The following is a 61,595-nucleotide window of genomic DNA, read 5'->3' as shown; positions in this document are numbered from 1 at the left end:
AATCCAGTAAGGGTGGTTGGTTTAAGATATCGGTTTGGAATAATTGATCCTTCCCGCGATGGCCCTGCAGGTCATGGAAAGGGAGCATCAGTTACAATTATAACGCCCATCCAATATGAAACCCTGCCCTGCCAATAAACAAGCTTGTTTCCAATCATGCTATGTTGAAAATGTGGAACCATAATTAAAAAAGTAGAAATATATAATCTAAACTAAAAACACAACTGACTGTGAAATACGGAAATAACGTTGGTTTGAATGTGTTTGATCAGTGTCAAGTACACTTCATGTCACGACTGTCTGTCCTGGATGTGATGTGTTCACTGTGTCAAGTGCTTTCAAAGCAATCTCTCAATTGATCTATAAAATCCTGAAAACCACGGATCACATACCAATTATATATACCGGTGACATATAATGGTAGGGAATTGGTAGGGATGGAGTAATCCCATGTTTGGACCATCTTTTGTTTAATTTTTCTATCAATTCTTGGATTGCTAAAAATATCATAATATAAACTTGACGTTTTCACTTGGTTCTTTATTTCACTTCTAAATTTTGCTAAAGGCAATGTTGTAGTCTTGATATTCAGCTGGACAAACGAATATATTTCGCCTTTAACAGGCAAGATATCTAGATTTATTTCATTTGTCTAATGGCAGGAGTGGCCGTACAACCTTTACTATTCGGCTATGTGATGGAAAACATTGGACTGCTATAGTTTTGCTATATGTTTTCCTATAGAATTTGTTGCTATACTTGTCTTGGTCATTATTGCTATTGTTTCAAATCGATATGTGGCGAGTCATTTTGGACAACCAACGGATTAACCTAAATAGTGACCAATATAAGGTATGGAACGATCACATCTTGTGGGAAACTCATCAAATTATAATGTTGAAACCTTGAACCTATTAAAGCGACCATTTTTAAAATTTAGTAGAAACTTTGAAAAATGCGCCTCTACAAATTCTAGCATTGAGGACTTGACGAAAAATTGCGAGAGATTGTCGGCAAAGAACTTGTCATTTGCCGTGGTTTACACATGGGATAGAAGGGTTATGGTGAAACCGCACTCGAGGAAAATAATTGTGAGTTTGGTCACGTGATGACTACCAATGAGTGCAAACGTCAATATTGATACGTTAGTATTTATTACTATGGATCAAAGAAGTACAATCAACGATACGTTTCCGGTAACACGGGATCCTTACAGAGGAATTGGACATTACAGACGATACAAATTACATGCTCTTTCGGACATTGCAGTATATCAAAGTTTAGCGCTTTTATAAATGCAAACACTGCAAAGATGGTTACGCTTACACAAGGGTTCGATCTTTATAAGTATAATCCAATTATCTTTTGTGACAAATGAGCACTTTAAACACAGACAACAATTGTTTCTTTTAGTTAAATCAGCGACGTTAGGTTGTGCATCAACCCCAATAATCCTAGGACTGTTGATGAAAAATGACCCTGTGTGGTATTGTTACCTGTTTCTAATAGAAATTATTGCTGCCCTGATAATATACACATTTTGCTTGTTTTTTATCAAAATACATCGTGCGTAACTATGGTCAGTCCTACGATGCCGAACCCGACATTGTGAAAGTATGATGTATAGTAGACGATACATTTCTTAATGAAAAAAGCAAAAAGTTAAAATTTGACATAAGTTTCAATAAAAAAAACTTGTTACGCATAAATGTACACTGTTTCATTTCATTACACTGTTGTTCCAACCTAAATAGATATGTTTTACAGGGACATAAATGGTGGTAAATTCCAACAAATCAGTTTCATTTGCAAAGCACTATAAAAGGGCAACAGTTCCACTATACAAGAAGACACAACATGAATATATCGCCGTCTCCCAAAACACTCACCTCGCACAACATACACGCAATACACCGCATACATGGGAGGCCGTCCTTACATGACCATTGCTGTTACAGCGCCGTTACAACAAGTATTCCTATTTACATTCATTCACTCGATAGACACGATCTAGTAGACTGGTAACTAATGTAGTAGGTTAGATTTTAGCTGGCGTGTAACGAAGGCACTGATTGGCTGAAGCATAGGCAGCCCGACTGATTGTCCCCCAACTGACAAGATCGCCGACAACATTGAGAAGTAGGCGGAGCCAGCGGATCTTTTATGTTCACACCCGACTCTGTCTGTTGTACAATGTGTTTGATCACGTTGTGTATTATTTAATTGTTTACAATGTATACATTCAATCACTGTATTAAAAATTCTTTATTGTTTTGTTTCACTTATTAAGCGAATGTTTTGAGGATGTTTTGTTCATAAATTATTGTCATTTCTCTGGACTTCGGGGAGTATTCATACTGTAGCGTAACGTTATGTATCTAATCTACCCACGTTCCAATGGATCAAACTTTTTCATCGTGTTTGTTAATGTGTTGGGTTTAGATCTATTGTATCCATTGTAATGTTACATGTAATGTCACAGCTGAATCTAGCTACTGTTGTACCTTCTGACTGACTTCCGCTGCAAGGTCCGTTTGGTGTGGAAAAACAAATCAGGTAACTGTTACGGCTGACAATAGATTATGTCTTATCAGAATATATTCCGATCAAACACGGTTTTGAACACGTTTTGATACATACCTGGATGTTAGTAGGGGATGTTATTCTAGTTGTAGACGTCGAGTTTGGATGCATTGCCTAAATACTTATAATTTAATTTGATTCATATATTTGCGCGACCATCACAGGTAATGTTCTCGGAGGTTGGCGCATGCGCGGCGGTAGTTTACAAAATGTCGGTTGATATTAGCCGAGAAATTTGTCAACACTAGATTCAAATGCATCTCTCTGATTAAATACTGTGACAAAGTTTTAAAAAAATCTACGCCTACAGCTGGAATAGCATCCCCTACTGACATCCAGGTATGTGTCAAAGACGTGTTTTATGGGAATATATTTTGACAAGACACGATGGTCGGCATTGTACCCGATTTGGTTTTCCGCACCTTGCGGTAAAGTTATTTGTCAGAAGCAGGTGATTTCTTTTCCGTACAATTTCTGACCGACTTTTCCGCTACAACAGTAGCTCTTTCCATACGTACTTCACTGATTAGCGCTGATTCAGAGTCTATACATGATGTAATTAAAATGTATTTGTGTATTCTTTTTACATTATGAAGCTTACGATGCCGATGATTTTATGGTATATATACTGCCTACTGGTACAAGGCACGTTTTTGATCTTAGTAATCGACGACAGATATTTCAGACTGTTTAGCTCCGCCCCTACATTGAAGCGACAGCCAATGAGAACCGTGCTTACACAGATTATTGAATGTCGTTGGCAAACTGACTAGATACCATGCAACCTGGCTAGCTACCAATGTACGGAACCACCTACTAGACTGGCCGTCACACGTACGCTTATTGTAACGGCGCTGTAATAGTATATATCTTCTTGTATAGTGGAACTTTCGCCTTTTATAGTGCTATATCACTGAAGCATGCCGCCGAAGACACCAAGCAACACACCCCACCCGGTCACATTATACTGACAACATGCGAACCAGTCGTCCCACTCCCTGTATGATGAGCGCTAAGCAGGAGCAGAAACTACCACTTTTATAGTAGACTGTGGTGTGCCCCGGCCTGGGGACGAAACCCAGAGCCTTCCTCACAGGGGAGCACGCTCAACTCCAATCTGATTGAAATTCATATCCTTATAACCACTCCGTTCAATAGAGGATCTGAGAAAATCCGATTAAGAGTCATGTTCGGATGACCTTTATACCACGTGTACTTCAGATCAAATGCATTTTCTTCATTTAGCTCTGTCAATTGACAACGCCATTTCGCCCCAAACATACAAATACGATTAGCTTTATTGTGCTCTTTGGGCGAGATGACTACATACCCGGAAATAATTCTGACATATTTTCAAACTATTTCGTCCCCTGAAATTCACTGTCACAATTTTGACAGCAGCAATTTGATTGGCCATTTATAAAGGTCACCTGGACATGACCCCTAATGGGATTTTCTCAGATCCTGTTATCTAACGTAGTGATAAAAAGGATCTGTATTTTAATCAGATTGGCTCAACGCAAGGCCAAAGGTGAGGCGGTGCCAAAGGAGGCATTAGGAAAGATGAAGTCAGTGAGGAAGAAGAGAAAAGATAAGATCATAAATTTAGTCGCCTTTTACGATCATGCAACAGGGGCAGCAGATACAATTCTAACGCCCTACCTGTAGGGCAGACAAACAAACAAAGCGAAGAATAATCCCTTTGTCATTTCAGCAAATTAATAACAATCGGAAGTAGTCCATTTGGTTTTACCTTCTAATATATATCGGTCTAAGTAGATTATAAAGTGATCGAGGGGGAGCTGTGTCGCTTTGTGTCTTTGGCGACATACTTCAGAGATATAGCACTATAAAAAGGGCAACAGTTCCATTATACAAGAAGACACAACAGGAATATACCGCAGTCTCCCAAAACACGAACCACACACTATATACACAATGTACACACTGCATACATGGGAGGGCGTCCATACATGACCCCGAACAATTAAAAATGAAAGAGCTTTTTTGGCATGATGATAAAATATTGTAACCATCTATTTATCAATTGTATTGTCGAGTACAATTAATAATGAAAGCTCACTGTAATTCCACCAAAGGGAATTTCAGCGAGGAACTCGAGCTTACTCAACTGAACTCTTCATATGTCAAGGAAGGAATAAATATCAGCGTAAATAATGGCACATCTTCTGATATTTTTCATTGAAGTTATCGCCCTTTACCACTATTATTGACGTGATCCTCTTCAGTCACTGTTAAAGATATTGTGGAAGGTGTATATATATCCAACCAAGTAGAACCCATATCATTACAGAATGTTCTGGTTTTATACAAATGCTGTTGTAGAATACAGTTATACGAATATATTTTTATAGGAATTACACGAATGTATTTTTTATAGGAATTACATGTACCTGTGCTCGCATATTCATATATTAGACAGGTCAGTCTAGTATGTTAAACCACAAACACGATCAAATCCGAGGCCGTCTTGAGTGAGACGTGACAAGTCACAAAAAGAGAGATGTAAATTTTGTAATTAGGTGTTAAATTTTTCGCTGTCATAATAAACGTAATGCAAAAACGCATACAATGATACTATGGACAAATTTTCAAAATGATTATACAATCATTTGACACGAGGCTATGAATATCGAAATGCTAATGAAGAAAAGGTGAACAAGTCATATCCACCGGTCTGTTAAACCGAAGGTAATAGAGTCATATCAGTAAACATAGACGGAGGTATTGGCAGCAATGTGATAAAGATAATACCTTGTTCGTGTGAAAAAATAAGGTATGGCGAAATATTTTACCTCCACACAGGAGAGAGAACGTATTAAAATTATTGCTGTTATAAGAGATTTATAGAATCAATCAAATAGCTAATAACGATTGAGATTGATGGTGATCGTCTCAATAATGGAAGAAAATAGTCAATCCACGAAAGAAATAGATAACCAGGAGGAAGATCTAGAGATGGTGCAGCTAAACTCGTTATGCCACGAGGATGACTCAATGTCCGCTGTTAATGATGGAAAATCCAGCGTGAGGCTTGAGTCATGCGAAGTAATCCACAGTCATACGAGAACAGACCACCGATTTCGAGAATTATTGATATACACTATTTGTCTATATATAGCCAAATTTACGCAGGTGAGTATCATGATTTTCACTTTTTCAAATATTCTCATAAACGCATGTTTTAACATTATTGTTTATGTGAGACTAATATTGCCGCATTTGCATGAAATTCACATAGATCAAGAAATTATTTAGACACGGATTGTTTCAGACTACAAACCTTAATACAGATTTCAAACGTGTCGCCTGCGACACTTAGGTATCACTGTGTGGCGGCGTCGGCGGCCGGGGAAAATGGTTTCCGTGCTGTAACTTTAGTATTTAATGTTCGATTTCAACAAAATTTAGTGTATTGCTTTCTATGAATGTGATCACGGATTATTTTGACATTGCTTTATATAAATGTGATCTCGGATTATTTCGATAATGGTCAAAATCCGTCAATATTTGAAAGAATTATGAAACTTTAAAATCGTCAAAACAGATAACAGGTTTCCGCTCGATCACTGAAATACTTATTTTCAGATTTCAACCAAATGTGGTATATTGTTTTATATCAATGAGATCTTAGATAGTTTCGATAATGGTCAAAATCCGTCAATATTTTTAAAAGTTACAGGACTTTGGTATATAATTGCTTCATGTTAATGAGATCTCGGAGTGGTTTGATACTAGTCAAAAACCTATTAATATTTGCAAGAGTTACGGGACTTGACAGCTTCACCTAATCATTAACAATATTTTCAACTGTAAATAACTATTTCTTGTGATGCTGTGCAGGCGACATAAGGAAGAAAAGATAAGATCACTTTAGTGGGCTTTTATGATATCTTAGATTTCAAACTAGATAAGGTTTCAGACGCTGTTTAAATTGGTGATTTTTGTATGCTTATATATCACTTCTTAGATATTCTTGCACATAACTTAGTTGATATTAAGTGTCTATGTATGTCAGGTCATAATGTTTAAACAGGGTTTTAAACCTTAAACTGTTTAGTGATATTTTGAAGGCACAACACACTTAATGCTTAATAATATATTTACTACCGCGAGACAAAATTACAAGGGTATAATTCGAACTACCAAAGGAAAGGTTTCTCATGAACTACGTACTATGCAGAGATTTGGGAGGTTAAATATTTACAAATGTATTTAATTAGTAACATAATTGTTGTAATTTCAGGGATGGAGTCAAGCTTTATTTGGTCCGTCTTACATTGATTTAAGAATGATAAGCAGTGCAGACCTCGCCTCTGGGTCATGGATCCTGACCTCGCGGTTCATTGGTTCAACGATAGGATCGACGATACAGGGAGTGTTGGCAGGTCGATGGAACAGCAAACTCGTATTTGGATCGTCGATGATTGGCAGTTGCATCGCATTTGCTGTTATACCATGGTGTTCAAACCTCACGGCCATGATAACCGGGCATGTCTTTCTTGGAGTCGTACTAGGAATTTACGCATCAGGTAGATTGGTAGAAAAACACATGTAGCGTTTGGACGGGGAGTTATTGCAGTATTGAATATTAGTAATTGTTAGTCAATATAGTGGTACTCTGACAAAAGCTATTCAATTTTATATCTAATACCGTTTGAAGAAACAGTTATAAATGTTTGTTTGTTTGTTTGATTCAATTAACGTCCTTTTAACAGCTATGGTCATGTAAGGACGGCCTCTCATGTATGCGGGGTGTTGCATGTATGTTGTGCGAGGCGTGTGTTTTGGGAGACTGCGGTGTATTCATGTTGTGTCTTCTTGTATCGTGGAATTTTTGCCCTTTTTATAGTGCTATAACACTGAAGCATGCCGCCGAAGACACCAAGCAACACCCTCACCCGGTCACACTATACTGACAACGGGCGAACCAGTCGTCCCAATCCCTGTATGCTGAACGGTAAGCAGAAGCAGAAACTACCACTTTTATAGACTTTGGTGTGTCTCGACCAGGGGACAGAAACCAGAGCCTTCCTCACACGGACGACAGTTCAAGTCAAGGCCAAAAATGAGGCGATGCCAAGGGCAATCTGATTGAAACACAAATCCTTATAACCACTCCGTACAATAGAGGATCTGACAATATCCCATAAGGAGTCACGTCCAGATGACCTTTATACCACGTGTACTTCAGAGCAAATGCAGTTTCTACACCTTACAACATCAATTGAAAACATCTTTTTGCCCAAGTATACATAAACAATTAGCTTTGTTGTGCACTTCGGGCGAGATGACTACATACTACGCGAAAATAATTTGGACAGCTTTTTCAAACTATTTCGTCCCCAGTCAAGATTCTGGCAGTGCCAATTTGATTGGCCATTTCAAAAGGTCATCTTGACGTGACCCCTAATGGGATGTTCTCAGATACTGTATTTTAATCAATTTGTGCCAAGGGAGGCATTAGGAAAGATTAAGTCAGTTAGGAATAGAGAAAAGATAAGATCCTAAATTTAGTCGCCTTTTACGATCATGCAATAGACATTTCTAACGTCGATCAGACACGGACTCCGAGACCAACTTCGACTGTTTTCAGGAATTATCTCAAAACGTAGCCGAGGGCATCCCAGCTTTGTATAATTTGTCGTTCTATTATAACATGCATCAGCCACAGTCACCATACTGCTTTAATGGCAAATAAAATATTTATAATCAATAGTATTTATCATCACCTTAATTTTAAAAGTTTTAATTTTGATTCAGTTATTAACCATATTTTATAACAATGACAGTGTCTCAGTCACTATCAATAACGTCTACAAAAAATTAAAAAAAAACATTCCTTATGGTTATAGTATTGTAGCTATAGATAAAAATGTGCCTATTTGTCCAACAAATAATCTATATATATTCCTCATAATCTTTGTCATCACTGCATCAAGTAATTGACAACTTCTAAGATTTAATAGCCTATTCAATCGGATTTCATTTTCTTTTCATGAAGTGTTCCGATTGCAGAGAGTGACGTTTGCATTAATTCCCACCAACAGAATCAATTTTCTCGCTGTACTATCAATATGCACTCATATATTTATTACATTTGTATAAAAATGATTAATGGAGTCAATGCCATTGAAAACGGTTAACATAAATATTTTGATTGAGGATGAGTTTCTTTTTAAAAAAGCGCTATTTTATTTGATTTATTGATTTCCCTGTTTCTTTCGGTTTTACTTTTTTCATATTACACGTTTCTCTAAACTACTTTTAAAATATTTGAAAACCTACCAATTGTTTATGCTACGTTTTGGGTTTGGAACATTTTAAACCATGTCTGCATATATAGAAAAATATTAACTTTATTTTACATCGATTGCGAAAAAAGTTAAACAACTAATACAAATCACTTTCGATGGCCCGGATGAAAGAGTGTGAGGGGTCTTAGAGTGGAAGGAAACCAGAGTGCCCGGAGAAAAAACCCAAGTGATCGGGTAGGCGACACCTTCATGAGCTTTCTCGCACGATATTCGCACGATGTCTTGATCGAATTGAAAGTGCGAATTAAACATTAAGGAATAGACGGGTTTTTTCACGTGGCACTAAGATGCCATAAGAGCTCAAGTTCCGATGAACTCTCTGATTGGTTGATCATAAAGGTAAAATGAAATATCGTCTAGAGCTAACATAATCTTTTTGTAGCATATGTATGATATGACGAAATGGCTTGTTCATATGATAGTATATCCAGCTAAAGAATACGCATCTCAACCGAGATAAGTGTACACGATTATGTACTGCGGCGGATCTTTAAGTTTTATCGTAGTTTCTATGACGCTGCAAAACTACAAGTTTTAAATGTAGATACTATAAATGCGCCGCAATTAGCGAATATGTAAGAGAAAGGTACAAAGATACAATGTATGTTAATAATACATCGTTTTGCATTGTGAGATGACCCCTCAAAACTCCGAGTCTGTGTCTCTGTCGATGTTAGAAATGTCTAAAAGGGGCAGCAGGTACAATTCTAAAGCCCAACCTGCAGAACAGACAGTTATAAATATTGCATACATTTTTTATTTAATATTGGTAATAACTGACGTTCTACTGACTTATGCACCACGCCAATTTATTTCCTCGCTTCGATACTCTCGGGTGACTAAAATGTAAAAACTCTGTTAACTATCTTTATTACATCAAAGATGGCTGCTAAGTAATTTTGAATTCAGTTTGCCCAACTTACACAGATAAAGATACATTGAGAAATCACCTTACCGGACTTGAGAACACTACTGCACTTCCTTACATACTTTCATTTTTTATCATTGTTAAAATCCAAGATGGCCGCTTAGCAGCCATTTTGAATTTCGTTGCCCAAAAGTTACATAGCAGATTTAGATAGCATGGGAGATCATTCTACCAAATTTTGAGAATTATACACCATTGCTTTCAATACAAAGCTCTCTTTTTGTCATTTTTTAAATCAATGATTGCCGCTGAGCAGCCATTTTGAATCTGGCTAACCCAAACAGTTGCAAATCAGATCTAGGTGACACGCGGTATGAAAACCTGAATACTAAAGAGCACCCGCGTCTCGATGCAGGGCCCAAGTTTTGCCATCCCAACATGTCTTTGTCGTCTTCTGGTGCACGTTTACAGTTCCTTTTGAAAGGGATCAGGAATGCCAATTATCTGACAATAATTTGCGGTTTTCATCGCCTTATCATTCTTCAATGTTTGTAAAAAAAAAAGCGTTAACTTAATATCGTTAATGGCATTAATATGTAGCTCCTCCTAGCCAACCTTTACTCTGAATTTTTTGTTTGCCCAACTTAGCTTAGATTAATTATTTAGTGTGTGGGGTGTACATATATTATAACATGTCGATTTTGATTTATTCACAGGTATATCTACAGACATATACCGAATCTGGGGCAAGAAAAGCCGACCCGTGTTTCTTGGAACTCAACTAATGATATCACTTGGGAGTGCTTTGGCGCCGTTGGTATCTGCACCTTTCCTTGTTGATCACAATACCGAGTTACTGAATACATCTTCTGTCGATTTCAATGGAACAGTAATGATCAGCACAAATCAATCTAGTACAGGAAATGCCCAATCAGAAATTTTACATTCCGTTTTCAATCACATCATTAATATCCTTGTTATCTGGATTGTTCTTTTTTGTATTGTATATAATCTGCGATAGAAAAAATGCTAGTGAAGTAAAAATTGCATATGATGTAACTCATCCTGTTAGAAAGATACCGAGAACACTCAAACTCTTCATTATACAACTTTTCGGGGCGATTCTTTTTATTCACGCAGGGGTAAATGAAGTACTTCCTGGATTTTTAGCAACATATTGCGTTGAACTATTTCACTGGTCTAAGAGAAAAACGGAGCGTTGATATCATTTCTCTTTTTCCTTTTCGGCATAATTGCGCAAGTATTTGGTATTGCTATAAACAAATGGATCAATACCATAATATATACAACAATCAATTTTTGTATAGTGTTTCTATCAATTCTCGGAATGGTAATTATATCACTTCTTGAGCTTGATATGGTTGCATGGTTCTTAATGTCTGTTTTAGGGTTTGCAAAAGGCGTCTTATTTTCTCTGATTTTCAGTTGGACAAACGACTATATTACGCCAGTAACAGGCAAGATATCTGGATTTTATTATATTTGCTTAATGATGGGAGCGACTATACAGCCAATACTATTTGGCTATGTCATGGAAAATATTGGACTAATATGGTTTTGTTATGTTCTCCTGATAGAATCCATAGTTATGATCGTCTTCGTCGTGATTGCAATTATTGCAACGCGATATGTGGTGAATCATTTTGGACGCCCAAAAGAGAAAACTCAAGATTTCAATGATGATGATGGTGATAAGTAGTAAAGAGACATTTCATTATCAATTTAAAACTAAATTATTGATGTTATATATATATCAACAAGTGGCTCTAATGATAACCGGTTTAATCAATAAATATGACGAAAAATGTTATTTACGTTTTAGGATTCTAGAGCAGTATTAATACTTTTAACGTCTTGCACTTACGGGGAGACACAATATAAACATACCAAAGCCTCTCAAAATATAGACATTCATACACAAGTGACAATGTGTTGAGGACATAAATAAGATAACCAACCAATTAACAAACTAATCTTTTTTTTTCAAACGTCAGAATAAAGAAATGCCAAAATTGTAATTATTTTGAATAAGAAAAACGTCGAATTTGAAGGATCTTTATATCCCTATCCTGTGTTTGTACAGTGATTTGGGAGACTGCATAATGACCCTGAATATTAAAAAGTCATCAATCAATAATAAAACAAGGACATAGTCATTCAGATCCCCCGCCAATGGAGATATCAAAGCTGAAGTAAGTGTGATTGTGGAGACTTATGTGTATGAAAAAAACCAGGAAAAGTGCAAAAAATGAAAACCTACAAATAGCAAAAGGTACTACTAGACCATAAAATGAATGTGTCTATGAAGTGGAAATGTCTCTGCTGGTTTTAGAGTTATGCTCCGGAAATGAACCTGCTACAAAAATATGATATTTTCAGCAATGTTTCTATGGTTACAGAAAAAAAGCACAAAAAGTGAAAACCTAAAAATAGCAAAAGGCACTACTAGACCATAAGAACAATGTGTCTATGAAGTTTCATGGAAATATCTCTGCTGGTTTTAGAGTTGTGCTCCGGAAACGATTCTTACACAAAAAATCTGCCATTTTCAGCAATGTTTCCATGGGTACAGAAAAAAGGACAAAAAGAATATATAAAAATAGTAATAGGTAAATAAATGGTAGCATTTGCATTACTTGACTATTTAAATTACATATTGTATATAGACATATACTTTTAATTTAAAAAAAACCTATTTATATGTAATTTTACAAACACAATTGTATAGTATATAAGTAATTTATCTTGTTTTTCTTTGTTTTCCAATAAAATAGGCGAACAATACATTGTCTTGTTTTATTATTTACCACTGAATTTTTTCTTTGTAACGTTATCTAGTTCATCTAAAGGAGACCTGATGTCAGAAGGAAGTTGACTGGATTTTCTTGAAGGGGTATCCTTCAAGAAAGGGTCAATCTTTTTCTGATTGTCATTTTTATTGTCTGTTTTTTTGGAACGCTGTTTTTTCGCTTTCTGTTCACTGGGTGGTTGTGACATATTTTTGTCTTTAGCAACACTCTTTGTTTTTTGTATCCCTCAGGATCTGTCTGATCTCAGGAATAGCAGATTCCTTTTTATGTATATCGTGGTGATCGTCGTCGTCGTCAGTTTCTTCACCGTCATCTTTGTCGTTATCGTCGTTATCATCATCATTTTCATCATCATCACCATCAGATTGCTCCGTCTGTTCATTGGTATTCTCCCAAAGAGCAGGACAGTTAGCTCTAATGTGTCCTTCAGTCTTGCAATGTCTGCAGACTTTGTCATGAGTACAGTCTTTGCCAGGATGGCCAGTCTGCAAACAATTGCTACAACGAGCGTTCTCATTGGGCTGTCCCCTATGTTGAATAATTGCCCGGTATTTACCACCAATGGTCATGGCGGTGGGAAGAGGATTGTCCAGCTTCTTGGTGATAACCAAGCGGGTCACCGGTCTCGCAGTTCGTTAGGTAGCCATCAACCCGCAGTCTCTCACGGTATAGACTTTTTACCTCACAGCCCTTGAGTTCGAGGTCACGCTTAATTTGCCCATCGAAGGCAGATAAATGAACATTCTTTACACGAATCAACGTGGTGTCATCGTCATGTGTATTCACGATCATGGGGTTTGAGTCGTATATTTTTATAGTTTTGTTTTGAAGTGCCAAACCTTGTGTGACCAACTTCGCACGAGAGTCAATGCTGTCAACATAAATTCTCCACATCCCTCGGACTCGCTGCAGTCCAGATAGCTGTTCGATAGGGATTATGTTACCAATCACTCTATAAAGTTCAATGTGGTTAAGCCATAGTTCCTTTGGAACTGTTTTTGTACCAAAGATATCAATTTCTAGTATAAAGACAGGCTTTACCGTTCTCGCTGCCGTATAGCTGCGATGACGTAGCTCTGAACGACGGACGGAAGATTTCTGACAGATGGTCGTCGTCAGAGCTACGATTCCGTCCCATTGCCCGTAGTGTTGCAAAACATCCAGCGGTGAAAATGTTGCATTTCATGTGTGTCATGTAATTTTTTTAATTAATTCAACAATATCAAACATTTTTAATATAAAATGATTATTTATTTACCCACCTCCATGTCTAAATTATGTTTTGAAGCACTTTTGAATGGCTCACATCTCCGACACGGCTCACTTGGCCGCCATGATGCTTCTCGTTAGAAAGTCTCGCGCTCCAAATATGGCACCTAGTACCATATATGGAATGACCTACAAATTTTCACTACGAAAGAAATAAATGTTACAAAGTTTTTAACATGAACTTTAAAAATTCTTTTTTTGCTTAATTCTTAATAATACTTACATTTGTTCAGTTTCACCATATTTATTCTTAGTTTGTTGGCTTTTTAAAACTTTTTAACATATTTTACCTGTTGAGTGTTTCATTTCGTCACGGTTTCCGGTAAATCAAACATGGCGGCGTATTTGAACAGAATTATACATGTGTTGTGTTTGCCTTGGATTTTACCACTAATGGTTGATGAAAGATTATAATCGAAAGGTTTGTGAATTGAATATTGATCATAGTTGTCAGAACAATACAGTTACATAAGGATAATACCCGAAAAATATATTTTTATCAGTCTCAAAGTGCCCGATGTGGATCACATCGGGGCTTGCAACACTAGCGGCAACGGGGTGGAATTCATACCCTGCCGGGAACCGGAGTGGAGGCAGGGTATGATTATTCGTTCTAGCTGCCGTAGGCCTAGCTATTGCCGCGTACGATTCGGCGCCATTTTCCTCAGTCAGAGTGGTCGCTGAGTGGGAATTTGCCATTCTTCGGTTTGTTCCTCAGTTCCCTCACTGTTTTTTGTTTTGTTTTTTAAGGTGTGGATTAACTTTCCAATATCTCTCCTTCCTAGGATTAGGTTGGTTTTCACAAAAAAGTCGATAATATACTCAAAATGTCTGGAGCACGAGAAATCACCCTCTGCCTTAGCTCAAGGGCAGATCACTCAGAAAAATTATTATTTCACAAAGCAAGAGCTGAAACGATCATCTGACATCTAGGTTCTACATCTCAAGTTCTTACAGAGGGCAGGCAATATATCTTCAAAAAAATTATATTAACACCGGTTATTCACAGGCAAAATATCTTGACCTAAAATCAGGCGACCACCTTCCCAAGACGTTTTAGGCCAAATATATATATAGAAACCCAATTAGATACCCACAGGGTTTCGGATTATCTGCAACATATATGATTTCTGTAAGAAGAATCGTTCAATGGAAAACCCAAATGTATTATGTTTTACACAGAATATGTTAAAACACAGCCAAGTGACATCAACCTACCATGGATCTTCCTGGATCCTTGAAACAAAAGTTATCACGAACGACAGACAAAACACTATGACTATTGGTTATTCTGATAAAAAGTTGGGATAAAAATGGTCAAACTCGTGCAAATCGGCACACTACAGAATTACCATACCATGTTCAAAAGTGTCTATAGACTAGAGTGCACCAGAATTCATTTTTCTGGAAAGGGTTACACCGTTTATTTACAGTTGCCATTTTTAATGCAGTACGAGTGTGTAAACAGACACTGTTTCTACAGGATAATACTGTAATACATGTTTGAAAAGAAAAATCAATGCTCCTTTTGCATTCTAGACACTTGTGATTGTATACGTATGTCTGTTAATGACATATATATATATAAATGAACGAATTATCTATGAAAAATGAGCCGTTAGAGGACAGTATCTATGAAAAATGAGCCGTTAGAGGACAGTATAGCTCGGCATCATTGTTATTCGAAACAAGAGTTGTCGGACGACATAGCTTGCCAGGGGTGTGTGCAAGGAAGACACATGTCAAATATTGAAAGCTGTATCATTTATGGTTAACATTCTATAATAAAATTTTTATAAGTAGCTAAAAGGTCATGGTCGAGGTCACCAAGTCCACAAATGCAGTTCTGATGGAAAGAAACATATCAAATATGAAAGCCCCGTCTCTTAAGGTTAACATTCTATATTGGAAAGGTTAATGTTTTTTAAAAGGTACACCATTTTCTGTCTAAAAGTCTTTTGAGCTACAATCTTGCAGCTACGGCAAAAACCAGTCCTATATATATTGTGCTTTTGAGACACTTGTTCTTTTATAATTTAAGCTATTAGTAATACAATCATATACCGGGTAATACATAGCTTTTAAATAAAAAGATTTGGTCCCTATCAATCGGTTTTCTAGCGACACCCTTGTAGATCGTCTTTCATAAAATATACACTTTTATAATATTTTTCTTTGCTATATCAAGTTCTAAAAGTATTGTACGTAAAAATAGCTTAATTACATATTCTTTATTAAAAACTGAACGTCTTTAAAAGATCATGCAGAATAAATCCACTTCAAACTTTATGACGTAGCTACATGTATAGTCTACCTACAAGTACCCAATTCAGTTTGTTTTGATTCTTAATTACCGGTAAACACAATATGTTTATGATCCCAACCCCGCAAGTTATCTTGACCGTATATTGCGTCATGGTCCAATAATTATAACTTGTCAAACATACAGGTAAGCCACAGTATCCAGCTATACAGGTACCTCAAGGTGACCATCGATAGATGGCCAGAGGGCAGAATCGTTGTCTTCTGTGTTTGCACGGCTTTATGAGAATGGAGGCAGTATCTTTATATATAATATGTGATTTTAGAATTGTTCCAATGGAAGTTTCTTAAGACAAACAAATACACTTTACCTTTTAAAAATCATATAGGTTTGTGAGTTTGAAACACAAAAGTACCATTCTTATTAGATACATGTACATGTTTGTTGTAGAGCCTGGGTAAACATGTACACCATTTCCCGGGGGAGGGGGGGGGTAGATTGGGATGAGGTAAAAACTAGCTGGCAAAACATATAGTAAGTGATGCTGAATACACCTCAATTATTGTCATGACAGACAGCCTTGAAGTGGAGCTGACGGGAGCTGTACAATGCGTAAATCAAGCATGTCTGTCACAACCTTGAATTTACCAATAATACATGTATATATTATAATCAAAATTAATTTAGATTATGTACTTATTCAACATTGTAATATGGTATTTTATATACATAGTCATGATAATCAGGTTTCTGATATATGTAAAAAGCCAGTGTAAAAAAAAAAAAAAAAATTAATGAAAAGATATTGGATGAAATATGATTTTCCAATAATTTTGAAATAAATGTTTTAGTTAATTATACACTTGGTATTTTGATTATTTTTTATTTTAATATATAAAGCTTCATTATCAAATAAATTAAAATGCACTACCAGTAAAAAATACATATCCCTATTGACTACCATTGTTGTATAACTGTTCGTATTTGTGTGATGAGTACAATGTATGTGTAGAGAGGCTGCCGCCTAAGTACAGCATGCTATAAATGGACCTCCTGGGGTTGGGATAAGGTACTTCATGTATACAGGTGTTGTTAGTCTGTGATACACTTGACTGAACATATTGAAGGGTGCCCAAAGAAGGCCCCAGGCCCCTGGCCCCACTCTGACCAATGTTAGGTAATTTAGATTATCATATCCGTGTGGTTGATGGAACAGTATGAAGTCCAAGTGACCATGGCAACTGCAGTCCTAGCCTAGGGGTCTACCTTTCGAGCAGGCATATTTGTACAATATACTATGTATACATGTATGGATCACACATTGTAAACAAGGTCAGAATAGGATATTGTCAAATTATCAGAGTTTCTAGGATTAAAATAATTGTGACAAATTCAGAATCTAATCAACAACTATGAATCTACAGTTTAAATGGGTAGAAGTTGGATTTATTTTGATTGTCTGTTTAATTTTATTATCAGGCATGTGACCTACATTTTTCCGATCGGTACTTTGAACAGTGTTGATACTAAATTTTTTGCTTTCTATAAGCCAGTGCTTACAGGTTCCTCAATCGGTTGACACAATAAAATGTAATTTCTAATGCCGATTTTTAACGTCTATGGACGAATGCCGATTTTTAACGTCTATGGACGATTTCACATATTTTCAATGCTTTGCAACGCGCCAGGTTCTATGTAGCAAATGTATACGTATTATACATTTGACAGGATTAAAACTATTTCGCGCACCTTGCCGTTTAGAAAACTATATTCAATGCATACATAGTTAAACATCTTATGAAGAATTTAATTTGTTTATGTTTATCATGATGTCCTTGCTTTAATTATGCCCATCAATATATCCTTTTTAATCAAAATATTTTGCCGATCAAAATATCTCTTGGGCGACGATTTGCTAACACTGAAAATCTTACTCCCTGCAAGGTTCATCAATTTATGCGTTCGAAAAAGAATTTCATCTTTAAACTACATATCACTAGCTAAGAAAAATAGTTTTTACTGGGAAAATGCGGACTTGAACTATCCATTGATGAGACATAACCAGTACGTGGTTTACCGTGGTTTACCGTACGCAGTTAATTTGCTTTTATAACTTCTAATAAACGTCCTTATTTATAAATTAAATTGTATGATAATATATATTGATACATTTTACTTTATATGTATCTATTCAAATAAACACATTACAGTACGAATGATTTCCAGTAATTAACGGCAATTTTATGTTGCAATAAATATTATGTTTCTGATCGCAATAAATATTTCTATCTGTCAAAGTCCATATAGACTGCAGAATAAATACATATTTTCTCATATCTCTGTGGCACATCATCTAGTCTGTCTGTGGTCTTAATGTAGTGGACATTTTACCTGGACACGATGTCCACCTGTAGTGGACACCGTGTTCACACGTAGTGCACTCCGTGTCTACCTGTAGTCTAAATCTTGTGCACTCCGTGTCTACCTGTAGTCTAAACCTCGTGCACTCCGTGTCTACCTGTAGTCTAAACCTCGTGCACTCCGTGTCTACCTGTAGTCTAAACCTCGTGCACTCCGTGTCCACTCGTAGTTCACACCGTGTGCACAATGTGTAACCTTTAGTCTACTACCAACTGTAGGTCAATGGTCAGGGTCAAGGTCACCAGGTACCCAAACGTAGTACTGATGGAAAGGTAATGCCACAATGGACACACATGTGTATTATTAATATGCAAGTCCTATATGCAATAGTATTGACAACACTGTTTTATCAAAAACTTTTAACCTAGATAGCAAGCTGGTGAAAAATTCCTGGCCTCCATAGTTCTAAAATTTGTGAGCATGAGTTCAAAATTGACATATTCGGTGGTCGTATTCACCATTATAGTGGAACAAAGTACCGATGTATAGTATCTACTTTGGATAAAACAAAACAAAAAAACAAAAACAAAAACCTGGATAACAACACACAATCGGAACCACTAAGCATGGAGCAAAATATCATCGTTTATAATGTTTAATGTGATCATATTCAGTGCAACAACGAACGTAATTGAGAAAACCAATTAAAATATCCAATACATTCTCACCACTAATATAATCCCTCTCCCCAAAAATCTAGCACAACACACAAGTTTTATCAAACTAGTCGGGGAAATTGATGTGGCCATATTCAGTGAGACAACGAACCCGGATATTGCTACCAAGCAGGCGTAACTATGTCAAACATCCTGGTACTGGGAAAACAAAAGTAGATTTAATAGAATTTGATGCTGTTGTAAAGGTCACCAAACATATAATTTAAAAATAATACCAGGATATTTTAATAAGATAAAACTGAGTGGTTTTCATGATTCCAAAAAGTATCTGCATGTAATATTAGGAACATGTCAAAAAATAATTGATACATGTACCGCACGCAAGATTATTGCTTTAATATCTATATTGATACACCGATATGTTTGTCCGTCACAACCACCCATCCTCAGTATCTCAACAACTACTTCTATGTTGATTACCGCAGGCAGCACTTCCTAAAACAATATAACTACAAACAATTTATATCTTTAATAAATAAACAAAATTAATCACAGGTTGTTAATTTCATAACGGTCATTGCATGACAGGTACCTCCTGTTCCCATTTACTTATTTTCTCCTGGGGCCACATATCTGCCACGGCCATCTATATGTTTTGTGTTGACAAGTATAAGCCATTATAGGAGCAACATAGATTACGGGGGGTTTCTTTACATTACCGGGGATTTCTACTAGAAACGACAGAATTGGAAATGGTTTTTCTTTTAAAATGTGTTACAATGCTCAAAGTTGATCAAAAGTAATACACGGATTATAGTATGCCAAATTGTACATTACAAAAACTTGGAAAATAGATAAATTTACCAAAACTGACCAGGCGAGGTGTGACCTAGCTATGCCTGCTTAGTAGCAATATCCGGGTTGGTTGTCACACTGTAATATTGGTTTACAAAGTCATTGTTAAGACGGCTTTATCCTAAGGTTTTAGGTGAGGATTTTTTTTCATCATTCTGATCACTTTTTTCTTGATCGTTTCCCATTTTCGTTTCCACACAACGCCCCCCTTCCTTCTACTTTTCGAAATTGCACCCATGCATTCCTTCATTTTTGGAAAAGTCTTCGTTTGAAAGTTGCTGTGCAGAAGTTCCTTTATTTCTGTCTCTTCCTCCTCTGTCCAGGCCTGTCTGGTGCAGGGCTTTTTTCGTGGAACTTCGTCTTCTGTTAAACATAAAAATAGAAGTAATTGAGAACAAAATAGCCCTCCTATTATTTAAATTCATGTTCATATAAAAGAGGGAAATTTGATGGATCTTCAATAAAAATAAACAAAAAACAAGAGCACTACATATTCCCTCACATGACCATGACATCTGACCTTCAATAATCATCATCGAAGCATAGGTCATCACCCAACTGTTGTATGACTTTCTCTTTTGGGTATTCCCCAAATAGAGCATGTTGTTTGCCGTCATTTAATTTTGTGAAGAACCTAATTCCCCTGATCGCATTGTTTGACACAATGATACTGTGCATATTTTGTTTAATCATTTAAGATAGCTTGGTAGCATTCTCTGCTGGTGCACTATATATATACTCGAAAAATAAAGTTAAGGATCACCCCTATGTTATTTCAATAGGTACCGATTCAAGAGTTTGGTCAAAACCTATGGTTTTAGCACAGTGCGATTTTTACCTGTATGTAAGGACACTACCCGGAACGTTTCCCAATAAAAAATAATTTTTTTTTTTTTTTTTGAAATTTTTAGTTTCATTAAATTAAAATTTTATTAATCAAAGTCAACAATTTGCAAAAATATGGCATTTTTCATCCCTTATTGACCATATCAGAGACGGCTATATAGTTGCTAGTAGAAATTAAAGGGACAATTCACTCAGGCTAATTCTTTTACATAAACAAGAAGCAAAATATAGCATAAATGTATTGTTCTACATTTCTTATGAAACATATAACGTAAAACATTGATAAGTTCCATGACATTGTTAAGTATTTTAATTAATATCATTGAAATATCAAATCGTTGATCAATACGATTAAGCAGGTACAATATGGACGTTGTACCCATACCCGAGTCAAAGTCACGCACGTCAAACAAATAAACTACATAACCACTGAGAAGGTGATAAAATATTTTTTAGGCAAGACAATTCACCAAGTAAGGTAAACACACTACTGTCGGAGCGATTTGAGCAGTTCGAGACAAAAGTTGCATTGCTCTACGATCAAGGGACAGGGTTCGGCATACAAGATATTCGACCACAATGTGTAATGGCGGACAGCGAGCGAGTTTGAACACCTACACACATGTCACAACCACGGACTTTTCATGCATATCACAGTAAAACCGACTGATTTAATTTTCATTAGAACTGGGTTTTTTTCGATATATGTACAAACTTTAATGTTCTCTTAGACTGAATTGTCCCTTTAACAAAATAACAGCAATTTTTAAACAGGTGTCAAAATTACCCCATTCAAACTGTACACTTTTTTGTGATTTTAGAAAAATAGAGGGGTCACCCTACAATTTTGCCTTTAACTCGTTCCAGTTATGTCAGACATTGATTTCCCATAATTGGGCATAGTCCAGAGATGTTAATCTAAACTTTCTAGCACCAAAAGTAAAGTTTTACAACCAAATATACTTTTTATGTCAAAAATTTAAATTTGTGAAAAATTGCCTTTTCTCAAAAATTGTTGAATTTTGTAACGATATTTCTTTTCTAATCTCAAGTCTGGTGTTCAATGTTACCGTCACAGTACATTAGCATGACCTATTCCTAGTCGCATACTCCAAAGATTTTTTTGAGTTTTTGAGGTATTGGAAAACAATGCAATCTCTATAGGAACTTAATTCTGTGACCCTTAACTTATTTTGCTGAGTATATGTCGAGCCATTCCGCTTTGTTGATAATATCCAATTTCAATGAATTTCTGTCAAGTCCAGCATCTGGAACGTTTTTCAGCCTCCAAAAACCTCAATTTTTCTATCCTGACATTAATTCTTTGTATGAAATGATAGTAGGAAGCATTTGATGAAGTCTAAGTTCAACTAGATGTGTTATAACTTTGAGGAAAATGGACTTTAATGCAAATTCTCAAAATCCCTCAAAATTCTAAGTTTCTTACCCCAAAAAACCTAGAACCTGTCGAAATATTTTCTCCATGTGTTCTGATTGATACAAGGAGAAACTTGACCAAGTTTCAGCTCAATCGGATGTGATTAACTTTGTCGAAAGTGGACTTTAACGCAAATTCTCAAAATCCCCTTAAAGTTTTTTACACCCAAAAAACCTAGAACCTGATGGAATATTTTTCTCCATTCTTTGTCCATGTGTTCTGATTGATACACAGAACAACTTGATCAAGTTTCAGCTCAATCGGATGTGATTAACTTTGTCAAAAACTTTGTTTAACGCAAATGTTGACGCCGCCGCGGCCGTCGGAAAAGTAACACCAAAGTCGAGCTTCCCCTTCGGGGGCTCGACAAAAAATCAATTATTCTGATTAGTGTAACGAGTTTAGATACTCCTAATACATAATTTATATTCCAAGTTTGGTTGCTCTAGCTCTGATATTTGTCAGAAACAGAGCTAAACACAAAACCTTAACATTGTTGACGCCGCCGTCAACGGAAAAGTAAAACCCATGTATCGCCTTTTGTTCCTAACCATAAAGTCGCAGCCTCGCAAGCGACACAAAAACTGTTTTTTCAGGCACAAACCTCTATACACTCAGTGAAAGAAACTAGAATTGTCCATTTGGACCTTATCTAATGATTAGAGATGTCCCAAATGCAGTCATTGTGAAAAACCTTACACCTGGGTCTATCTTTTCTTCATCATTGATGATTTGGCACCCAAAAGAAACTCGTAAAAGGGTTCAACAATGTCTCATAAACTACGGTATAATTGATCTATTGTTTTGACTTAAGTTTGGAGAACTATTATGTGCCGTTCAAAAAAACGATCTGGAGCACTGGTAATGCCAATTGTTCAAAAAGTCATGACCAAGACAAAAACTACTTTACCTTCCAAATCAACCTCTTCATTCTCGGGCACATTCTCAGGAGACTCTACATGTTGATCAGATTCCTCTGCATGGCAGCTCACCACCTCTAAAATAAACAATAAATCAATGTAAATATGCTTACAAGTTACAAATGACATATTGGTAATTATTAGTTAACTACATTAAGGACAAGATATTATTCAGATTGTTGGGATACATTTTTGTATTTAGAATGTTTGGGATGTATATTTTTTTTTTTTCAAGAAATGTTCTCAGCTAAAATAAACAACAAATTTTGTAATGAATATGGAAAATGCGTGGCTCGAACCCTCGACTCCTGTAACCCTAGTTTAGTGTGCTAACCACTGAGCTATTGCACCGGATGTTGGTTGTATGCGAATAACTTATTCACGGAAATGAGAAGGACTTTCTATACTACTGACGCAGCATTTCGTAGAACACTTGTGCAGATAAGCTAAAGATATGACATTGTTTTTTATTTGAGTTTCCAACTATGCTATATATAATAGAGAATTGTCATCGGATAACACACGCTGGAATTATTCACATACAAGAATCACACGTAATTATAAGTATCGCCTGTACCACTTTGTCAATAAAATCACAAGTAATTTCTACAACAGAAGTATAAATAAACAAATACACCTGTCAGTATGTTTCATATTTGGAATAGAACATATACTGTTTTAGAAAGAAAACTAAAGAAAAAAGTATAAGTTTAGCATCCTATGTATTGTCTAAGCTCCACAGCCTCTGAAACGCACATCCAGGGGAAAATCCTGCAGCACTTGGGTGTGATGAGGTGCCAATGATGTCCTTTAGCTATATTCCAAGTTTGGTTAAGATTGAACTTAAACTTTTTGAGAAACGGATCTTAACCAAAAACTTTAAAGTCAAGATATCTGTGAGTCAGCATCCCTAAGTTCCACAGCCTCTGAAATGCACATCCAGGGGAAAATCCTGCAGCACTTGGGTGTGATGAGGTGCCAATGATGTCCTTTAGATATATTCCAAGTTTGGTTAAGATTGGACTTATACTTTTTGAGAAACGGATCTTAACACAAAACTTTAAAGTCAAATGTTGACGTCGCCGTCGTCTACTTAAAAGTAACACCATAGTATTGCTTTTCGCTTCGCGGGCTATACAATAAACACGAAAAATGCAGAAATTTTCCCCCCAACTCTAGATGCCTAAATCTCATAGCCGTAAGGTAAGGTCCTCTGCAGTTTCTGCAGAGAACCTAAAAATCTAATGGTTGGCATGTATGAAATTTATTATAATACTGGTAATAAAAAAAATAGGGGGGGGGGGGTATTATTACTGTGTCCCAGTAGAGTTACGGCAAACAAACCATATTTATTTTGGCCTAATTAAGCTCCCCCTCTATTCGAGAGCGAGCTAAAAAGGTTAAGTTCAAGAGATTTACATTGTTCACTAACTGTTAAAATCAAAGTGCCAAGGCCACTCATAGATGCTGTGAATGAAGGACTCAAAGAAAGGAATAAAGAATTTTTTTTTCATTTAAATATAAAATTTAGTAAACTATACATAATTAAGTGTGCAGTGTTGAATTTCGGAGTTTAATAAAAAATATTCACGACATACCGTATTTATTTTATGATATTTGAAGTTTTTCAAGAACAATAAGTTGAATAACTTACCGGTATTGTCCTGAAATAACTGTAATAAATTTTATTTCTAAATTATTTTTGAAATAACGATTTCAACACCAATGAAACGGTTCAGAATCTGAGTATCATTTTTTTTATTATTCTTTATTAATTGCTAAATTATCAATTTCATCAATGTCTCTTCAAATACAAAAAAAATAATAAGTAAACATTTTCGTATCTTAATATCCTCTTTACATTGAAGAATATTTTCGGAAAAATATAACATTAGAAATATTACCATTTCCAGATATGTTTTGGTTTCCTTTTTAGAAAACTAACATGGGTTGCTTTGACGACTTTTGACTAATAAATCATGGCCAGATACTTTTGCCAAATAAAAGGTACATTATTTCATTACGTATATCACTCGGATTTCTTTTAAATTCACAAGAACGCTAGCCGTTAACATCAAGAAAACTTCATGTAATGTATCGGGCTTTAGCAAGTCTACGTAAGATCATCGTGCAGAACATTTCTAAAGGCCTATCGCGAGTTTTGCTTTGCCGACTTTTGACTTATTATAAAAAGGGCCATATACGTTTGTCAAGTAAAGGGTACATTATTTGGTTACTTATAACAGTCAAATTTCTTTTGAATTCATAAGAACGCTATCATCAAGAAAACTTCCTGCAATACATCGGACTTTAGCAAGTCTTCATAAGGCTACCGTACATTACACGGCAATATAAGTTCATTTGTCACTTTAAGTTGCTCGTACATAAATAGATCTATATTATCATGTAAGTTTATGTTGATAGATTTGGTACTTTTTCCCTTTCAATATACCGCAGTTGTCGATAAACAAGAGACAGAGCTCCCAGTGACAGATCAATTAACTTTTACTGCGCAATAATATCTCAGATATAGTTCGTCAATACAACCAACACAAAAAACTTTATAAGCGTTATAAGAACTTTTTTTGCAGTTACCTTCCTAACATTTGATTACAATAATCGACCATTAGCAAGAATTACGTAAAATTTAAATAAACATACACAATCCAAAAACCACCGAAAATCTGTCGCAGAGGAAGACAGCGAAGAAGGCGTTGTTCGTGATTTTCGGGAGACCAGTGTTCTCGGAGTAATACAAATATTATAGAGTCCCAACTGAACACTTAAAACACTCCATCCATGGTGTATAAGTATGTACAAATTCTATGTCTGTGGTTTTGAATATTGGGGTTTTATTTTTTCATACCATCAAGTATTACGTGAAATGAACAAAATAACTTTTAATTTTCATCGCGGAGTGGTTTCATTGTTTTGATGTGCACAGGCTCTCCGAGCGTGCCTAAGAATGCTGTTTCACAGCATCAAAAACATACCTGTTAAGTCAATGTCCTGTAGTCTTTGCCCAGCGAATTTGCGTGCTACGTTCAGATCTTGAAGGAGCATTAACTTCCCGATATTGACTCTTTCAATGAATCCATTGGTGGATCTATAGTGCATTTTGTGAATTGATGCTGTATGTCCCAAGTGGTTACACAGCCACTCAAGCTCAAAGTCTTTCATATCAATCACCTGAAAATAGTTCATAAAATGCATAATTCTACACTTCCTGTGTAAATTGGCTTCGAGGTGAACAAGACATGCAGAAGGCTTGTGGAACTAATTTATATCACTAAAATGCTATATAATTGTTTGTATCTAGATATATCTAAAAATACATGTATATCTCGGCATTATATCACTAAAACAATTGCAGTGACGGGGGGGACAAATACAGGAAGCATTGATTGTATACACGCTCACACTGCTTTTTTTAGGCCAAAAAAATTTTAAATACCTGGTTCTCAGGCCAGTTTTTCATAAAAGAGATGAGGGAGAGAAGTAAATTTTTTATCATTTTATTGGTGAAAAAATAGAGACGAGGCATTTTTTTACTCTTCCTTTAATATTTATTATTCTGTCTTTGTTTCACATCAATGAAACATGTGCTTTAGCCATATGGTTAAAAATAATGGATATTTTGGGAGACTGTTTTGTAGGCGACAATTTTTTTTCCATTTAGTCTTCTTTCACAAAATTATGAGGGCGATTTTTTTTATTCAACAATGAAAAATATACAAGATGAGGGGCTTTTATTGGCTTCAAAACATATGAGGGGGGGCTGAGAACAAAGTATTTATTTTTTTTATATATAATGGGACACATTTGAGCAGTAATTCTATATTTTTTTTTGTATAGAAATCCCCTTTTACATATTTCAAACAATTATGCGACAAAGACTGGATATTATAATGACAAGAGCTATAGGACAAGCTTGAAAGTGAGAAATGCAAACACATACTTGGCTCAAGGTGGCAATGTATTTTCTCATTGTGACCGATGTGATCTGTTCTGGTGCACTCAGGGAAAGTTCACCACATATCGACTTCAGGGAGTCATAAGCACGGATTACACCATCGCCTATTTTTCAAAGAAAATGAAGTTTTTTATTAATGTACATAGTCAATTGTTTAACAATTGCAGTTATAACCAAGAACCACATGGTCAGCAAACAATAGTCTATCAAACGTAAAATTGCAAAAGTTGTTAAGGCCTAAAAGAAATTGTTTGGAATTACCAAGACCATATTTACATTAAAATATCCCCCCCCCCCTGACTAGGAATATCTTAAAACAAAATAATTTAAAAGATGTGTGTATACTGGTACCCTTCTTATGGACAGATTCACAAGAGATTCGTCTTTTTCTCATTTGGTATGTCCACTATATGGTCATTTGAAAAGGAGGGTTTTCCCATGACCATTCTAAAAATAACCAAGATGTGATTAACTTTGTCAAAAGTGGACTTTAACGCAAATTCTCAAAATCCCCCAAAATTCTAAGTTTTTTACCCATGTGTTCTGATTGATACAAGGAGAAACTTGACCAAGTTTCAGATCAATCGGATGTGATTAACTTTGTCGAAAGTGGACTTTAACGCAAATTCTCAAAATCCCCCCAAAAGTTTTTTACACCCAAAAAACCTAGAACCTGATGGAATATTTTTCTCCATTCTTTGTCCATGTGTTCTGATTGATACACAGAACAACTTGACCAAGTTTCAGCTCAATCGGATGTGATTAACTTTGTCAAAAACTTTGTTTAACGCAAATGTTGACGCCGCCGCCGTCGGAAAAGTAACACCTAAGTTGAGCTTCCCCTTCGGGGGCTCGACAAAATACTTTAACCTAGCTGTCTACAGACACCGATGCCGGGGGTATAGCAATAGCTCCCTTGGACTACATAGTACATACCTGTGTTTGCGAATACATAATTGTTCCAAGGTTTGACACCAACTGCCCTCCTTACATCATCAGCCATCAGTGTTTTTGCATCCTCAGGAACAAGAATTGGAACAATTTTTCCATTCTATTGGGGGGGAAAAACGATATTGATTAGTATCAATTAGTATTATTAGACATCTCCAACTCTTTCGTAACCGGACTCGAGATCGGACTATAATGTATTGGTTTTTGAGTTATAATTATTGAAAGGAGGTGTTGCATATAGGGTGAAAATCTGCCCACGATAATTTTTTGATTTTTGAATTTAAATTAGTTAAAGTGAATAGTCGGGCAAAGAAAACCAGTCTAAATGCGTTCATTGGCCTTCCAAAAGTTCTCACATATTAATACTAGTGATGTATAATCGGTTGAAAACTGTAATCGATCATCGGTTGAAATCGGTTTGTGCTTCCGATGCGACTTTTCCGACTATAATCGGTTCTGAACTATTTCTTTTTTGTGCATACTTTTTTACTTGAAATTACTAATTATGCAGGTGAACTTGGTGTTTGCACATGTATATATACATAGATGTCTAATAAATTGATATATCAATATTGCACATGTAGTTATTTACTGCTTTCCATTACCCATTGGTTCTTAATTATGTATAGTCACCCTCTGGCTTTTGTAACATAACATGAAAGCATGGTGAGTGTTGTGATGCATGTTCATTTACCAGGTACTTTTAGCATTAAATAACCTTGGGGTTCCAACTAGTGTAGAGAGTTGTCACAAATCCTCAAGTAAGTGAAGTAACACAAAAATACAATCAGTTGTAAAGTTCAATTTAATTTATTAACAATCTAATAGCAATAGGCATCACTTGCCTTCAAAATAAACTTGGTGAAAACAACAAATAACAGAAACAAACAAACTTAGCAAAAGAAAAAAAAGAAAAAATAAGGAAAAATGCCAGACTTAGAACTTTATCCGATTAATCGGTTACGGGAAACCAGAACCGATCATCGACATCGGAAGGCTCAAACAAGTCGTCAATCGATTATATCCGATGATCGACCCACCACTAATAAATACGACGGTCAAGTTCTGCTTAGTTTCCCAGTTCTGACCATTTAAGTAAAGAAAAGTTGAAAGCATTGAAAGCGAGGCTGCGTGGAAATGTAACCACGGACATAGTGAGCCGGGAGGACGTTTTAGAATTCCCAAACTTTAAATCAATTTCTTCGTACGCAGACAGATTTTGACGAGAGATTTTATTTTTCATTTTCATAAGAAATTATACTGGATACATTCACACCATTTTTACCGACTTTAGCCATCATTGCCCGACTGTTCACTTTAATTGCATTAATACACATATGTCTATAGTACTTAAAACCCGATTGGACCATTATTAGGAACCCCTGCATTATACCGATAATACGATAACTAAAAATATTTGCGTTTAACGTGCATACCTTTCCTCTGATCTGGATCAACTCCTGGCTCGTTACAAGGTATTTCTCCAAGTCCGTTAGATCCTCCCCCATCAGTGCCCGATCTGCCTCGTCCAATCCTTGCGATCTTGACTTGTAGTTTTCAAGACTGTAATACAATATATATGCAAATTAGAAAAGAGACTTAAAGCATTGTGAACATTTAAATAAATACTGCAACAAACAAACCTGCAGATACAAAAATGTATCGGATATTAAATCCTATACCGATTGCATTTAATTTAATAAAACCATCACTGGAAACATTGTGGAATCGACCAGTGGCGTTGGCTTCTCATTTTATATTTCATTTTAATTATAATGCACACCATTGTTTGAAAATGTGCTGAATGCTTAAAATGTTGATTATTTTGTTATCACATATAGCTTGGATGTTAGTTTGTGCGATGTCCATTTCCTATTGTCCAAAAACGAAACCTAAACTTTTACAGAAATCCGAATATTTCCTACTCCGAATCCGATTTCATACACCGCACCGCTAAATACAGCACTTCCATTGGCTCGATTGGACACACCCCCTTAAAAATTTGTTCGCATAATTTAACTTGGATGTATGGTTTCGGTCAATTCCAGATGGATTTGAAGCATAATTTTATTGAAATTTCTGGAGGTACCAGGAACACATTTCAACCAAATGCGTAAAAATAATCAGGTCTCAGACCTGTTTACCCTGTAAAATGTCAACACGTAATTTTCCAGATTCTGATGTGTATTTGCCTGTCAATGCGTAATTTTAAGTTGACCATCGTACTTGGGTCAAAATGACTAAATTAGTAAATTCGACCACCTAAAATAATTAGTACCTAGCATCATTTATTGATTTTCCAGGGTTTTTCGAGGCTTTGCATTGATTTTCAAGGCTCAATGTCATTGTCGAGGGTTTTTCTAGACGGACATTAAATTCAAGGGTTTTTCAAGACCTGTACGAAACCTGTTACAATATCAAACAAGAGATCCCAGAGGGATCTTGGCGCCCACCAAAGAATGATCTATGTCTGACAATGGAAAGAGGGATCTTTTCCCTGCTTTTCAAACTTTTTCAAACACGACTACACATAAAATTTGAGACAGATCGCTGCAGTACTTTCTAAGAAATAGTGGTAACAAACTTCAACAATGAAATCCAAGATAGCGGCCGTGCAGCCATCTTGTTGACCTATCAGTTACAAAATGCAATATGCACAACTAAGGCCCTAAGGGAACCTACATATAAAATTTGAGAGACATCCTTTCAGTACTTTTTTTAGAAATAGCAATAACAAACTTTAACTATCAAAATCCAAGATGGCTGCCAGACGGCCATCTTGTTGACTGATTGGTCCCAAAACGCAATATGCATAACTAGGGCCCTAGGGGAACCTATGTATGGAATTTGCTTGAGATCCCTTCAATACTTTCTGAGAAATAGTGGTAACAAACTTCCCATTACCAAAATCCAAGATGGCCGTCTGTCTTGTTGACAAATCAGTATCAAAAACACAATATGCACAACTAGGTCCCTAGGGGAACTTACATATGAAATTTGAGAAAGATCCCTTTTGTACTTTCTCAGAAATTGCGGTAACAAACTTTAACTATCAAAATACAAGATGGCCGCCTGGCAGCCATCTTGTTCACCGATCGGTCCCAAAATGCAATATGCACAACTAGGGCCCTAGGGGAACCTATATATGACATTTGAGATAGATCCCTTTAGTACTTTCTGAGAAATAGCAGTAACAAACTTTAACTATCAAAATCCAAGATGGTCGCCTGGCAGCCATCTTGTTGACCGATCAGTCCCAAAATGCAATATGCACAACTAGGGCCCTAGGGGAACCTACATATGAAATTTGAGAAAGATCCCTTCAGTACTTTCTGAGAAATAGCGGTAACAAACTTTAATTATCAAAATCCAAGATTGCCGCGTGTCCGCCATCTTGTTGACCGATCGGTCCCAAAATGCAATATGCACAACTAGGGCCCTAGGGGAACCTGCATATGAAATTTGAGAAAGATCCCTTTAGTACTTTCTGAGAAATAGCGGTAACAAACTTTAACTATCAAAATCCAAGATGGCCGCCTGTCGGCCATCTTGTTGACCGATCGGTCCCAAAACGCAATATGCACAACTAGGGTCCGAGGGGAACCTACATATGAAATGTGAGAAAGATCCCTTCAGTACTTTCTGAGAAATAGCGGTAACAAACTTTAACTATCAAAATCCAAGATGGCCGCCTGTCGGCCATCTTGTTCGCCGATCGGTCCCAAAATGCAATATGCACAACTAGGGTCCTAGGGGAACCTACATATGAAATTTGAGAAAGATCCCTTCAGTACTTTCTGAGAAATAGCGGTAACAAACTTTAACTATCAAAATCCAAGATGGCCGCCTGTCGGCCATCTTGTTCACCGATCGGTCCCAAAATGCAATATGCACAACTAGGGTCCTAGGAGAACCTGCATATGAAATTTAAGAAAGATCCCTTCAGTCCTTTTTGAGAAATAGCGGTAACAAACTTTAACTACCAAAATCCAAGATGGCCGCCTGTCGGCCATCTTGTTGACCGATCGGTCCCAAAATGCAATATGCACAACTAGGGCCATAGGGGAACCTACATATGAAATTTGAAAAAGATCCCTTTAGTACTTTCTGAGAATATAGCGGTAACAAGAATTGTTAACGGACGGACGGACGGACGGACGGACGGACGGACGGACGACGGACGGACGGACGACGGACCACGGACGAAAGGCGATTTGAATAGCCCACCATCTGATGATGGTGGGCTAAAAAACTACAATTACCTCAAAGCCTCTAGTTCTCCTGAGCGACGCTTGTTGTAGGTCAAAAGCCGTGTTTCCAACAACATTACAGCCCGTTTGTAGTTTTCAAAGGTCTTCTTAACGTTCATTCCCATTTCCTTAAGTTCTGATGAAACTCGTCCTCCAAGGATGGACAAATCCTGCGGTATCGGAAGAGGCTTGTGAGGCCTGTTCATGCGGTCCTCTCTAAGTTTTAGATGTGCCATTCTGGATACTGAAATACTCCACTCCATTTTCAGAAGCGTTGTAAATTCTTCCGCTTCCCTCTTTTGGTCTTTGTCATCAGATTTCAATGCCAATCCTAGCTTAAGGTTTTTCATTCGTTTGATGTCAAATCCGATCTCTAATGTACTGGATGGACTTTTCAAGTCTTCTTCATCGTCATTCTCCATGCTTGCACACAGGAGTGCTGCCTCACACATTTTGTCGAAGTACATGGGGCATATAAATTTGCTCATTGTCATATTTGTGTTAGTGATTGTCCTGAGATGTTGAAGGAGTCTAGCTGCTCCTCTCATTCGCGACGAAGAATAATATTTCCTTTTCAATTTATTTCCCATGTTCCTCTTAAGCCAATTGTTTCCCAGCGATACAATTAGCGGATCCCCTTTAGCGCATTCCGTTACATCATCACGTGACATGATTGTGTAGACTTCAGACACAAGCTTTTGTGAAGGAGCATCGCTTACTTCTTCCAGCATTGTGGACGATCTAACAATTGCTTCTCCTTTTGTCATTGTTTTAGAGCTGTTTTTAACTGCGGGGCATGTTTTTGCGTGTTTAGGGCGATAGGCTTCAAGCTTGATCCATTCTAAACAATTGGGACATGGCCCATATTCCTCAGAACAGAAACGTCCAGTTTTTCGCGATATGATAAGTTCTCCTCCTTCTATTTTAACGGCCAGGTTATGGGCATGGTCACCCTTATTCCTCAACAATATTTGCAGAACTTTTGATTTGCTTTCATCTTTTGCTCCTTTAAGGGAAATTAGTTCATTTGTTTCTGGATTGTCTTTGTGTGTCAATAGGTGTTTTACTATGTTTGTACACAGTTTCTTGCAAATGAAGCAGCAGTGGTAATTGTTGTAAACGCGATCTGTGGCCTTCTTCCGTCCTGTAGCCGTGTGTTTCGACGTTAACTTCTTTCTGATAAAAATGCTCGGATTTTTGGTATCGCGCTCAATCAATTCCTCTGGTAAACACTCATGACTGCATGATACAGCAGAGCTGCTGGACGTAGTGCGGACATTCTCAACTTCCTCATCCATTACCTCCCCACTGGCGCTGCATCCTTCATTTATTGAATCCTCAACCATTACCTCCCCACTGGCGCTGCATCCTTCCTCATTTGTTGAATCCTCATCAATTTCCTCCACACTATCACTTTCATTTGCTGATCCTTCATTTTCCAATTTGAAGTCACTGTCCGCATTTGCCGATTCATCCATTTCCTCCTCACTGTCACTGTCCTCATTTGTCGATTCTTCCATTTCATTCCTATCGTCTTTTCCCGCGTTTTCCGAATCCTCGAATTCCTTGTCATCGACCCTCTCATTCACATTCTCCTTTAAGTCACTGTCCTCATTTGTCGATTCTTCCATTTCATTCCTATCGTATTTTCCCACGTTTTCCGAATCCTCGAATTCCTTGTCATCGACCCTCTCATTCACATTCTCCTTTAAGTCACTGTCCTCATTTGTCGATTCTTCCATTTCATTCCTATCGTCTTTTCCCGCGTTTTCCAAATCCTCAAATTCCTTGTCATTGACCCTCTCATTCACATTCTCCTTTAAGTCACTGTCCTCATTTGTCGATTCTTCCATTTCATTCCTATCGTCTTTTCCCGCGTTTTCCGAATCCTCGAATTCCTTGTCATCCACCCTCTCATTTGCATTCTCCTTTAAGTCACTGTCCTCATTTGTCGATTCTTCCATTTCATTCCCGTAATCTTTTCACGCATTTTCCAAATCCTCGTCATCGCCATTTACATCCAGGAGCCCCTTGGAGTCACTGTCCTCTGTAGATTCTTCAATGTATCTGCTAGCTTCTGTAAATAGAGAAACATATAAAATAAGATCTAACTGTAATGGCATGAAATCCCACAAACCTCCTGCTGAACCTATAGCTAAATAACTTCATTTATGTCGGATATCGAAAAATGGAGAATCACTTAATTCAAGAATAAAAGTTGGATATATAGAGGTTCCATGACAAGTGGCTGTTGATTATCCTTTTTATCTCGGTTGAGTTAGTTAATTTTCCAATTTACGAAAGTGCCCGTTGTGGCCGAGTGGTTAAGGCGATGAACTTGAAATCTGAGAAGGTATTCCAGGTCTTGGGTTCGAGCCCAGGCTGCGGCGGTTACGATGGGTGCACATATACGAAAAAATGTCTTTGTCCTCTATGTTCTGTGGATTTTTCAGCATGTAATTACAGTAAACACAGGTTATTTTTTTTGGCCGTAGAGATGAGGGGGTTGGGTTAGGTTTGAGTGGGAGAAGTTTCAGTTGGAGAGTACCATATTTATCCGCAAATAAGCCCCGTCACTCTTTTGTGGAAATATCAATTTCATAATAGTAACATTAGTGTGGTTCACAAATAAGCCCCCTTCCATCTGAAGTACTAAAATTTATCACAAGGGGAGGGGGCTTATTTGAGGATAAGCACAACAAACATGCCACGTTCAGTCGAGGCCGAGACAATTACCCTTTACAGCCCACTGTAAATCGTCCATCCAAGATTCCAATGTCTTTGGTTTCTTCTTAAACGATTCTGCAACACATAAATTTAATACAAACATATTAAAATGGACCATTTATACTATACCACTCAAGACAACAAATGTCTATTCATAGACATATTTTTGTACCATAAAGATTCACACATAATTGATTCCCATTAATAAATATGTTAATTAGTCCTAATTTGATTGGCCATAGGTCACTGACCGCTGTAAGCCCCATAGTAGATTTATACGTCTTCTGATTGGTCAAGCCCCTGATTTAGCCCTTGTAAGACAAAGGGAGTCCCCACTATAGAGCCCCATCCATACAGCTTCAGATGCCATCTTTGAAAATTGAGAATATTTCTAAAAATGTCAGCATTTACATACTGTTTTAGAAGGTAGAAGAAATTTAAAACATCGTTTTCTCGGGTGGCGCCTGGCCTTATGCTTATAAGGCCAGTTTGGCGTTATTTTCGCTCACCTTCGCTAAAATTTTTCAAGAAATTTAAAATCATATTTCCTTATAATATAAATCTAATAAAATAAACGGCTTCCCCGCTTTATCAGGGGTATGCCAAGATTTAAGAGCCATCCTATTGTTTAGTCTTTATTTCATGAAAATTTTGAGCAAACAAAGCTCGAGGTATGGACCAAGAAGCCTTACTGATTTGAATGTAAACATGTATATAACTAATCTTTAGCAGGACAAAAATGGACCATTTTTAACAATTTGAAAGCAATGACTCCAAGATGTACATATATTTAACAAATGGTGCCAACTTAATACAGACAATTTTATACCACCTAAGTCATGGATCATTTTAACAATTTGAAAACAATGACACAAAGACATACATATTTACCAAATAGTTCCACTTAATACATGGACCATTTTATACCACTTAAGACATGGACCATTTTATACCACTTAAGGCATGGACCATTTTAACAATTTGAAAGCAATGACTCCAAGATGTACTACTATAAATTTAACAAATGGTACCACTTGTCTTAATACAGACAATTTAATACCACTTAAGACATGGACCATTTTAACAGTTTGAAAACAATGCCACCAAGATGTACATATTTACCAAATGGTACCACTTAAGACATGGACAATTTTATACCACTAAGGCAAGGACCATTTTTAACGATTTGAAAACAATGACCTCAAGATGTACATATTTACCAAATGGTACCACTTAAGACATGGACAATTTTAAGCCACTTAAGACATGGACCATTTATACCACTTAAGACATGGACAATTTTATACCACTTAAGGCAAGGACCATTTTTAACGATTTGAAAACAATGACATCAAGATGTACATATTAAACCAAATGGTACCCACTTAAGACAAGGACAATTTTATACCACTTAAGACATGGATAATTTTATACCACTTAAGACAAGGACAACTTAGGCCTGAATTAAGATTAAGATTGTTTGCAAACACCAAGATGTACTATTAATTTAACAAATGGTACCACATACAATTTTATACCATTTAAGACAAGGACAATTTTATACCACTTAAGACAAGGACAATTTTATACCACTTAAGACATGGACCATTTTAAACCACTTAAGACATGGACCATTTTTAACAATTTGAAAACAATGACATCAAGATGTATAAATATATATATATTTACATATGCCCCTATATAGTCAACGGGAGGAGAGTTGCGTTCAAATTAGCGTAAACGCAATGACGTATGAATACAAACGCAGTGCAGGTTCGGCTACTTCTAGTTCACGCTTCGATAAGATTTTGCGTCATAAGTTGACGGATTTTAAAAATAACAACACACAATAACGAGTTTTATATTAGATTCAAATTAAATATGAATTTTGACCAATCAAAACAAAACATTGTGTTCAAGCATTGAATCGGTAACTAATAAACTACAAAAATCCGTCGCAGGACGGGGGGACTATACACCATGTGAGGCTTTCCAACAGGAATGTTCGGGGAATTCCCTTAGTTACGTACAGATGTACATGTATGTGTACGGTCACTTATCTCACCTAAATCTACAGAAACAATCTCTGATTGACGGGAGCATAATTCTGGGAGCTCTCCTAATCGTAACCAATAGGTTAACATATCATATAACAGTTAGTCCAGAAAAAAAAACAAAACATGAAGCACTATCCGAAACAGTCAACCAACATCTTAAAATTGACATGCTGTCTTTGCATTCAAAAGAGGCCTTACCACACACTCAAACAATATGGTCATATCCTTCCGTACACTAAAATACAAACAGGTCATGACTGCGAAGAATTTAGTGTATATCGCGTATTCTTAGAACCGATACATACATGACAAACATTCAGCAGCTCAACGGTCATACCATCAATCAGGCTTTATCACAGTCACTTTCCTCGGTTGAAAAATCAAACATGGCGGCTCGCTTCACTTCGGACACCGCATCACTACCCTGACAACGATACATACCGGTAGTCGTTCCGCCCTTGGTTAATACTCAATTTGTATTCGAAATGGACATTATTATATATATTATCAAAATTGAAAAAAATATATGTTGAAAATAATTGAAAAGTGTCATTGTTGTTATTTCAAACCAAACTGCAGCTATAACATTCAACAATCGGAAACTATATCTTCGGTCATCCTGACTACCGTTTGTTGTTACCCAACTTAGCAACCATCACCGCGTTTTAAATTGTGTACGTAAAAGTAGGATTTATTTATGTAAATATATAGATTGAACAGTGTTTTGATTGCGTTAAAGGTGGTATGAACGCAATGGGATACAGACATATTCTACATGTAGCGCTAACGGCGCTACCATTGAATATGTCTGTATCCCATTGCGTTCATACCACCTTTAACGCAATCAAAACACTGTTCAATCTCTATATAATAAGCAATTGGTACCACTTTAATACAGACAATTTTATACCACTTTAGACATGGACCATTTTATACCACTTTAGACATGGACCATTTTATACCACTTTAGACATGGACCATTTTTATACCACTTAAGACATGGACAATTTTTAAAAATTTGAAAACAATGACACCAAGATGTGCATATTTACCAAATGGTACCACTTAAGACAAGGACAATTTTATACCACTTAAGACAAGGACAATTTTATACCACTTAAGACATGGACAAATTTTAACAATTTGAAAACAATGACATCAAGATGTAATATATATATATATATAAGCAATTGGTACCACTTAATACAGACAATTTTATACCACTTTAGGCATGGACCATTTTATACCACTTAAGACAAGGACAATTTTATACCACTTTAGGCATGGACCATTTTATACCACTTAAGACAAGGACAATTTTATACCACTTTAGGCATGGACCATTTTATATACCACTTAAGACAAGGACAATTTTATACCACTTAAGACATGGACAATTTTATACCACTTAAGACATGGACAATTTTATACCACTTAAGACAAGGACAACTTTATACCACTTAAGACATGGACAATTTTATACCACTTAAGACATGGACAATTTTATACCACTTAAGACAAGGACAACTTTATACCACTTAAGACATGAACAATTTTATACCACTTAAGACAAGGACAACTTTATACCACTTAAGACATGAACAATTTTATACCACTTTAGACATGGACCATTTTTAACTATTTGAAAACAATGCCACCAAGATTGCAGCATATTTTACCAAATGGTACCACTTAAGACAAGGACAATTTTAATACCACTTAAGACAAGGACAATTTTATACCACTTAAGACAAGGACAATTTTATACCACTTAATTATAAGACATGGATCATTTTATACCACTTAAGACAAGAATAATTTTTAATAATTTGAAAACAATGACATAAAGATGTACTATAATATAAGCCAATGGTGCTAACTTAATACAGACAATTTTATACCACTTTAATAGCCCCACCTACCTTTCCGATAACGTCGTCTATATGTTTCCCCTCCATCTTCTAAAATACCGATCTATTTAGCGGCTCATGAAGATGGTCTGTCACTGTCCACTGCTGCCAGAACGGCAAACACATAGCGATGAAATTAACTCTCTCACTGAGACAATATGAAACATTACGCAGGAAATCCTTGCATATGTTTTGAGTTTTCTAACCTCAGCTTAAGAGGCTATTGGCGTATGATATTTACTGAATGTTATTAAGGTTATTAAGAAACCTTTAATATTTCCTCCTGAAAAGGTAGTTGGCCTTTAAGTGTATGGAGATCATTTTAAACAATTTGACAAAACAATACAACTAAGACCCCGCTACATATCTTAACCCAAAAGTGACCCACTAGACATACATTCCGGACCAATTTATATACCATTCCAGTCATGGTGTCCCCACCTGTTACATCCGCACATGTTTTCAATTATTTTATAATTTTCACATGAAATTTTCAACATCTTTGTGATATAGTGTTTTGTGTAGCAAAATAATCAGAACACATGATTATTTTACCGAGTTTGCTTTCAATTTAAATGCTTTGGCCGATAGAAATTAAACTGAAAACTAACCCGTTTGTCAGATGTTACATTCCTCACACAAGTGTCATCGTTACCGTCACAATTTAAGATTAATGATTTTCATTGAAATCTTTGACAATTTTGTAAAAATCTTAAGATATATGGTTTACTTAACTTCCATGAACATGTCATTTTTATTTGCAAATACTCTGAAACATTTAATCATGATATATCTATGATATTTATTATATAATAATCCATTATATGTAAAATTTGGTGTCAATGTCCCCTAATATCCATGAAATAATAGCGAAAGTGCTGTTATCTCCATTTCCTAGGTCAGATATTATCTTCCTCAAATAGACAAAATATTGTTATCATGATTGCAAAAGAACAACTTCACATAGTTAACATTGTTGACATTTTGAATATTTGGATGTGTCAACAATATCCATATATTAAATTCTGGGGTGCCAATGTTACATCACAAATAATTGGGCAAATTCAAAAGGTTTTTTTTTTTTTAAAGTTTTTAGTCCAAATATTATCTTCTTATTTTGAGGGATTCGTTATTTAACTATAAGGGAAAGCTTTTAAGAATAAAAAATTTTAAATGTCAATCTATGCTGAAAAGTTTGACATTTTGACATTTGGAGATGTAACCCAGCCATATCCTTTACGCCAGATTCTTGGCCATTATATATATAGAGCGCACCTCACAACCAAATAAATAAAGATTTACACCAGAAAGGCCTTTAGTTTTTCTTAAACCTGTGAAACATATGTGAAAAACCATGTTGGTTGTGTGAAGTGCGGTGGTACAGTTTATTTATGCAAAAATATGACAATATTTTACCCATTTTTTTAGTCATTTTTGATACTTTGGAGGTCAAAGTTGACCTTGAAAATTACATTTTACAGACTAAACGAAAATATATTATTAAAATGTAGGTCTTTCCTTGCTTATTTGTGCCTATTTATTTTTAGTGTATCTACGAAAAAACTTTTTTTTTTTCAAGGGTGAAAAAAACTTTAGGGTCTGCCCCGATTTATGAGGGTAGCCAGTAGGTCGGGTAACATGAAACATACATAATAATTTTGGCCTTATAATGATTAACTAAAGGAAATTTAAAAGGGTCCATATGAAATTACCAAGAACGAGGTGCAAAAAGAACCAAAATAGTGCCTTCGCAGCGTTCATTTTTCGTAGTCCTTGTTCAAGTGTTAGTAATTGAAAAAAATCTTTTGCAAAAATGAAAAATATTAACTAAAACAAAGATTAGTCAATTAACAAACAATTAACAAATTGTGTTGAATACAGTGCTGAACACCTATAACAATAATCTTTTGAATGTTTATAAATCTATATTTACATCCATGTTGCATTCGTCCTACTATAACACTAGAGATACCAAATTGTAGTATATGAGAGTAAATGTCTGCAATTACAGTGAATGAGGTCTCTGTGTAGGAATACAAACAATGTAAACAAACATGTCATGGCCGCCAGTAAACAATAAACAAAGCTAGTAGCCTATCATCACATAGGAATTTGTATTCGAAATAATTAAACTTTAAATATAAAATGTTGGCATTAATGAAATTAAAATGAAAATCAAGACGAAAAACATTTAAAATTGCAGTAATTACTATTTGGACGCTTTCCAAATACCAAATTAATTAAAACGTCATAAAAACATCGTCCAGCGTCTTAGAACGTCGTCTGCTACTGTGTCCAGAACACTGGAGGAAATTAAAAACTAGTCTACTTTGATTGGAAAACACAAGGAAAAATACAGCATGGGGCTTGAGTTGAGAGTTTTTCAAGGTACCTGGCATGGTAAGCTTTTTGACTGTTTGAAGTAGAATTATACCGTGTAATTTCGAGATAAACTCAGCTTAAACTGATGGAATGTTCAACTTAATTAAGAACAATCACATCGTTTGAGCTTTACACAGCATAAAAAAGTACTCAGCAATAGTGACGTGCCTTCCGAAAACAAAAATTAAATTGTAGTGTTGTGAATTTTGATGATTAAAGGGGGATAACCCTTACTGAGTACACAGTGTTTTTTTCACTTACTATTTTCAACAGCGCCCATGCCTTTTCAATTGGGAAAATAATTCGGAAATTTGGAAGAAATTGGGAAAAATTTCGGGTGTAAAAAATTTTCAAAACTACTTGCCCCGGGCAAGTAGAGCCCAATAATTACCTTGCAATTGCCCAAAATTAAATTCCATTGCCCCCAAAAAATACCATATTTTTATCGCAGTACTGTACTTACTAGAAAATTGAAAATAAAAAAACTAGAAAATTGAAAATAAAAAACTTTAGAATTATTTATTAAACATTTCTGATGCTATTTCACAAGATATTTTCCTTCTATAATTAGAAGAAAAATAAAACAATTAATTTCGTCAGCACTATTTGCATTTTTAAAACTTTTTTTTTTTTTCGTTTCATTATTACATTTTTTCTAAATTCCGGAAACCGGATTCCGGCTCCATTATTGGATCCCAAGTGCTACTTCCTACCTGAACAGAGATCGCTTTACACAGAAAAACTCCTTGATTATGTCGAAAAAAAATAAATAATTAGACGACTAATAATGTAAGTTAACTCTGGAAACATTGTTATAATAACTTAAAAGCAGTTAAAACTATTAATTTTATTATCAGCATGAATGTCTGTAAACACGTCTCTGAACTGAAGGTGCGCCTAGCGACCTAGTTTATGCTCATTTCGATTTTGTTTTTCATTTTGTGAAATAAAAATTGTTTCTAATCCCAAAATTATTTGTTTAAGTAATGAAAACTATATTTCAACATTTTGAGAATGAAAATCTTACAAATCATCAACACAAAAGTCACTGTATTTTATTAAAGCTCTGAATTTGATCATTTTTATTGGGCAAATTTGACTTCAAAATTGGAAAATAAGGCATTTTTTGGCTAGGGGAAACAGCCGAAGTTCGGCTGTAGATTCAACCAAAAAAACCCACTGGTACACTAGACTCTACATCACCCGTGCGAACGTCTTGGGGGAGGCGCTCGGCATGGTAATTATGCCGAAAGCTAGGCTAGACCGAAGAAAAACGACGACGACAGTACTAATGAGAACCAACTTATCACAAGAAACTCATTGATTAATATCGACAGATATCTGACAGACCCGATAGAAACATAAAGAGTTCATAAAAGCGACAAACCAGGCACACTCAATATCCATACAAAAACTCTCGATAGAGAAAAGTCCGATTTTTCAAATAAAATATGCATCATTACCTTTCTAGTGGCACCAAACTCCCATTACTTCCCTAACGTAAAACAATAAGTGGCGTTAAAAAAATCACTCTAGTCCTCACTCGTAATAGAGAATTCCAATCATTCATATGAATCAACCTCATCAGCGACTCTTCCCCCAAGCGCCTGATTCAGTAACCACATCACTACTATAGAAGGGTAACTACATAGCGCGATTATTCAACTGTCACATCAAGATAGTAAAAATGTTTTATATCAGCATATTTTAAAAGATTTAAGTCTAGTATTGTAGATTTTTTAGGTAGTATTGCTAAAAATAAAGTTGTGAATTGTGGTATATAATGCATTATTTGATATTTTTATTTAATGGATATCCATGGGGAACTTATAATAAAACTGGAAAAAAATCCTCTGTTCGGGTAATTGTACCCCTTGCTGACGTCAGCGATGTGACCGAGCGCCAAGCAATAAAACGCATTATTAACGACGACACTTCTTCAAAAAATAAGACTGAAAGTAAATATAAGTCAATAAAACAGTTATACCATGATTGGTATTATGTTAACTTTTTATTAGCTTAAGTTGAGTACACAACAAAATTGACATTTGAGATCTGAATATCTGACCCAAATAAAGCCATTCCCTCCCTCCCCCATTTCTTTATATCACAAGTAGGATAGTATCTCTATGCATCTCTTTAAAAATATCTACAACAAATCAATAAGGAATATTTCACTTTCAGACAGACATTTGCACAGGAACATTATATCACTTAGACGTCCCGGCCTCCACTTTTCATGACCTACATAAAAAAAATTATAATGCAAAAATTTGAAGAAAAAATGATTCCTGTGCCTCCCCATCACTACCAAAACCGAGGTTCTGAATGGACATCGAATTATAAAAATACTTAAATTATGTATCCTTGACATTGTATAAACAGCGATCTGCAAAAAGAACAAAACTTATTATTGTCAAAACTGTATAAAGACAGAAGTAAACTTCCGTCTTAGCTTGTGCGTTCTCACCAGCAAACAATTTCTTTGAATATGTGACAGGCATAATGCTTCACTTTGGAGAACAGCCAGTAAACCAATAAACCAACTATAATCATAATGCATGGATTCTTTTAAAGATGAACGATATGTATAATATATATATATACTATGATATTAAAACAGCCATGATACTTTTATTAAACCATCTGACAAATCACAATGCCTTCAACTTGGTATACACTACTAATAAAGGTACATGAACCTTAAATAAAGTTGATCTGTTATGCTTCTAAATAGGTTACTTTCAGAAAATCGCTTATTGAAAATTTTATTACAATGAATTTGGTTAGCCTAGCTAACGACAGGGAAACGTGATGGAATGCCTACCCCAAAAATGTATAAAAATAGATTCGATATTTTGGAACATCAAAACTAAAGCCTGGCCTAAAGCTAGGCACTTATAATGTAACTACGAAACATGCTGACAAGTACAACTGAAATAATTATTGATTTACCCAGTATAGTTTAAAGATAGTTATCAAATTAACGATTGTTGACAAATGATAATGTTAAGGCCGAATTATGATATCTAAAACGAATTTGTATTTAGCGTAAGAATTTAATATTCAAGTAAGTCTATAACTAGAACTTCTTCATTCGACAGTGCGCACTATAAATCCTTGTCATCTATATGAACCAGTCACTCAAGTATAAAAGATTGGGGGAGTTGCTTCCCTTCTCTTGTAATATCAAGTGATGCCATTTACATTTTTACCTATTTTCCAAATCGCGCACTTAACTGACTCTTGACGTTCATCGTTTTCTATCAGAATTCGTTTGTGTTCGCTTCACTCACGTTTTTTGTACCCACCATTTTGTTTACATTTGTGCAGTGCATTGTGGGAGGTCACTAAAGTTCAACACTACTATACTATCGTTACAAAATTCGACCGGACGGTTCAAAATACAAAAAGATGGAATTTCCATTATAATTATTTTATTTGACACATTTGCACAATAACTGATATATATTACTTAGTAAGGTATCTGACACGTCTTAAATATGTATTTTACTCAAATTTACATGGTTTATTTAGGTTCATGTCCCTGATTAAAGAGTATGAAACAAGACTTTCACTGATATCCGGAACGTCCTGAACATCCTGGTTCGCAATCTATATCAATGTGTAACACGTATTCAACTCTGTTACACCCCTGATTTGTCCACTGAGGGACCAACTGTTGAACAATGCATATACTTCCGAGACCCTTCTATTTCACACATTTTTGTAAAGGCCGGTCTCTGTATACACATTTTATATAGCACAACGCAGCCAAATTCAACTTACGTCGTTCCCGGTTTTTCTTTAAAAAGAACCACTCCGTGCTCATAGTCTTGGAAAAAAAAACGAAAATGCTAGCCAGTTACATTTCTTTTAAGTAAAATCAAGGAACAGACATAATCATGAAATTGTTGTCCAAATATTTCAATATTGAACCACTACAATATGGCTGGTAATGGATCGACTATCGCGATATTTCACGTTGCATAATACATGTTAGCATATACACGGTAGAATTTTTGTTTATCTTTCAACTACACGTGGATATTTAAAAATAAAACCGTAAAGCGAAAGTTGATTGGCTGCCGTTGGCTCTACTAAATGTGTAGTATACGGCGCCATTACAAATGTGTGAAATAGAAGGGTCTCGGAAGTATTTCATTGTTCACTCAGTTGTTTAATTTCATAAATGGGATGTAACATGGGGGCAAAGGAGTACATAAGATCCCAATATAAAGGGTATGTTTACGTTTTCCCCCGGCATTGCATGGACGATATATTAAGAGATATGCCGCTGACGATAGTTAGCGTAGTAGGCCTAAATCTGGCCTACGATTTCACATTTTTAAGAGTTACCGCGAGCTGACTATATATTAGGCAAAAAAAAAAATAAATAAAAAAAGCCTAATAATATAGGAAGGTTTAGCGGACTAGGTATTCCACCATGCATGTAAAAAATCGCAGAATAAATGGCCAAATCTGTAATCAAAAAAAAAAAAAAAAAAAAAAATACAAAATAAGCAAATTGTAATTGCAAAAGTTTTGTGCTAGATTAATCATCAATATATACTTTGCGTAAGGTTATTTTTTCTACCGTCAAATGAACTATCTCTATATTTCTGTAATATTAATGGGTCTTTTCTGAAAAAGTTCTGAGATTTTCAAAGGATGAGCAGCAGGAGACTACATAGGCTGACAACTGTGGTGTAATCAGTTTGAAAAGAGTTCACGTACTTCCAGACCATTGAGACTTGATCATGTAGATTTAAAATCTATATGAGTAGAACCAAAGTTTCTCTAACAGGGAAGCCTTGTAGTACGTAGGTGTGGAGAATAGTGGCACTCGTTTATCGGCGTGATGATCCATCCCCAATGCAAAGAATACAGTTGAGAGATACACCTCAAATTCATCTGGAGAACTTTAAACCATTTTCATGGCGACAGTCCCTGAAAATTTCTTGCTACTTAGAAATATAACCATTTTGTAAAAACAGTGGCCTCGCTAGTATTGGACGACGATATGACAAATTTTTCGAAGTCAAATTATCAAACTCATGTACGGTTGAACTCTAAAATAATGTTCATTTAAAAAAGGAATCAGGTAGAGGATAACCTCGACATCATAGTATAAAAATTGTTGATGATAAATCGATTGTATCCACCAGAAGACATGTCAAATAACAGGTGAAGAGATGGTCATGAATTCAACGACAGGTGCGCGTTTTGTTATATAATTTCGCGCCAAAAAGCACATGGTCACATTCTTCGGTGATATGTGCATACAGTTTCAATTCACAAGGGCAATCAAATGTATTATGTAGGCGAAAGTTCATCAAAAATGTCAATAATGTGCGTATCAGTGATTTATCACGTTTGCAAGAGACCCACCATGTCATTGGAGGGGCGATCCGACTGTCGGCTCTTATAAGTCCCAAATCGTGATCGTATAGCATCTATTTTTAGTATATAACAACATCCGACTGTAGCCACAGTCGTCACAAATCCTCTCCGGATCCCGTTTCCTCCACAGGTTACAGGCCTGTATCTCAACAGGTTTCGATCTCTAGGATGTAGCGGAAGCACTGACACTAATCCAATAACTCAACTAGGTAAATACAGGTACAAATAACTATTTATCATATAAAAGACAAGTAATACAGAATTGATAAAGAATATATTTACAATAGTGCCTGATGTAGACAACTTACAGTAAGAGAAACAAGTATACAATTATCCTATATGAAGCAAAACCCTAATTATATAGCTACAGAACAACAAGACCACGTGTTCCCAAACACAATCCAACAACACCTAACGGGAGACAACCGACCTACCAAATGTTCCCAACTCTAAGAGACATAACTAACTGCGTAAATAGGTTTCCTAATGGATGTCTAAGCCCTAAGCCCCTGACGATCCCCTACTACACTGTGCGAACTAGGTTTCCTATGGATGTCTAAGCCCTAAGCCCCTGACAATCCCCTAGAAACGACACAAACCCTTGTTAGTCATGTAGCTCTAAGTATAAACCCAAATGGTAGTTCAGAGACCCCGCAAGTGTTGCACTGTTGACAGTGCACGGTGTGGTTTTGTCCCTAACCCATTCTCCCTAGTCAAGGACCAAAGCTTCCTTAGAAGCAGCCCCTTTTATAACGACACATCAACCCAGTACCCCCGAAGTGACCACTGATTGGTCAAAGTCCGTACAGAGCACCATATTTAGGTTAAACCGTTGCTACAACAACCCACTTACACACTAAATATAACTTCCGCTTAAATACAGACAAGGCTCAACTGACTGATAAACACCTCCCACGTGTACCACACTTGTACTCCGGCCAGCAGTCAGCGGTCAGCATCGGGGTGATCATGAGGACAACTAGGTTGATGAATGTGACTGCAAAACAGCAAGCACACCATAGATAAGACCTGTTCTCATGTAGTATTCCCCTGAATTTGGGTCAAAGATACATAAACAGATCACTGAAGTGAAGACTTTGAAGAGTGCAATAACAAATATACATACTGTACAAATAAATGCAACAACAACGATAGAAACCTATTCTATCACATTTCTAAGGCATGCGCCTTATTTTCATAGATTGTCCAAATCTACTGTTTTCTGCTACCTTACCTCGTACCGCGGCTATCAATTTCCATTTCAGACGCACATTCGGATACCCTCTAAATCATTAATCTCAAACCCATTTTGGGGGATTTCTTTATGCAAATGTGAAGCCTACATATAATTCTCTAGATTGAATTCACCAATTTTAGGACATATACATTTTTTAATTTTTTATGCATATAATAAAACAGGGGCTTTCTGCTTAATAAAAATCTCACCCATGGCCATTCGGTCTAACTGTACACTGCTACCTAAGGCGGTAGGAGTTACGGCCCTTGAGTGTATATCAGGACGAAACAGATGGACAAACTTTAGTCCGTGCTTATGTGGTACCTTCTTTTATTATGGACCAGTAGAGACCGCATAGGGACGTCCTGGACACACTTGTATTGAGGTATACCACTTAAGGCAAAAAGTACCACTTAAGGTCTTGTCAGACGACATTCTACCACATAAGTTCCAAATGTAAACACGAAGGACGGACGGAAAGGACGGACGGAAACCCATTTGTATATCCCCCCGCCAACTTCGTTGGGCGGGGATAAAAAAACCAATGTATTTGTCGTGATATGTAAGGCCATTCTTTTGATCAAAACTTAATAACCTTTCATCTCAACATGCTGCATGCCCAATATGAGTACCCTGGGTCTTTCGGTTATTGAGAAGAAGTATACGGACGGCGCTCTACGACGGACGAAGCATGACATTACTGAAGGTCATCTTGACCCTTCGGTATAGAAAAAATACAGATTATGCTAGAACACAAATCTCAATCAAATCTCAGTCTGTCTTGAGTGAAACGTGACAAGTCACAAAAAGAGAAATTTATCTTTTGTATTTAGGGACTAAATGTTAAATGCTTACATAACACAACGTAATGCTAAAACATACACAATGATAAAACAGACAAACAAAACCATTTGAATACCATAGAGCTGATAAAAACAAGGTCAATGACATATGATAAAATCAAGGTATAGGGTCGTACCTGTAAACGTAGACGGTTATGGACAGTAATGTGATAGGATAATTTCTTGTTCGTATGAAAAAATCAGGTGTGGCGTAATATTTAACCTGCAAACAGACCGTTATTATTGAGATTGACGACGGATAATGAAAGGAAATAGCGAATCCACGAAAGAAAATGATTGTTATGAGGAAGAACTAGAGATGACTCAGTTAAACTCTTTATGCCATGATGATGGCCCGTTCTCCGCTGATCAAGATGGAAAATCAAGCGTGGGGTCATGTGAAGTAAACCACAGTCATGCGAGGACAGACCACCGATTCCGAGAAATATTGATGTGCACTATATGTCTATATATAGCCAAATTTATGCAGGTAAGTATCAGATATAATGTTCACGTTTACAAAAAGTCTCATATAAAACCTAGAATTACAGGCATAGCAGTAACTTTAACATTTACGTCAGCTTTAATCAAAATACAAACGTCTATTATATGAGTCAACCATCTATGTAGGTATGGTGTTTTTAACGGCAAATCGATATAGTTCAACTATATCGTGACGCTACCCAATTTGGAACGCTACATGTACCCAAAATAGAACACCTTTAAATTAAGTGATACAGAAGTTTCCGTTTGCAATCAAAAATATTTATAACTGTCCTGAACAAAGATTAAGGTGCTAAATAGTAACTGTGAAAATTTTTAGATGTCATTATCTTTCCAGTTCCTTTTTATATGTATTTACAAACAAAAATAATGAAATTGTCAAAAAAAAAAAAAAAAAAAAAAAAAAACGGGAAAACGACGTCATTCGCCAACCCTAAAACATTTCAAAAGAAGAAAATGCACAATCGGAAATTTTTGACAGATATGTGACTTAAATAAACTAGAAAATGTTTGAGCTTTCCTTAAATGAAACTTTTTTTTTATGATTTCCATACATATTTTTATTCAAACTGTCTTTAGGGGGTTTTCCATTTAGGGTACTCGAACCTGTTGAAACACGGGGCTAGATAGGTCACGCTTAAAGCTCCCAATTTCAAATTATATGAACTGCTGATAAGTAAACAAATCATGAAAATTAAAACTGAAGGCATATATAAATAAGTGAGAAGTTAAATAAACAAGAGGCCCATGGGCTTTAGCGGTCATATAAACACTATACATTGACCTATCAGGCCCTTGAAATCAGTCGGTTATTTTATAAATTTGACTTTTGAATTGATGAAGAGTATGAGGTTCCATCAAATCTGTGAATTCAAAAGAAGTTTTTTTTTTAATTTTTAGTCATTTTGACCGCGTTTGGGGCCGCCCCACTGGTCCCTGGGGGTCACTTAGGAAGTATATGGATATGTTAAAATGCTATATTTCAGGGTAATGATTCTAACCAAGTTTGACTTATTTTCTATGAAAATTGAGCAAATAATGCTTATAAAAGGGTTTTTCCTAAATAAAATATAGTAAATTTTATCCCATCCCAGGGGAAAATCTGAGATCCAAAGGCTATGAAATTCACAATTTTTGAAAAAAGGCCTTAAGACTTTTTATCCTATGAAGAGTATCTGGTTCCGACCTTTTAACCTATAAAGAGTATCTTGTTCAATCAAATCTGTGAATTCAGAAAAAGGTTTTTAAAATGATAGTCATTTTGACCCCTTTGAGCCCCGCCCCTCTGCCCCGTGGGGTCGGCAGGACCAATATGTATATGATTTTAAAATAATTTGTCAGGCTAATAATTCTAACAAAGTTTGACTCATTTCCTATGAAAATTGAGCAAATAATGCTCATAAATGTGATTTTTCCTATATAAACTATAGTAAACTTGAACCCCTCACAAGGGGGAAACTTGAGACCCCATGGTCATATAATTCAGTTATTGTAAAAGACGTTAAGACCTTTCCATCAATGAAGAGTATTTTGATTCTACCATTTCTGAAATTTCAGAAGAAGATTTTTAGGTTACCTGAAACGAAGTCTCAAGTGACCTATTATATTGGCCTTCTGTCCGTCGTCGTCCGTCGTGCGTCGTATGGCGATAAACAATTTAATTTTTCGACTTCTTCTCCAAAAGTACTGAACCAAGTTAGTTGAAATTTTGCAGAAACCTTCCATAGCCAAAGGTCAACCAAAATTGTAAATTATATGGTCCCAGCCCCCCAGGGGCCTGAAGGGTGGGGCCAAAAGTGGTCAAATAGGCTAAAACTTCAAAAACTTTCTTCTGAAATTCCAGAAATGGTAGAATCAAATACTCTTCATAGATTGAAAGGTCTTGAGGTCATTTACAAAAATTGTGAATTATATGACCCTGGGGTATCACGTTCTCCCCCTGGGGAGAAGGGTCAAGTTTACTGTAGTTTATATAGGGAAAAGACATTTTTGAGCATTATTTGGTCATTTGTAATAGGAAATAAGTCAAAAGTTGTCAGAATTATCAGTATGAGATGGCCATTGAATCCTATTAACAATTTTTCAACGACTGACCCCCAGGGGCCTGAGGGGTGGAGCCAAAAGGGGTCAAATAGGCTAAAACTTCAAAAATATTCTTCTTGAATTCCAGAAATGGCAGAATCAAATATTCTTCATAGATTAACAGGTTTTGAGGTCCTTTACAAAAATTGTGAATTATATGACCCTGGAGTCTCACGTTCACCCCTGGGGAGGGGGTCAAGTTTACTATAGTTTATATAGGGAAAAACCATTTTGGAGCATTATTTGATCATTTGTGATAGGAAATTAGTCAAACTGGTTTAGAATTATTAGCTTGAAATAGTATTTTAACACCATATCCATATTGGTCCTGGCAGACTCCCAGGGACCAGAGGGGGCGGGGCCAAAATTGTTCAAAATGGTTAAAATTTCAAAAATCTTCTTCTGAATTCACAGGTTTGATGGAACCAAATAATCTTCACAGATTAAAAAGTGAAATTTATAAAATCACTGACACTGACTGACTTCTTAGTTTGGTTTTGATGTTTAACGTTGGCAAAGCAAATTGGAATTTTAAGCATAAGGTTTGGTAACATAATAAACTAACTATCAAAATGAAAAACAAAAAAATAAAAATTCTAATACGAAGGTTAAACTTTAAAGTTTATTCTAATTCGTAAATACTGTTTGTAGATTTGAACCAACTTTGCAATACTCTTTCTATATCAGCACTCGGGTGACCGTCAAGGCCTCTTGGGCCTCTTGTTGAAGTTTTAGCCTATTTGACACATTTTTTGCCCCAACCCTCAGGCCCCTGGGGTAAGTTGAGGAAAAATTGTTACAAGGATTCAATGGCCAATCATGCTGATAGTTCTGACTACATTTGACTTATTTATTATTTCAAATGACCAAATGATGCTCAAAAATGTCTTTTCCCTATATAAACTAAAGTAAACTTGACCCCTCTCCCCAGGGAGAGAACGTGAGACCTCAGGGCCATATAATTCACAATTCTTATAAAGGAATTTTAAGACCCATCCATCTATGAAGAGTATTTAATTCTACCATTTCTGGCATTTTAGAAGAAGAGTTTTGAAGTTTTAGCCTATTTGACCCCTTTTGCCCCTAACCCTCAGGCCCCTGGGGAGCTTGGACCATATAATTCACAATTTTGGTTTACCTTTGCCAATGGAAGGTTTCTGAAATTTTTTCAACAAATTTGGTTCGGAAGTTTTTGGAGAAGTCGAAAATGTAAATTGTTTATCGCCAGACGACGGACGACGACGGACAAAAGGCGATTAGAATAGGTCTCAGGTGACCTAAAAATCTGTAATCATACTCACGTTATGAATTTTTCACAATTGTATCTTCACAAAGTGTACCAATTTGTGTAGCGTCACGTTACAAAAAGACACAACACGAATATACGGCAGTCTCCTAAAATACGCACTGTCCACTATATACACGTTACACACCGCATACATGGGAGGCCTTACATGACCCTGAGTTAATTGATCAAACACACAAATAATTGTAATACGGCCTTCCGTGTATGCGGTGTGTTGCGTGTGCGAAGTACGAGGTGCGTGTTTTTGGAAGGCTGCAGTTTATTCGTATTGTGTCTTCTTGTATGGTGCTATATTACTTAAATCGCCGAAGACATCCCTCTCGGTCACTTTATACTGAAATCGGGCGAACCAGTTGTTCCACTCCCTTGATGCTGAGTGCTAAGCTGGAGCATAAACTACCTTTTATAGACTTTGGTGTGTCAAGGCCAGGGAACAGAACCAACCCAACGTCAAAGACATTGTCTTTCGAGACAAAATTACACGGATATAATTTTCCCAAAGGAAATATTTCTCATGAACAAACCCCTATATATTCATACATAATAAGCATATTATAAACATATTTGGGAAGAAAACGTTAAAAATTTAATTAATAACATAATTGTAATTTTAGGGATGGAGTCAAGCTTTATTTGGTCCGTCTTACATAGATTTAAGAATGATAAGCAGTACAGACCTCGCCTCTGGGTCATGGATCCTGACCTCGCGGTTCATTGGTTCAACGATAGGATCGACGATACAGGGAGTGTTGGCAGGTCGATGGAACAGCAAACTCGTATTTGGATCATCGATGATTGGCAGTTGCATCGCATTTGCTGTTATACCATGGTGTTCAAACCTCACGGCCATGATAACCGGGCATGTCGTTCTTGGGGTCGGACTTGGAATTTATGCATCAGGTACATTGGTATGAGACCATATACAATGTATGAACTGAAGTGTATAGTATTTTTTTGTTGTTGTTGTTTTTGCTAGTCTGCATAACTGCACTCACGTGCTGAGACAAATGAGATAGACATATCAGAGTATTAGGTTATTAACATATAAATTTTTTATAAAAAGTGATTAACACGTTACCCAAGTAAATATCGGTATGACTTATTTTTTCATTCCTTTTCTATTTTTGTAATATTTATATAATCCCGAAGTAGTAGATTTGAATCAGCATGTTAAGCTTACATTACATACCTGATCGCGTTAAATGAAGACGATGTTTTATCTTATTCTCTCATTCGGAATACCATAAAACTATTTTGGACAGGGTAATATACACAAAACTAACTATTGGTTTAGACAACTTCGTCTATTCAAATGTTGAAATATTTTACATTGTCATCATAAAATTTGATTCTTCGCAGCAATATTGATATTTCTTTCATCGATTTGGCTTCTAATTGTATTAGTTGGTGTCAGATTGTATTTCTGCTTGTATTTGCTTATCATAATCACATTGTTTCCCTTACGGTGAACAATATGGCATACATCTGTTATCGAATATTGGCAATTACTGATGTTATACCTACTTGTATGTCTCGCCATCTTATTTTCTCGCTTCGATACTCTCTGGTTAGTATAAACAGCAACTAATGATTTTGATATTCACTTCCGTTCATGCACTGCGATATCGGGCTACAGGGATATCAGACTCTGTCTGATGAACGAAAGCAGAACACATGTATATAAAAACTCATTTAACATCTTTTTTTTACTATCGAAGGTGGCTGCTTAGTAATTTTGTAGTCAGTTTTCCCAAAACCTTACACAGATCTAAATGGCGTTGAGAACTCATACCATATTTGCGAACACTACTCCACTTTCTTCCATACAAAACTTTCTTTTTTATCATTGTTAAAAATCCAAGATGGCCGCTTAGCAACCATATTCAATTCATTTGCTCCAAAGGTACACAGCGGATCTAAATGATACGGGGGATTGTTGTACCAACGTTTAGAACAAAACACAATTTTTCCTTTGGTACAAAGCTTTCAATTATTCTTATTTTTGAAATCCAAGATTGCCGCTCATCAGCAGCCATTTTGATTCTGGTTAGCTCAAAAAGTTATACAGCAGATTTAGGTGACACGGCGTATCATCCTATTAAATCAATCTTTAGCTTCCCCTTGCCCTTACGATGGCAAACCTTTATCTTAATTCGCAGATTTTTATATTTTGATTGAGCAAAATTTCAATTATTTAGTAAGTGGTGTACATATCTTATAACACGTCGATTTTGTTTTATCTATAGGTATATCTGCAGACATATACCGAATCTGGGGCAAGAAAAGCCGACTCATGCTTTTTGGAACTCAACTAATGATTTCACTTGGGAGTGCTTTGGCGCCGTTGGTATCTGCACCTTTCCTTGTTGATCACACTACCGAGTTACTGGATACATCTTCTGTCAATTACAATGGAACAGTAATGATCAGCACAAATCAATCTAGTACAGGAAATGCCCAATCAGAAATTTACATTCCGTTTTCAATCACATCAGTAATGACCTTGTTATCTGGACTGTTCTTTTTTGTATTGTATATAATCTGCGATAGAAAGAATGCTAGTGAAGTAAAAAAGGCATATGATGTAACACATCCTGTTAGAAAGATACCGAGACCACTCAAACTCTTCATTATCCAACTTTTCGGGGCGATATTTTTTATTCATGCCGGGGTAAATGAAGTCCTTCCGGGTTTCTTAGCAACATATTGCGTTGAACTATTTCACTGGTCTAAGAAAAACGGAGCTCTGATCTCATTCCTTTTTTTTCTTTTCAGCATGATTGCGCAAGTATTTGGTATTGCTATAAACAAATGGATCAATACCATAATATATACAACAATCAATTTTTGTATCGTGTTTCTATCAATTCTCGGAATGGTAATTATATCACTTCTTGAGCTTGATATGGTTGCATGGTTCTTAATGTCTGTTTTAGGGTTTGCAAAAGGCGTCTTATTTTCTATGATTTTCAGTTGGACTAACGACTATATTACGCCTGTAACAGGCAAGATATCTGGATTTTATTATATTTGCTTAATGATGGGAGCGACTATACATCCAATAATATTTGGCTATGTCATGGAAAATATTGGACTAATATGGGTTTTGTTATGTTCTCCTGATAGAATCCATAGTTATGATCGTCTTCGTCGTGATTGCAATTATTGCAACGCGATATGTGGTGAATCATTTTGGACGTCCAATAGAAAAAACTGTAAACTTCAACGATGATGATAATAAGCAGTAAAGAGACATATTCCATTATCAAATAAAGAAATGCCAGAACCTTAATCACTTTGGATAATTGTTTGATTAACTTAACTTCCTTTTAACAGTCAGGGTCATGTAAGGACGACCTCCTAAGTATGTGATGTGTTACGTATATGAAGTGCGGGATGTGTGTTTTGGGTTTTATACATGTATTTGTGTTGTACCTTCTTATATAGTGAAGCTCTTGCCCTTTTTATAGTGCTTTATCACTGAAGCATGCCGCCGAAGACGCCAAGCAACACATCCCACCCGGTTACATTTTACTGACAAAGGGCGAACCAGTCGTCCCACTCCAAGTATGCTGAGGCGAGAGCCGAATAGGAGCAGACTCTACCACTTTTTTAGACTGTGTTAGACATGTTGTGTCTCGACCAAGGGACAGTACCCAGATCCTACCTAACAGGGCTCTCAACTGAAAAGTGAGGCAGTGTCAAAGGAGACGTTAGGAAGAAAAGATACGATCCTATTTAGGCGCCTTTTGCGATCATGCAATAGGGGCAGCAGGTACAATTCTAACGTTCTATATGCAGGCATGCTTCAGTAGGACTATAAAAAAGGACAAAAGTTCCATCATACATTAAAAGACAACACGAATATATCGCACTTGGTATGTTCTGCTCCGACTTAGCGCACAGTAGGAAGGGAGTGAGACTACTAGTTTGCTTATTGTCAGTATTATGTGACCGTATGGTTTTGGTTTACCATCTTTAATGTCCAGGTAACAGGCAATATTCATTTAGTCTCATTGTTATAATATCAATCTTTGGCGTTTTAGTGCGATATCTCACGAAAGCATGCATAGACTATGGTGTGTCCCGGCCAGGGGACAGGACCCAGGGCCTTAGCTAAAAGCCAAAGGTGGGAGACTTTAGGACGAAAATCAATTAGAAAGGAAATATGTCCTTTTTGTCGCTTTTTAGAAATAATGGAAATTGGAAATATAATGAAATGAATATAAGTACGCATCAGATGTTCAATGTTCAATCGTAAAATGCATTCCTTTGAGAAGTATTACACTGTGAAAATCGTCGGTTTGGCAAATTTATACTCAACATTTGAATTGTCTATAGGGCAACATGTCCAAAAGATATAATATGAACCGGAAGTAAATAAATATTTACTTATTACGTACCTGAAGCATGTTCAATCGTAAAATGCTTTAATTCACGGAAAATTGACTGACTGAAACGTGATTGTTCACAATCGTAACACGTGACAATAGCGGACACATTTTTTGCAGGGTTAATAACGAGAATAAATCAATTAACCGTTGAAATCATAACATATGCAAACAAATATGAGGTATTTGTAATATCAATAATGTATATATGCAAGAAATGTGTACCGAAAATGATAAAACGATGCTATGAATGACTATTAAAAGTATGTCGATCGGTCAACAGGTGGAACGTATTTCCCGGGGGTCTGTCAAACAATGTCGCCGTATTTTCAGTGAAATACATGTACAATTTGCAAGTTTATACACATTCTATGACTGGCGAGGAAATAGCATAACGTGACTGATAGACTCTATATTTCATATCCTATAGATCCGATAAACACGCGTGTTTAATACTCTGCTAAAGCGTGTGTCTTATTTTAAAATGTACTACAAATCTACTGCGAGCGACCAAAACTAGGCCATCGTATGAAGTCGCATTTCGACCGCAAAACACGCTTATAAAACAGAAAAATGCATCACGAAAATCCCATTCTATTTGTGAACTGCAAAAATATCAAGTAGTAATATGATAATATTCCATGTTTGCATATTACAGAGTTAGTTCCGATGCGGGCAGGTATCGATTGTTACGTCATTATTCTGTGATCGCAATTCACATCGTTTTCTCCTAAAAGTATGACATTACGCTCGCAAATACATGACGTCAGAATCAATACCTACCCACAAGGACAGATAACTCTGTAAAAATGCAAATACGGAATTATCAGGTTGGTGACATGGCTATCGGTCGTTTATCAGGCGAACTGTCAATACCGGTGTCATATAAAATTTTGACCCCCCATTAAATATTGACCCGGGTCAATATTTTATGCATAAAATATATTGACCCCCCCCCCCATAAAATATTGATCCCCCCTTTATGCAGTATAATTATTGATATACTGCACCCTAAATATATACATTGTAGTCCTGAGAAGTAAATATCATCAGTACCTATGGGTTTGCTCAGGTAATACACAAGGTGTCAAACTTACCTGTAAGTGTGGGGATGACCCCCTGGGGCTACAAGTGTATACCTACATGTATATGTAGGCCTGAGTGCCCTATAGGCCTACCCCATGTATCATTAAAGGTGATAAGTTAAATGTATGGATTGATTATAAGTATAATCATGGGACTATTAATACATTTTTTGTTGAATTATTATGTTGTTTTTAAAATGAAGTTATTTATATATATACAGTAGATATAATATACAAAGTATATACATTTTCTGTATAGCTGGGACGTACAGTAAAGGAAAAAAACAAAGATTAAATAAAGGTGTTAATTTGTTAAATGAAAACAGAAAAAAATAAATGTTAATTCATATAAAAACATTATAATTTAATTATGACAACATGTTAATTTTTAAACATACATCATGTATACATGTACTACTATACATATGTATTTATATGCAGGGTAGATAAGTACATATATGTAATATTATCTTTTATTTCTTCCAAAATTGGAAGATTATATATACATAAAGAATGACATTAAACATGAAAACAATACACAAAAACAGCAAATAGAACAAGTAGCTAGATGAGTATTTTATAAGTCGATCGAGATACATAATGTTTATGAGATATAAATATGTTAGATAAGTATTTTATGGGTAGAGATATACATGGGATAGGTCAATATTTCATGGGTAGAGATATAGGAGATATTGATAGGGTGGGTCAATATTTTATGAGTAGAGATATAGGAGATATAAAAGGGGTGGGTTAATATTTTATGGGTAGGGTAGAGATATAGGAGATATAGATAGAGTGTGTCAATATTTTATGGTAGAGATATAGGAGATATAGATAGAGTGGGTCAATATTTTATGGGTAGAGATATAGGAAATATAGATAGGGTGGGTCAATATTTTATGGGTAGAGATTTAGATAGGGTGGGTCAATATTTTATGGATAGAGATATTGGAGATATAGAGAGAGTGGGTCAATATTTTATGGGTAGAGATATTGGAGAAAAATAGGGTGGGTCAGTATATTTTATGGAGAATTTAGATAAGGTGGGTCAATATTTTATGGGTTAGAGATATTGGTGATATAGATAGGGTGGGTCAATATTTTTATGGGCGGGGATAAAGGAGATATAGATAGGTCAAATATTTTTATGGTGGGATCAATAGGGAGATATATATAGAGTGGGTACAATATTTTTATGGGTAGAGATATAGGAGATATACATAGAGTGGGTCAATATTTTATGGTAGAGATAATAAAGGAGATATAGATAGGGTGGGTCAATATTTTATGGGTGGGGATATAAAGGGAGATATAGATAGGTGGGTCAATATTTTATGGGTAATAGATATAGGAGATATAGATAGAGTGGGTCAATATTTTATGGGTTAGAGATATAGGAGATATAATTAGGGGTGGGTCAATATCTTTATGGGTGGGGATAAAGGAGATATAGATAGGGTGGGTCAATATTTTATGGGTACAGATATAGGAGATATAGATAGAGTGTGTCAATATTTTATGTGGGTAGAGATATTGGAGATATAGATAAGGTAAGTCATTATTTGATTGGTAGAGATCTATGGAGATATAGATAGGGTGGGTCAATATTTTATTGATAGAGATCTAGGAGTGAGTTATAAGATAGGGTGGGTAAATATTTTATGGGTAGAGATATAGGAGATATGGATAGGAGTAGGTCAATATTTTTTATGGATAGAGATATAGGAGATATAGATAGGGTGGGTCAATATTTTATGGATAGAAATATTGGTTGATATATATAACAATGGGTCGGTCAATATTTTATGGGTAGAGATATTGGAGATATAGATAGGGTGGGTCAATATTTTATGGGGTAGAGATATTGGAGATATAGAGTAGAGTGTAGTTTGTCAATATTTTATGGGTAGAGATATTGGAGATATAGATAGGGTGGGTCAATATTTTATGGGTAGAGATATAGGGAAGATATATAGATAGGGTGGGTCAATATTTTATGGGTGGGGATAAAGGAGATATAGAAGATAGGGTGGGTCAATATTTTATGGGTATAGATATAGGAGATATATAGATAGAGTGTGTCAATATTTTATGGGTAGAGATATTGGAGATATAGATATGGGTGGGTCAATATTTTATGGGTGGGGGATATTGGAGAGATATAGATAGAGTGTGTCAATATTTTATGGGTAGAGATATTGGAGATATAGATAGGGTGGGTCAATATTTTATGGGTGGGGATAAAGGAGATATAGATAGGGTGGGTCAATATTTTATGGGTAGATATATTGGAGATATAGATAGAGTGGTAGTTGTCAAATTTTATGGGTAGAGATATTGGAGATATAGATCTAGGGTGGGTCAATATTTTATGTGTGGGATAAATGAGATATAGATAGGGGTGGGTCAATATTTTATGGGTATAGATATAGGAGATATAGATAGAGTGGGTCAATATTTTATGGGGTAGAGATATAGGAGATATAGATAGGGTGGGTCAATATTTTATGGGTGGGGATAAGGGGAGATATAGTTAGGGGTGGGTCAATATTTTATGGGTATAGATATAGGAGATATAGATAGTGTGTGTCAATATTTTTGATGGGTAGGAGATATTGGAGATATAAAAAGGGTGGCTCAATATTTTTATTGGGATAGATATAAGAGATATAGATGATGTGTGTCAATATTTTATGGTTAGAGATATGGGAGATATAGATAGAGTGTGTCAATATTTTATTGGTAGAGATCTAGGAGATACAGATAGGGTGGGTCAATATTTTATGGGTAGAGATATAGGAGATATGGATAGGGTGGGTCAATATTTTATGGATAGAAATTATTGGTGATATATAAAGGGTGGGTCAATATTTTATGGGTAGAAGATATAGGAGATAAAGATAGGGTGCGTGGGTCAATATTTTATGGATAGAGATATAGGAGATATAGATAGAGTGGGTCAATATTTTAATGGGTATAGATATAGGAGATATAGATAGAGTGGGTCAAAATTTTATGGGTATAGATATAGGAGATATAGATAGAGTGGGTCAATATTTTATCGGTAGAGATATAGGAGATATTGATAGGGTGGGTCAATATTTTATGGATAGAAGATATTAGAGATAAAGATAGGGTGGGTCAATTATTTAATTGGTAGAGATATTGGTTGATATAGATAGGATGGGTTAATATTTTAAGGATAGAGATATAGGAGATAGAGATAGGGTGGGGTCAATATTT

At 36.0% G+C, this 61,595-nt stretch overlaps 3 protein-coding genes across 3 annotated transcripts; 2 read left to right on the top strand and 1 right to left on the bottom strand.

The window, feature by feature from the left end:
- The first annotated feature begins 5,452 nt into the window (after nt 1–5,452).
- Nucleotides 5,453–10,810, top strand: LOC138312087 (major facilitator superfamily domain-containing protein 4B-like). Its single transcript, XM_069253145.1, has 3 exons — nt 5,453–5,739; nt 6,851–7,136; nt 10,506–10,810. Exons 1-3 carry the CDS (start codon nt 5,488–5,490, stop codon nt 10,808–10,810), a joined length of 843 nt encoding a protein of 280 aa, XP_069109246.1. The 5' UTR covers nt 5,453–5,487.
- An 8,688-nt stretch (nt 10,811–19,498) lies between these two features.
- Nucleotides 19,499–35,227, bottom strand: LOC138312090 (uncharacterized). Its single transcript, XM_069253147.1, has 5 exons — nt 35,160–35,227; nt 32,436–34,500; nt 29,610–29,736; nt 28,159–28,273; nt 19,499–20,408 (listed from the first exon to the last, which is right to left on the bottom strand). Exons 2-5 carry the CDS (start codon nt 34,385–34,387, stop codon nt 20,167–20,169), a joined length of 2,436 nt encoding a protein of 811 aa, XP_069109248.1. The 5' UTR covers nt 34,388–34,500; nt 35,160–35,227; the 3' UTR covers nt 19,499–20,166.
- A 13,453-nt stretch (nt 35,228–48,680) lies between these two features.
- On the top strand, nt 48,681–55,323 carry LOC138312088 (sodium-dependent glucose transporter 1-like). The gene is made up of 3 exons (XM_069253146.1): nt 48,681–49,471; nt 53,488–53,781; nt 55,120–55,323. Exons 1-3 carry the CDS (start codon nt 49,244–49,246, stop codon nt 55,186–55,188), a joined length of 591 nt encoding a protein of 196 aa, XP_069109247.1. The 5' UTR covers nt 48,681–49,243; the 3' UTR covers nt 55,189–55,323.
- Nucleotides 55,324–61,595: the final 6,272 nt, after the last annotated feature.

Source organism: Argopecten irradians, unplaced genomic scaffold (assembly GCF_041381155.1).
Source record: "Argopecten irradians isolate NY unplaced genomic scaffold, Ai_NY scaffold_0202, whole genome shotgun sequence".
Taxonomy (NCBI): domain Eukaryota; kingdom Metazoa; phylum Mollusca; class Bivalvia; order Pectinida; family Pectinidae; genus Argopecten; species Argopecten irradians.
Note: the sequence above shows the minus strand (reverse complement) of the source record. Positions and strands in the feature narration are given on the sequence as shown.

Excerpts from the sequence above, each read along its gene's own strand:
- LOC138312087 (XM_069253145.1), top strand. The coding sequence starts at position 5,488 with ATGGTGATCGTCTCAATAATGGAAGAAAATAGTCAATCCACGAAAGAA. Across the intron at positions 5,740-6,850 it reads ATATAGCCAAATTTACGCAG|GGATGGAGTCAAGCTTTATT; the intron begins GTGAGTATCATG and ends TTGTAATTTCAG. Across the intron at positions 7,137-10,505 it reads ACTAGGAATTTACGCATCAG|GTATATCTACAGACATATAC; the intron begins GTAGATTGGTAG and ends ATTTATTCACAG.
- LOC138312090 (XM_069253147.1), bottom strand. The coding sequence starts at position 34,387 with ATGGAAGAATCGACAAATGAGGACAGTGACTTAAAGGAGAATGCAAAT. Across the intron at positions 29,737-32,435 it reads GGAGAACTAGAGGCTTTGAG|TCTTGAAAACTACAAGTCAA; the intron begins GTAATTGTAGTT and ends ATTGTATTACAG. Across the intron at positions 20,409-28,158 it reads TTATGTATTCGCAAACACAG|AAGACGAAGTTCCACGAAAA; the intron begins GTATGTACTATG and ends TATGTTTAACAG.
- LOC138312088 (XM_069253146.1), top strand. The coding sequence starts at position 49,244 with ATGAAAGGAAATAGCGAATCCACGAAAGAAAATGATTGTTATGAGGAA. Across the intron at positions 49,472-53,487 it reads ATATAGCCAAATTTATGCAG|GGATGGAGTCAAGCTTTATT; the intron begins GTAAGTATCAGA and ends TTGTAATTTTAG. Across the intron at positions 53,782-55,119 it reads TTTATGCATCAGGTACATTG|GTATATCTGCAGACATATAC; the intron begins GTATGAGACCAT and ends TTTTATCTATAG.